General features: G+C 36.2%; 6 protein-coding genes across 15 annotated transcripts in view; 2 read left to right on the forward strand and 4 right to left on the reverse strand.

Annotated features, from left to right (window-relative positions):
* LOC109710098 (protein CROWDED NUCLEI 1-like) lies at positions 692-8981 on the forward strand. Of its 2 annotated transcripts, none has more exons than XM_020232532.1 (8): positions 692-1228; positions 2728-2937; positions 3410-3663; positions 4165-4435; positions 4573-4656; positions 4746-6847; positions 7601-7790; positions 8416-8981. In XM_020232532.1, the coding sequence occupies exons 1-8, from the start codon at positions 932-934 to the stop codon at positions 8641-8643; spliced, it is 3636 nt and encodes a 1211-aa protein (XP_020088121.1). In that variant the 5' UTR covers positions 692-931; the 3' UTR covers positions 8644-8981. The 2 variants fall into 2 exon arrangements, with proteins under 2 accessions (XP_020088121.1, XP_020088122.1); XM_020232533.1 differs by having other exon boundaries at positions 693-1228; positions 8419-8981.
* On the forward strand, positions 751-850 carry LOC109710099 (formin-like protein 18; the record flags this gene model as incomplete). The annotated part of the gene is given in 1 exon segment (XM_020232534.1): positions 751-850. A coding segment is annotated over 1 exon segment (46 nt), but the record flags the coding sequence as incomplete, so codon positions are not given.
* On the reverse strand, positions 20841-23072 carry LOC109710731 (protein MIZU-KUSSEI 1-like). The gene has a single exon (XM_020233470.1). It carries the CDS (start codon positions 21660-21662, stop codon positions 20841-20843), a length of 822 nt encoding a protein of 273 aa, XP_020089059.1. The 5' UTR covers positions 21663-23072.
* Positions 23235-30822, reverse strand: LOC109710502 (zinc finger CCHC domain-containing protein 8-like). 8 transcript variants are annotated; one of them, XM_020233124.1, is made up of 10 exons: positions 30715-30822; positions 28081-28607; positions 27870-27942; positions 27691-27766; positions 27022-27120; positions 26257-26378; positions 25447-25687; positions 25071-25134; positions 23909-24230; positions 23235-23804 (listed from the first exon to the last, which is right to left on the reverse strand). In XM_020233124.1, the coding sequence occupies exons 2-10, from the start codon at positions 28490-28492 to the stop codon at positions 23417-23419; spliced, it is 1797 nt and encodes a 598-aa protein (XP_020088713.1). In that variant the 5' UTR covers positions 28493-28607; positions 30715-30822; the 3' UTR covers positions 23235-23416. The 8 variants fall into 8 exon arrangements, with proteins under 8 accessions (XP_020088713.1, XP_020088718.1, XP_020088717.1 ...); XM_020233129.1 differs by lacking the exon at positions 30715-30822 and adding an exon at positions 29382-29506 and having other exon boundaries at positions 28174-28607; XM_020233128.1 differs by lacking the exon at positions 30715-30822 and adding an exon at positions 29382-29506 and having other exon boundaries at positions 27870-27951; positions 28174-28607.
* LOC109710866 (calpain-type cysteine protease ADL1) lies at positions 33311-53539 on the reverse strand. Its single transcript, XM_020233656.1, has 32 exons — positions 53399-53539; positions 52660-52842; positions 51650-51900; positions 49423-49605; positions 49171-49306; positions 48434-48564; positions 48229-48343; positions 46827-47808; positions 46334-46444; positions 45734-45792; positions 44965-45127; positions 44315-44588; positions 43937-44087; positions 43727-43838; positions 43162-43327; positions 42986-43056; positions 42752-42843; positions 42444-42606; positions 42227-42298; positions 41224-41601; positions 40999-41114; positions 40247-40544; positions 39502-39821; positions 38677-39025; positions 37799-38119; positions 37203-37307; positions 36616-36744; positions 35784-36164; positions 35346-35483; positions 35024-35260; positions 33985-34430; positions 33311-33850 (listed from the first exon to the last, which is right to left on the reverse strand). Exons 2-31 carry the CDS (start codon positions 52785-52787, stop codon positions 34125-34127), a joined length of 6438 nt encoding a protein of 2145 aa, XP_020089245.1. The 5' UTR covers positions 52788-52842; positions 53399-53539; the 3' UTR covers positions 33311-33850; positions 33985-34124.
* The window catches only part of LOC109710105 (paired amphipathic helix protein Sin3-like 4), an 11674-nt gene continuing 3820 nt past the window's right edge, over positions 63372-71225 (reverse strand). Inside the window, exons 8-23 of one of the 2 annotated variants that reach the window (XM_020232546.1) lie at positions 71146-71221; positions 70997-71026; positions 70550-70818; positions 70025-70179; positions 69610-69737; positions 68963-69217; positions 68258-68818; positions 67884-67975; positions 66339-66941; positions 65926-66026; positions 65700-65838; positions 65452-65604; positions 64644-64807; positions 64457-64568; positions 63946-64127; positions 63372-63739 (exon numbers count right to left, since the gene is read on the reverse strand). In XM_020232546.1, the coding sequence (XP_020088135.1) occupies positions 63969-64127; positions 64457-64568; positions 64644-64807; positions 65452-65604; positions 65700-65838; positions 65926-66026; positions 66339-66941; positions 67884-67975; positions 68258-68818; positions 68963-69217; positions 69610-69737; positions 70025-70179; positions 70550-70818; positions 70997-71026; positions 71146-71221 (2997 nt within the window). In that variant the 3' untranslated portion in view covers positions 63372-63739; positions 63946-63968. The remainder of the gene's footprint in view (positions 63740-63945; positions 64128-64456; positions 64569-64643; positions 64808-65451; positions 65605-65699; positions 65839-65925; positions 66027-66338; positions 66942-67883; positions 67976-68257; positions 68819-68962; positions 69218-69609; positions 69738-70024; positions 70180-70549; positions 70819-70996; positions 71027-71145; positions 71222-71225) is intronic. The other variant, XM_020232547.1, reaches the window with a different exon arrangement.

Below are 71225 nucleotides of genomic sequence, written 5' to 3' on the forward strand. Positions count from 1 at the left end.
GAGGAAAAAGAAGAAAGGTAAAATTATTAATTTACCTTATTAATTAATCATGATTAAGTGTTTTAACTATGATTAATTAAATTTTTTTAACGGATCCTAACGGCATGAATATATCTGAATATATTAGGACTTTTGTAGAGATAACTTATAAAAGTTGATCTTTGTAGGGATATATACGTAATTCACCATATTTGCGGGGACCTGTATGCAATTAACCCTATTTTTTAAGTTATAATTTTTGAAATTAAAATCTACTACAATCATGAGGAATGCAGTGAGTGGTGTGGTCCACGCACCACACGGTGCACCGAGTCCCCGCAGGTTCTCCCTTAAACAAAATGACATAAATACCCCTCGCTGGAGCACAATAACTTACAATGCTCTTGCGGTACAACATAAGCCTAATTCAAACCAAGCCTCGGGGGTAGTTCCGTCCACGGGAAAATAAAACACAAAGTGAGAGGGGGCGCAATCGCGATGAGAAATGCACGACCGCGACCCCAAAGTTTACCTCTCCCCCGAATCCTCCTCTCCTATTGGTCCACGTCAGATGCGCTCGTTGGGCCCCACTCTTTTCGTCGGCGTTATTCGACATTGTCGTCGACGTATTCGTCCGTGAAGAGAAAAAGGCTGCGGCGTCTCACAAAAGCCACGCGAATTAAACAAATCGAGCCCTTTTTTTATTTTTAATTTTCCTCTCTTTCCCCTTTTCCTAGGGTTTCCTCTTCCGATCCCTTGCCCCTTCCCTCCTCCTCCTCCTCCTCCTCTTCCTCCCCGCGATCTCGTCGCGAATTAGGGTTTGGATCCCTCCGGAAGGTCCAATTCTAGGGCTCCGAAGCGCGATTCTTCGGGCAATTCCGGATCTTGGCGCTGCGGTCGCGGCGTTCTTGGATGTGGTGGTTGGGGTTTTCTAGGGTTTGAGGCCTCCTCCATGTTCACGCCGCAGCAGAAGAAGGGGTGGTCGTCGGGGTGGTCCCTGTCGCCGGCGAACCCGCGGGGCTCCGCCGCCGCCGCCCTCGGGAAGGGGAAGGGCGTGGCCGAGGCGGCGCCGCCGCCGCCGCCTCCGCCGCTGCCGGCGCCTCCTCATGCGTCGCTGGGGGAGAACGGGGTCGATGGGGAGGCCGAGGTGTGGAGGAGGTTTAGGGATGCGGGGTTGTTGGACGAGTCGTCGCTCCAGAGGAAGGATAGGGAGGCTCTCGCCCACAGGATATCGGAGCTCGATAAGGAGGTTTGTTAGGGCATGGCCTTTCTCTTCTCCTTTCTCTGAAAGAGTATGTGTAATACTGAATTTTTAGGGTTTTTTTCGTCTGATTCTGCTGTAATTGGGAGGAATAGTTCACTAACTGTTTCATGATCTATGTTTGTTTTGTTCGAGTTGGAAATTATTAGGAAAGAAAATTTGAATATGTTCCATGATCTGTGAGAAAAATTGTCATTTGGGAGCTTCTTCTTGATCACTGAAGGGGATTTGGTACTAATCGTTAGAATATAGCTGAGCCTAACTGATTATGCTCCGTATGGTTTGTTTTAGATTCTCAATTTTTATCTAACTAAGGAGGGTTTTTTTATTACAATTTCAATCAGGCGTAGTTTTTGGCTTACGGAGATCATCATTGAGCTTAATTGAGTCATACTTTGACAATAAAAAAACAAATGAATGTGAAAGCAACATTAGTTTCTTTGGGCTGGAAAATCTAGTTTACTGTGTCGGGCATTTGCATGCCATTGTTATCACTGTTTGATATCCCAAGAATTTGTGACTTGTGCAGGAAATTTAGGAACATGATGTGCAGCTTTGAAACGGCTTTTGATATAATTAACCTCTTATTAGGCCTTAAAAGACTATCCGCCCTTAACTCGAGGGGTGGTTGGTTACTGAATTAAGTGAATTAAGGCATTTCGCTTAAATTTAGATAGCAAACACTACTCTTTTCCATTCATTCAATCTTATTGTTTGCAAAGTAGTACTCAATCTTGCTGGTTGACATTCTGGGAGTAAAGCTAATAAGAAGTCTTATTTGACTTCTAAATGAACTTCAAATTAATTAAGGACGTGGTTTCTCTCTGGGCTTGTCTGAAATATAGAAATTCTATTGTCTTGAATTTTGTTGCAGAGGAACAACGAGTTTGTAGATTTAAGTTCACTATAAATCATATTTATGAGTCATTTTTTGAATAGTGTATAGTTGGCTCACCCTAAATACTTTCTGCTGGTATTGGTGTGCCGGTCGTATTATCGGTCAGATTTACTAATATCATTGCCAATGTAGTTCTCATAGAAGTTGTATGTCGGGTTATAGACATACTACAAAAATAATTTGTTCTAGAAGGCATGTTTGTGACCTTGATGCCGGTAGCTGTCAAATTGCATCCTGATGGAGAGGCATTCACGAAGATGATGCAATTGACATGCTTATCTAAACTCTAGGGATACATGCAGTACAAATTGTTGAGATTATGCTTACTCCCATTATTTAGTTATATGCTGATTTTTGCCATGTGAAAGAATTGGAGTGTTGACTTTCTATACTCGTATGTTAACCATCCTAGTTATAGATATGCTTAGTCAGGATTATTCTTTTTGGAGGGGCTTTAGCGATTTTTGTTGAAGGTTTTTTTTTTTTTTTTATTGGTCCACCAAAATTTAAGCTACATTCAGTTCCACATTTACAAATATGCTTATTATATTTTGAAGTTTTCTCATACATTCTTTATTTGTTTTTGCAGCTACATGAGTATCAATATAACATGGGACTTCTGTTGATTGAGAAGAAAGAGTGGACTGCCAAATATGAAGAAATGAGGCAAGGACTTGTGGAGGCAGAGGAGATACTGAAGCGTGAGCAAACAGCGCATGCGATAGCCATAACAGAATTGGAAAAGCGTGAGGAAAATATTCGAAAAGCCTTGGGCATCGAGAAGCAGTGTGTTGTTGATGTATGAGTGCCATCATTCCTTTCCTTATATATTAGTTGCTGACCAATATTTTTCCTATGGGGTGGCTAATAAGTGGTTGATTTGATCTTCATGAAATTTTCATGTCTACATAGTATAAAATTATCTGTTTACTGTATGTATTCTGCAAAATCGAATTTTCGAACTGAATTTTTTATGTATGTCCTTCAAAAACTTTTCCTTATCTATATACTGTCGGATTTATAGAAATATCTCTCTTCAAAAAAACACTCTCTCAAATACAAAACCAACTTCCAGCTTAAAATAAATGCATTCTTGTAATTTTCTAAGAAGTATACTGAAAAATTTGAAGAATATATGTTAATAGATGGTATAGCTGAGATATTTATTTTTATTTATTGGGATTGTCCCTTATTGTGTAGTAAGTTATACATTTGTATGACAGTTTTCCTTTCCTTTTCTTTTTTTTTTTTTGAAATATTTGAACTTACAGCTTGAAAAGGCTTTACGTGAAATGAGATCTGAGATGGCTGAGGTCAAATTTACATCTGAGAAGAAGTTAGCAGAAGCTCATGCTCTAGAGGCCAGCTTGGAGGAGAAGCGCTTGGAGATTGAAGCAAAGCTGCATTCAGCCGATGCCAGGCTAGCAGAAGCAAGCCGCAAAAGCTCGCAAGCAGCTAGAAAGTTGGAGGATTTGGAAGCTCGTGAGCGTAAACTTGAGAAGGAGAAGCTGTCTTTTGATACTGAGTAAGCGTCTTGCCGGTTCTTCTTGTTTTTTTCTTTAGGCTGCTGTTCTTATACGACTAAAATGTAAGAGAACCTTTCTAACTATAAATTATTTGGCAACAATTTTATGGACTTGTATTTCTATTGGGATTTTAATGCCCTACTGATTGATTTTAGAAAAGTCCTTTAAAACTTGTGCGGTCTTGGTAACTTTTATGGACTTTTTGTCACTTGATGGAATATATAATACTTGGCGGTTTGTAAAATATCTGTTATTCTTTTGATAGAAACATTTAAGTCTGGCAGGACCTCAGTGAAATTGAACAAATATTAATTCTTACTTTCGAAGACAATTAACACTTAGGAATCTGAATCGAAATCTTGTATGGTTGCCGAGGTGTTCATCCATTTTTTGCCTTTTTATTAGCAGTATGCTGGGAAATTTCATTTTCCGGTAAAATCAGCTTTCTAATTCTTCTTATATTTGTTTATGCGAGTTTGATTATTTCTTACTATGTTTAGACGCAAGACACGCGAGAAGCATCTTACGGAACAAGCAGAACATTTGCGGGATTGGGAACTAAAGCTTCAAGAAAGCCAAAATAGGCTTGTTGAGGGGCAGAGATCCCTTAATGATCGTGATGAAAGGGCTAATGAGAAAGATAGGGCCCTTAAGAAGAAGCAGGATGAGCTTGAAGAGACCAGGAAAACAATCGAGGCTATGAAAAGCTCACTGAAACGAATGGAGGATGACATTAGCACAAGACTTCACGCCTTAACTGCTAAAGAGAAGGTGTGTTTTCGTTACATCAAACTTTTCCTTCAGTCATGTTATAAGCCAAGTTATAACAAGATCTCTCTCTCTCTCTCTCTCTCTCTCTCTCTTTCTCTCTCTCTCTTGTTATCTTATTTCGTATGTCGTGAATGCAGGATATGGAAACTAGGTTTGCAAACTTAGAGGTAAAGGAGAAGGAATTAGCTGCCAAAGAAGAAATGCTAAACGAAAGAGAAAGGGTACATATTAAAGAACTTTGAAGTACTTAAATATAGAATTTCTGCGCTTTCGAAGGAGGCTAATTTTTTCTTTCCTCTTTGTTTCCTAGGTGGGACTTCAGAAGCTTCTAGATGATCATAATGCGATATTAGAATCGAAGAGGAAAGAGTTTGATTTAGAACTACAAAAAGAGAAAATTTCCTTTGACGAAGAGATGAAAGAGAAAATAAATGCTGTGGAAAAGAAAAATAATGAAATCAGCCGGAAAGAAGATCAGATTGCTAAAAGAGAGCATACTTTAGATAGCAAAATGCAGAAGCTGAAGGATAAGGAGAAGGATCTTGAAGCAAAATCGAAAGCTATGAAGAAGTGGGAGGAGTCCGTGAAAGGTGAGGATAGAAAGGTGGTAGAAGAAAAAGAACGGCTAGAGAGAGAGAAACAACAGTTGGAAAATTCAAAGTCTGAGCTTGAGAGGTTAAAGGCTTTAGTAGAAGCTGAGAAACAGCAGATTATCAAGGAGCGAGAAAACCTTAAACTCACTGAGGAAGAGAGAGAGCAACATTTCTTGTTAACATCGCGACTAAAGCAAGAGATTGAGGAATACAAAATGCATAACGACTCAATTTCTAGGGAAAGCGAAGATTTGAGAGAGCAAAGGGAGAAATTCGAGAAAGAATGGGAAGTGTTAGATGAGAAAAGAGTTGCCCTGGAAGCAGAGATTAAGAAAATTGATGAAGAAAGGGAGAAATTTGATAAATGGCGCCACAATGAAGAGGAAAGGCTGAACAATATGGAGCTGGAAATCGAAGCTAAGTGCTGGAGGGAGTTGGAGGAGCTTAGGCTGCGGAAAGAAGCTTTCGAGAGAGAAATGCAACATGAAAAATCTGAAATTGAGGAGTTACTTAAGAGGGAGCGTGCTAATAATGATCGTAACCTTCAGTTGCATAAACATGAGCTCGACATGGAAATGGAAAGAAAGCTAATTGAGAAGGAAAAGGAGATGCAAGAATTAGAGAGTGAGCTAAAAAAGAAAATCGATTTCGAAGAAAACAAAATCAGATATGCTATTGATTTGAACGAGTCAAAAATACAGAAGATAAAGATGGAGAAGGAGCAATTAAGGAGGGAAGCAGAAGCACTTTTAGAGGACAAGCAGAAACTTGAAGTAGACAGAACTGAAATTAAGAAGGATATAGATAGTCTTAGTGTTCTTAGCAGGAATTTGAAGGATCGAAGAGAAGAGTATGTCAAGGAGAGAACGCGTTTCCTTGCTTTAGCTGAGCAGTGCAGGGTTTGCAAGAACTGCGGGGTTAAAGTAATCGACGACTTAGATATTCTTGGTCTACAAGATACAGGAAATGTGCAAATGCCAAACTTGGCTTTTGAGGAGCAGTTAAAATCTCCAATTGCTGAAGCATCTCCTGCGGGTACAAGCTTGAATACGAACTCAGGTGGCCGCATGTCGTGGTTACAGAAGTGCTCGCGGTTGTTTAATTTCTCCCCCACAGGTAAAGGGGCTGAAAAGTCAACTGAGATTGAGGCAGAGCCCACTTCCTTTGTAGAAAGGCTCGACGGAGAAGTTTCAGAAGGTGAGGCTGATTATGAGCCCACTCCCTCCTATGGAATTGCAATTGATTCTTTGGATAAAGATGGGAATGAGCCAGAACCAGAGCCATCCTATGGAGTAGCGGATAATTCCACCGATATTTTGAGAATTCAGTCAGAAAATGGTGGTAACGTTCCCTCTCTTGATCAAGATAATGAGAGGGAGGAATCTTCTTTACCTGTTGATAATAACCAACCCGAGTCATCAAAACGAAAGGGGGGGCGCCCACCCAAAAGGCGGACCACCTCAAAAGGCGTTAGGAGGACCCGCTCCGTTAAGGCAGTTGTTGAGGATGCTAAAGCTATACTTGGGGAGACCTCAGAAGGGAACAATGATTATGGGGATTCAAAAGGCTTCTCGAATATTCAAGAGGAAAGTCAGGAAGAGTCCGTTCACACTGAACTGGGAGCGACTAGTACGGGGAAGAAAAGGCGGTTTGACAATTTGTCAGGAATGAAAGCAGCTGAGGGGGATGCAGAGGACAGTGAAGTCCATTCTGAGAGTGTTTCTGTTGGTGGTGGGCGACGGAAAAGGCGGCAGACATCCAGGCCAGCAGTTGCGCAGGTTCCAGGAGAAAAGCGCTACAATTTCAGGCGCTCAACAATGTAAGAATTTCTTCTTTTTTTTCTGCAAGGTGCAAATAGTAGCTGTATTGTCACTTGTGAAGTTTATCTGATAGTAAGAATGAAACCTTTTAAAATTGTTTTAAGCAACTATTCTGCCAAACTTATAGAGCAGCTTTACCCGGGAAACAGCATCCAAGCATTTCATCCAATCATTTGGCAGATAAAATTCTTTAGATTTTACTGTGTCCAGAAGCCGGAAAGAGCTTTGAAACCCAGAAACAGAGGCTGCAAATTGAAATTCGTGTTCTTGCGGCAGCGGTGGCTGTTTGGCAGACTTTCAGTATGGAGGCTGTTAGAATAGCTCTTCTAAAAAAAAAATCACTTCCTAAGGCTCATGCTAGTCATTCACTTTGCTTTGGTTGGTTGTTCAATCTAATTTGGAGCATCAGTGGGTTGACTAGAAGGGTGAAACCAGAAACTTGCGTGGTTTTCAAGCCACTGATTTTTGGCTCTGGTCACTTAAGGACTGACTACTGTTATTGGCTTTTCTGAGCTTTCATTTTGCTTATATGAATGTATTATTTGCTTGTAACTAGGTCCTGCTATAGTTATCGAAGTAATTTACGAAAGGTTTGAATCCTTAATTGCTTCAAGTGAGGTTTGAGTTTATTACCATCTTTATTGTATGTACTTGTAGTTATTCTTCGTACCTGATAAGCTATTCAATTGTATGTATTTCATAATTAACATCTGCGAGGCCTCAGTATATGACTATTTCTGCTGTTGTAACAGTGCCGGTGCTGCCACAGCCGCCCATGCAGTGCCCAATCAGACCAAAGGACAAAACAAAGGTGGCCACAAGCAATTACAGGAAAATGAGGTAGATAATAGTCGTGGTGAAGGAGAAGCAACTTCAGAGCGGAATGTAAATATGGCGCAAAGTGTAGTGGAAGTCCACGAGTTTGCCCAGAATGTCGTGCAGGTAATTATCAGCTTGCAGGAGCTATTGACTACTTGCTATTATGACTTTGGTAAATTTATTTTTTCCCTTTTGTTGGTTGGTTGGTTGGTTGGTTGGTTGGGTTGGGGGGGGTGGGGGTGGTTGGTTACAGCTGCATCCCGCAGAAGTAGAGCTAGCCATTTGGCAATGTTTGGTTGGGTAGTGAAGTGGGGATAGCAGTAGCTATCACCATCATACCCACCAAACATAATGGAGACATAAGCATATTGTCACTTGTGATTTTAGGTATGAAAGATATCCCATGGACCAGGGGATAGCATTTCCTTGGGGTGCGGAAAAAATTGCAAATATACCCAAGGATAGAATCCTATACCAATTAATCTCCAATATTCGTCGCCAACACAGTGGGGTAGCACCTAGAACTAAAGTTAGTACTTCAGGATACATCTCACTTACCTCTGGAACAGAAATCCTCTAAACTTGCTTGGAATAAAAGTAACCGAAAAATTTGGCGGCCAAATCATACTTTTGAATAATTCAATTGCCCGTGTTCCGAATACGCTTTAGTTCATTCATTTATATTTATGTATTTATTTATTTATTTCCCGTAGACTTGTCCCTTTCTGACTGGATTGTTTCTTTGTAGCAGCTGGAAATAGCCGAAACCCATACAGTCGAGAGATTGGCTGTAGACGGAACGGCCGCCACAGCAATAGAAGCAGAAATTGAACCTTCAACTCCAGTAGGCAGCGAATTGGGGATCGAGCAGGATGAGGACGATGATGATGATGATGATGAGGACGAGGATGAAGCCGCTGAGGAGAAGCACAATGCTTCGATAGGGAAGAAGCTTTGGACCTTCTTCACAACATGATTCTATAATTTCTCATAAACCATTTCCTCCTTTCCCCTTTCATAGCCAGAAACTTATACCCCCCCTCATGTTGCTGATAGGGTTTCTGTTTTGTATTTCATCATATGCTAGAACCTGTTTTTCTCATGTTGGAAGCTAAGGTTGTGTGTGTACCAGAGGTTAGATTGTTGATGCATGTATTATTGGTGTTCCCCCATTTTCTTTTCTTTCTTTTTTTTTCTCTCTTTTTTTTTTTAATTTTTCGGCTAGTATAGCAGTATGCTCCAAATTTAAACTGGATGCTTTTGTACAATGACAACTCATCTAATTGACTTCTCTAGGGTCTTGTTCTTCGATCGTGTCGCGAATTCTCTTTGCGTTCCCGTTTGATGCTGTTTTTATCGTCTCAGGGTGCCCCTTTTTTTTTCGGTTGGTTGCGGAAACGCGGGAATTGTCTCGGACTATTCGGATTGTGTGATGGCTGCATTAAGAAGGAATTTTCATGCTCTGAATAATCTTTTCGTGTTTCCTCTCTTTTCTCCTGCAGATGGTCTTGTTTTCTTGAAGCAATCTGTTGATGATAGAGAAAATTTTGGATGTTTTTAGTTGTTCTCGTACAGCTTGATTTTACAATTTTGGCATTGTTAGTTTTAGAGTTGTGTGGAGAGAAGCTTGTTCTTGCTTTGTTTTTATTTTTTAAAAAAGAATCACATTTAATAACAGCCATAAATGAGACTCTGATTGGTTGTGATGCAGTGAAATAAGTTTAGGGTAAACTAGAACTTGTTCTTATTTTCACTTTTATCATTTTGTGGTTTTAAGAATGCCACTTTTGTCGAATCGTTGGCGCTAACCATTAATCCCAAAAGTTCGAGCTGTTGGAAATACGCAATCAATTCACTTAAAGCGTACAGAAACAGCACCCACAGGTCTCGATTGTGATTTGGCTCATCTGGTCTCACGCAACTTCGAACATGACTAGGCCCAATCCAGCCTCACGCCATTTCGAATATGACTCGGCCCACATAGCCTCCCGCCACAGGACAGGATTCTGGCCCTGTTAAGCCAACAACTTCGTCCTCGTGTGACATTTGAATGAAACCATAGTTTTGTAATTTCTTAATTTATGTATTCATTTAATATCGAATAGCAGTGTTAAAGTTTTTAATATGTTGTGAGCAGATTCTTAAAATTCTCTGTTGAATCACATACTATATTTAACTATCACTTGTTCATTTCATGTACTCTTTAATACCTTTTTTATTCTAATAGTTTCTTCTTTTGCACTTGTTTTTGGATTGGAAAAAAATCAGTCAAATAATTTCTTAAAACTCAACAATTACACATTTTGTTGATCACTGTCTTATACCTTTCACCTTGCCTTCAAATGATGATGATGATGATGATGATGATGATTTTGTATTTGACAAATTTTAGGCCAAAAGAGTTCAGCTTGTATTTAAAATTATATATTTAAATTTATTTGCATCTCTTTTTTCATATATTGAATTTTTTTTATTAACAATAGCAATAGCAAAATTGACATTTTACTTAATTTTTATCATTACAATTCCTTATTCTAATATAAATATCCAAACACTATTAAAATATTGAATTATTTTTTTATTAATGATACAAAGAACAAAGTTGATATTTTACTTAATTTTTACCACTCTAATACCTTATTCTCATATAAATATTCAAAATATTCAGTAGGAACGAATAAACAATATCCAAACATAACTTAGAACGCTTTGATCTTTGTTTTGTTAATAACAAAAACCTATACATCAAAAATTGTTCAAACATTCAAAAGTTATCCCTCAAAAATTATTCTGGAACCAATCGCGGCCTTTTAAAGAATAAATGGCAAAAATTAAGATATAAATATATTTACATTTATGCCCGGCAAAAATGTTTATATTCCTAACTATATGTTTGTATTCTTTTTCCTCTCTTTTAATAGATAGAAAAATCATAATGAGTTTTTATGTTGTATGATTTACGAAAAAGAAGAGGTTCATGGCACTAGAAACAATAAATTCGCTTGTTTTTATACATTTTACTGAATAATAATGTTGATGGGGTGTATTTCAAAATCTATGGGTGAACAAGTTGCTGCACATTTTAATCTTAGAAATTGAAATCGAAACTTACCCATTTCTATTTTTCAAATGTTACTTTCAGAAGAAAATCTTAAACCAATGTAGTTGGTTTAAACCTTAAATTTGGCATTGTGTTTTGGTTTTCTCTAATATCTCAAATCTCCATGCTATGCATAGATTAGTGTCCCCCCGTGGTTTCGCACTTTCTTACTTTAGTATCCTGTCATTTAGAGTGTATCGAGTTAGTACCCTGTGATTTCGCACTTTCTCACTTTAGTATTCTGTGGTTTAAAGTGTATTAAGTTAGTACTCTGTGGTTTTATTTTTGCATCAAGTTAGTACCATGTGATTTTATTTTTCTCTTAAATTAGTACCCTAAACCACAGAATATTAAAGTGAGAAAGTGCGAAACCACAGGGTACTACCTTGATACACTTTAAACTACATGGTACTAAAGTGAGAAAGTGCGAAACCACAGGGTACTAACTTGATACATTTTAAACCACATGGTACTAAAGTGACAAAGAGTGAAACCACAAGGGGTTTTCTTTGAAGTTTTCACTAAAAATAAATATGAACATTTGTTTTCCCACCTATTAACTTTTATGTAGTAATGAGAAAATAAAATGTAGAGGACATGATAAGTCATTCATTTGGCATTATGTTTTTAGTTTGAAAAAGCATATCCCTAATTTCTAGACCCAAAAAAAAAGAAAAAAAAAGAAAAGTTTTCTCATTATGGAATACTATTTACTATTTATATTGTAGTAGAACTTGTAATTTAGTGCTACCCATTTGTATTACAAAATAACAATAAGTAAAATGGGGAAATGGAAAAGTTAGGGAAAATAAGAATTGGAAATAAAATAATAATAAAAACATGAAGATTCAAGTATTTTTTTTTTTTCTTAATTTTTTATTATTGAGTTTGAGGGGTTTAAAGTGAAAACCATTTCTTCCATAATTCTTTTGAATTGAGTGATTCTAGTCAATTGAGTTTGAGATTTTATTTAATTCATCTCTCTTTCTATCGAACGCAATAATTTTAATAATTTTTTAGCAACTAGAATTATTAAAATTAAAATGAAAAAATAAAATATAAAGATAAGTGTCAATCAAAAAAAAAATTTGAGATGGAGATCTCAGTAAATTTACTTTTACAATTATGTAGTAATTTACTTTTTCTTTTTTTTTTTTGTTACGAATTTGTAAGGATAATGGGGCATCATTTATCTAGGCCGTTTAAATTTTCTAGAAACCGAATTTCATAATTTTGCCAACTTATTTATCAAAAAAGTATGAATATTATATTAGCCATTAAAATTATTAATTTGGAGATCATTTGAATATCAAGCAAATGGTACTTCAAAACCACAAAATTCGAAGTCTAAAAATTTTAAATAGCATAAATTGGCGAGGAAATTGACGAGGAAGTAGATGAGCAATCAATCTCTGAGTTCATTTAGAGTCGAACACGAGCTGACTCGCGAACAGTGAGCTAGCTGGATTATCAACCCTACTCATGCAGGCAAATGATATTTCAAAATCGCAAATTCTAAAGCCTAAAAATTTTAAATAGCATAAAATTGACGAGGAAATAAATGAGCAATCAATTTCGAGTTCATTTCAAGTCGAATACAAGCTGACTTGCGAACAGCGAGCTGGATTGCCAGCCGGCAAAAAAAATGGTCTAACTTTTTTTTGTTTTTTGAAATAATCATTTTACTCAAAATACTTATTTCTTTTCACATATGTCCAATATATATATATATATATATATATANTCACATACTATATTTAACTATCACTTGTTCATTTCATGTACTCTTTAATACCTTTTTTATTCTAATAGTTTCTTCTTTTGCACTTGTTTTTGGATTGGAAAAAAATCAGTCAAATAATTTCTTATAACTCAACAATTACACATTTTGTTGATCACTGTCTTATACCTTTCACCTTGCCTTCAAATGATGATGATGATGATGATGATGAAGACCCAACACATTTAGCACGGCAAGATAAAGCATGACGAGGCAAAACACTCTAAACAAATCTAAACAAATCTACAAATGGATATGATTCGAGTGATAGGTAGCACGCTACCCGTTTCATTTAGAAATAAACTTAGCTGGAAGTGTAAATAAACTAGGATTCGAACTCGGGACCTCGAGTACCAACCACCAAGTCTTTTGCCACTTACGCTAGTGTTGTTAGATACTTTTTGACATGGAAAAACTAACTTATGGTTTTAACTTTGCTTAAACTAAAATAATCATATATATCTATAGAGCTAGACTGGTATACTATCGGTAGCACGGAGGCTTCCGTGCTACCAAGTTATTTTCAATGATACGGCTTCCAAATTGACGATCGGCTCCGTTAGACTTGACCTACATTATTGAAAGCATTTGAAAACTAAATTTCATAGTATTTCGGCATCATTTACCTATCAAACAAGTAGTGTAAAAATGAAAGGCTGAAAATAAAAATTTTATAAAAAATGATGATAAAAGACTTGAATTTAATATCAGAAGTACCGATCTTACTCTAAATAGTAAAAAAAATTTTCTATAAAAGTTTCATCAGATTTGGATTATTTTACACCGTTAAATTCACAAATGCATCAAATCTACCATTAAAATTGTCAATTTTGAGACTTTTTGATCACTAGCCAAATGATGCCGAAAAATTATGAAATTTAGTTTCCAAATACTTTTAATAGTGTAGATCAAGTCTAACGGAGCCGATCGTCGATTTGGAAGCCGCATCATTGAAAATAACTTGATAGCACGAAGGCCTCCGTGTTACCGATAGTATACCAACCTAGCTCTATATATATATATATATATATATATATATAGAGAGAGAGAGAGAGAGAGAGAGAGAGAGAGAGTTGAGCTAGAATACTATTGATAGTATTTGTTCCTTTTTGTTATCAAGTTTTTAGTTTTTGCATTAATTCCTTTGATCATTTCTAATTATTAAATTAAATATTATAATCCAGTAGGGATCCCTCAACCTTATTATTAGAGACTAATATCATCCTAATTCTACAATTTCTCATCTAAGGGTTAAAAATTTGATAGTAAAAGAGGCCAAATACTATCAATAATATTCTAGCCCAACTCCATATCAATAGTATCACTATTAAATTTTGCACCTTATGTTTGTTTATACTTTGTTATAACTATGTTGTATTTTATATTCTAAATTTTTTTTTTTTCAACTTTTCATTATTAAATTTAATGATTGATGAAATTTATTGCATAGCTACGCTTTATAATAATTTTGTATTTGACAAATTTTAGGCCAAAAGAGTTCAGCTTGTATTTAAAATTATATATTTAAATTTACTTGCATCTCCTTTTTCATATATTGAATTTTTTTTATTAACAATAGCAATAGCAAAATTGACATTTTACTTAATTTTTATCATTACAATTCCTTATTCTAATATAAATATCCAAACACTATTAAAATATTGAATTATTTTTTATTAATGATACAAAGAACAAAGTTGATATTTTACTTAATTTTTACCACTCTAATACCTTATTCTCATATAAATATTCAAAATATTCAGTAGGAACGAATAAACAATATCCAAACATAACTTAGAATGCTTTGATCTTTGTTTTTGTTAATAACAAAAACCTATACATCAAAAATTGTTCAAACATTCAGAAGTTATCCCTCAAAAATTATTCTGGTACCAATCGCGGCCTTTTAAAGAATAAATGGCAAAAAATAAGGTATAAATATATTTACATGTATGCCCGGCAAAAATGTTTATATTCCTAGCTATATGTTTATATTCTTTTTCTTCTCTTTTAATAGATAAAAAAATCATAATGAGTTTTTATGTTGTATGATTTATGAAAAAGAAGAGGTTCATGGCAGTAGAAACAATAAATTAATTCGCTTGTTTTTATACATTTTACTGAATAATAATGTTGATGGGGTGTATTTCAAAATCTATGGGTGAACAAGTTGCTGCACATTTTAATCTTAGAAATTGAAATCAAAACTAACCCATTCTATTTTTCAAATGTTACTTTCAGAAGAAAATCTTAAACCAATGTGGTTGGTTTAAACCTTAAATTTGGCATTGTGTTTTGGTTTTCTCTAATATCTCAAATCTCCATGCTATGCATAGATTAGTGTCCCCCCGTGGTTTCGCACTTTCTCACTTTAATATCCTGTCGTTTAAAGTGTATCAAGTTAGTACCCTGTGATTTCGCACTTTCTCACTTTAGTATCCTGTGGTTTAAAGTCTATTAAGTTAGTACTCCGTGGTTTTATTTTTGCATCAAGTTAGTACCCTGTGGTTTTATTTTTGTATTAAATTAGTACCCTAAACCACAGAATACTAAAGTGAGAAAGTGCGAAACCACAGGGTACTAACTTGATACACTTTAAACCACAGGGTATTAAAGTGAGAAAGTGCGAAACCACAGGGTACTAACTTGATACATTTTAAACCACAGGGTACTAAAGTGAGAACGAGTGAAACCACAAAGGGAGTTTTTTGAAGTTTTCCCTAAAAATAAATATGACATTTGTTTTCCCACCTATTAACTTTTATGTAGTAATGAGAAAATAAAATGTAGAGGACATGATAAGTCATTCATTTGGCATTATGTTTTTAGTTTGAAAAAGCATATCCATAATTTCTAGACCCAAAAAAAAAAGAAAGAAAAAAAAAGAAAAGTTTTCTCATTATGGAATACTATTTACTATTTATATTATAGTAGAACTTGTATTTTAGTGCTACCCATTTGTATTACAAAATAACATTAAGTAAAATGGGGAAATGGAAAAGTTAGGGAAAATGAGAATTTGAAATAAAATAATAAAAAAAGCATGAAGATTCAAGCAAATTTTTTTTTTTTTTTTGTTAATTTTTTGTTATTGAGTTTGAGGGGTTTAAAGTGCAAACCATTTCTTCCATAATTCTTTTAATTGAGTGATTATGGTCAATTGAGCTTGAGATTTTATTTAATTCATCTCTCTTTCCATCGAACGCAATAATTTTAATAATTTTTTGGCAACTAGAATTATTAAAATTAAAATGAAAAAATAAAATATAAAGATAAGTGTCAATCAAAAAAATAAATTTGAGATGGAGATCTCAATAAATTTACTTTTACAATTATGTAGTAATTTACTTTTTCTTTTTTTTTTTTGTTACGAATTTGTAAGGATAATGGGGCATCATTTATCTAGACCGTTTAAATTTTCTAGAAACCGAATTTCATAATTTTGCCAACTTATTTATCAAATAAGTATGAATATTATATTAGCCATTAAAATTATTAATTTGGAGATCATTTGAATATCAGGCAAATGGTACTTCAAAACCACAAAATTCGAAGTCTAAAAATTTTAAATAGCATAAATTGGCGAGGAAATTGACGAGGAAGTAGATGAGCAATCAATCTCTGAGTTCATTTAGAGTCGAACACGAGCTGACTCGCGAACAGTGAGCTAGCTGGACTATCAACCCTACTCATGCAGGCAAATGATATTTCAAAATCGCAAATTCTAAAGTCTAAAAATTTTAAATAGCATAAAATTGACTAGGAAATAAATGAGCAATCAATTTCGAGTTCATTTCAAGTCGAATACAAGCTGACTTGTGAATAGCGAGCTGGATTACCAGCTGGCAAAAAAAATGGTCTAACTTTTTTATTTTTTTTGAAATAATCATTTTACTCAAAATACTTATTTCTTTTCACATATGTCCAAATATATATATATATATATATATATATATATATATATATATATATATATAAAGAAAGGTAGAATCTCTTGAGATATGCTTGTCTCTTAAATGCCCCACACAACCTCATCCTCTCAATCTGTTTCTGACTAATGATACATGAAGGACAAGGAATTTGAGGATGAGTGTAATTCACACTTAATTTTTTTATCTCTTGCATGTATAGTACAAGAAAATTATTTTAAATTTATTGATATTTTGGATAATATGGTACCAGAGCATGACGTAAACTAATATCATTTCACAAGGACTTGATAGGGATGAAAATGAAAATGGATCCCGATTATCAAGTTGATGGAGCTCTAAATTAAGTAATAATAATAATTCATATAAAATCCGCTCCGATTCGCTAAAATAATAGGAGAGGACGCGACCTTTTCCTTCTCTTAATTCGTCTTGATCAACCAAAAATCAATCAAAAACTTTCTGTTGTCCCCATCCACCCTGAATGGAGTGGTAAATAGAGATTAAAAAAAAAGAATAAAAGTCAGCTTGTCCCGAATCTGCCCTATAGTCCTGCCTTCAGATCTGGCCTGTTTGCATCGCTAGGTTTTGGATTCGATCCCTATCTTTAACATTGATATTCTATAAAAAAAAAAAAAAAACTTATAATTACTTTTCCAAATACCAAATAGATGAAAATAAAGCAAATATGTAGAATTTAGTATGTAGCTCCCTTGCTTGTGGACACATTTTTAAGCTACAATTTGATGTATGTGTTGAGAATTCGCAACCCGTGCTGTATCGATTGTTGTAAATTCGGTACTCACTTAGAATTTAACTACAATTCCAACCAAAAAATCCTAAGGGTATAATATATTAATAATATGTTTTTTTTTATTTTAATTGGATAAGGGAGAGATAAAGGATTGTAATCATAAGGGATAAAGAATATTATGGGCACATTAATTTAAACATTTCTAAAAAATAATTGAACAAAAAGTGAGTAAACTCTTATGTATTTTATCTTTAAAAGATGCTATTGTATGGAATATCAATCTCTAGTAATCCCCAAGGAACATTAAATTAATTTAATAAATAATCCAACTTTTTCTTCTTTTTTTAAAAAAAAAACTTTCTCATGATTAATGAAGCGTGCCATGTTTGAGCTTCTTTAATGCAACTTTAAAATACTTTATTTAGCTATTCTATGAAAGGAAATTAAAGCCCTAAAAAAGGTGGCAATATATTGTATTTAAAATTTGGGCATGTACTAAAGAAGCTATTATCATTATTATTAATTTATTAATGCATGGGCACATTCAAGTTTATACATCTTGATGATGAGAAGCTATAGATGAGAATAAACTTAATTATTCTCTGCATAAAATAATAATAATAATAATAAATGATTATAGAGAATATAACTTTTTCCCTAATAAAGTATTTATTAATTAAGTTTCTAAAAAAGTAGTAATCACCACTCAAATAAAATTTTGAAGTACAAGCAATAATCAAAGCATTGTGTGAAGCAACTGTATATTTGGCATTTTGGTGCACCTATTAGACTATAGAATCGGAATGTAATTCATTGATTTCGATAGTTGCCATTTGTTTTATAGGAATCGGATTCCGATTCACATTTCACTCCGGAATGGGAATGGCCAAATCCATTTACGATCCAATCCGGTTTTGAATTTCAGATTGGCTCATTCCAAAGTAAATTATTCAAAATCCTCTTTCATCAACACCTACCTCCTCTCCCTTCATCACTTTCCTCTCTCTTAATCAAAACCCTCTCTCAAAAATTTTAAATTTTTATTTCGACTTCCATTCCAACAATGAACCAAACATTTTGGATGATTCATCATTCTATTTTCCATTCCAAAGCAATCCAATTTCATTTTCTATTCATATTCCAATCATAAACCAAACAGGTCCATTATTTAGTCGTGTTATGATATTGTATGAAATAATCATATGTAATTCTTTAAAACTTAAGCTGCTGAAGTCGAAGATGTTCATTTATTTACATTTTTTTTTTTTTTTTTTTACATGCAACATATTGCATATATATATAAAAATGTAAATTTCTTTTGCAATTTTTCTTAAGAATCTTATATTTATGGAAAAATGATTGAGATGGAGAGAGTATGGATGTCAATGGTTGGTTTCAGAGTGGATTTTGCAAACTAAAAGTGGAGGGGGGCCCACCATGGATGTAAGGTGGGCCCTCTTATTGTTCGNGCAACATATTGCATATATATATATATAAATGTAAATTTCTTTTGCAATTTTTCTTAAGAATCTTATATTTATGGAAAAATGATTGAGATGGAGAGAGTATGGATGTCAATGGTTGGTTTCAGAGTGGATTTTGCAAAATAAAAGTGGAGGGGGGCCCCCAATGGATGTAAGGTGGGGCCCTCTTATTGTTGGATCTACGTTATTTTAACGAGCCAATTCGGCGTGCCTATTCTATAAGGCTAGCATTACTCTTTTAGAAAATACGAAACCAAATCCAAATAAAAAACCAAAACCCTAAATCGAACTCGACTATTTAAAATTATAAAAAATTATATTAAATCACTAATATATGTAAATTATTAAATAAATATCTAAAGTAACATCGTTTGTATGTATAAAATAAGTTTTATATGGTTGCCGTTTTTTGTTTGGGTTCGGATACGAGTTCGGAGAAAATCATAACTAAAGCTGAATCTGTCGAATTTTTATTTTTTTATATCCATAATCAAAGTCATACTTATTTAATATCAGTTAAACCTGCTTTATTCAGGCTCGAATACTGGTAAAATTTCGAATGTCCATACCCATTGACATCCGAGAGAGAGAGAGTAAAAATAAAAGTATAAAAGAGTGGAGAAAAAGGGGATTTCTTAGATGGTAACATAGGAACAAAGAACATAAAACACCCACCATTAAATTAAACCAATTTGCAACATTTTTTTACAATAAATTTTAGGATCCCCTTGGTCTCCATATGGCTCAACAAACTTGGAACTGTTATGCTCTTGTGGGCCATATTTTTTTGATTTAGTCTATAACATTAACATTAATGTGTCCACTTATGCTCCAATTCGTCTTTTGTTTTGGCCCAACCACCATTGAAAAGGAAAAAGAATTAATAAAAAAAAGGGGGGCAAGTGCACCAAATTATTACAACATTAAAGTTTTCAAAAAATCACTTGTAAGTTATGCCCTAACTTTTGGAAAAAGAAATTATATGTTGAGCCCCACTTGTAGTATATATAATCATTTTTTGCTTTGACAATTTGAATTAAGATGTAACTCTTTCCCACTCATTTCATGGTTTTTTATGTTAAGTGAATTGGACTAATATTATACTGTGACTTTTTTTTTTTTTTGGAGCAATTGGATTATTTTTATCTACCATTTATATTTCTTCCTGATTGGAGTGTTGCATGTGATGGCTTATTAGGGATCGTTTGATTGGATATAATCAGAAATACGATGTACTTGGAGATGTATGCAGTTGAAAAATACAGTAGTTGTAATTATAATTTATTGCATGTAGTTGAAAAGTGCATTTTAAAAATTTTATCACTATATATTTGCGGTGTGAAGATTACTTTCAATATAGGGGAAAAAATTATATTTAAAAGTGATTAAGGAGTTAAGCTTATCTTTTCTGTAAAGTTACTCTCTCAAACTGCTGTAGTTGGACTTTCTCATACAATTTCAATCATAACTTGTTGGATTCAAATACATCAAAACGAACACCTAATTTGAATTTGCATATAATTACAACTGCAAATCGTCTTACCGAGGAAAAGATTTTCATATAATTCTTTTCATGTTCTCTAAAAATATATATTTTATGCGCGAATAAGCTTTAATTAGTTTCTCTCTATGGTTTTACCACATTTTTTACTTTGTAATCCTGTGGTTTTACATTGCTATTCTATAACTTATCCTTGTTTTATAGTAGGTATCTGCTATTAATTAAATATAGCAAAATGGTACAAACTATAAACTAAAAAATGGTAAGCTAAGAGCATTCAAACAAAATGGCATGTCAAAAAAGATTCTTAACCCTAGATCCTTTACAACAACAATCCCCAAAAAGAGATTTTCAAATTCATGCAAATTTTCATGCCCTTACAATTCCTATGAACAAGATAATTAAAACTATCATCACAATCACAAATGCACAATACAAACAACGCTTGTAACCACAACTATAATTTATTATTACAAAGCACAATTCATACTTGATTTATAGTTATCATCATTATTTACATCTGCGCTAAACTCTAAGTAGATATATACTGAGCTCGGGCCCACCACCCGTCCCGTCAGGGCTCATCATGTAGAACGCCTCCGAGTCTCTAGACCCTACTACTCTCTCAAATTTTGCCCTCATGTACATCACGTCCCCTCTCTCCCCCTCCCCCTCCGCTCCTCCGGCGCACCTCCTCAGCTCCTCCCCCTCCAGCAGGCCCTCGCCGTTGATCTCCCCCCTCACCCCCGGCCCCCACTGACACCGCCTCGACGGCCCTCAAAACGTCCTGGTCGGCGTCGCCGCACTCCCGCTGGACGGCCCTGCCACACTTTCTACCGTTGCAGTACGCCCGCCACACCGGCTCCTCTAGGAGCGGCGGCAACGGCGCCGTCGACGACGCGCGATCACACTCAAGGGCGATGCGCACGAGGCCTGAGGCCATCTCGCGGACGAGGGCGGCGGTGGGGGCAGCGAGCTCGAGGAGGAGGGCCGGCGGGGTGCGGGGGTCCGCCTGGAAGGCCAAGCGGACGCGGCCCCGCCGCTGGCCGAAGAGCGTGCCGGCCACCATCCGGGGGAGGCCGCCGATAGGGCCACGGCTGCTCCGTCGACTCCCAGCGGCAATTGCCGCCGCAAGAGCCGACCGGAGCCTGAGCATCCAAGCTCCGGACGCTAAAGGCGGAAAAGAAGTGCTTCTCTTGTTTGCAGCGGTGATGGCTATTGCAGACTTATGAAAGTGGTAGTAGGACGAAGAAGGGATGGCGGTTTTAGCGGCGGCAGCTGCGGCGAAAGAAAGAGCCTCTTCCTCCCGCAATTTCTCTTCCTTGTCTCTCTTCACTCTCTCTCCTCCTCGTCCTCCTCTCTCTTCTTCCTTGGGCATCTTCTCGAAGTTTCTCTTGGAGGAGGGGAATGAGGAAGGGTTGAAGCTTCTTCCCATTATGCTTCTCATTAAATTTGGAAGAGAGAGAGAGATAGATTGAGAGAGAGAGTTTTGGGGGGGTGGGGATTGGTTTTATTTGTTGTGAATGATGATGAGGGGGTTTATGTTTTTGTTTTTTTGGGGTGGTGGGGAGTGGGGGATGATCACATTCCTACATGCTTAGAAGGGCTTTTATGATCACCCACTGTAGCACTAGAGAGAGTGCTTTTGGAGTAAGCTGAAGCTTTATTTTGGTGGAGCCCCACCACAAAACAAGCATAGCAGTAAGGGGGGTGGTGACCATACACCACCAAACTATGAAATGCTGGGAAAAATGGTAAAAACACAATGACAAGGTGGGGACAGCCCCTGATAACTCTCTGCACGAATCTCAAAGCCGACCATGTTATCCAGGACATTATACTGTAGTTCCATATACAGTTCATTATTCCGCATACTCTTATCTTATGATTTCATTTTTCTCTCTCCGCAAGATTCTATCTGCTGCTAAAAAATAGTGCGACAAATACTACAAATTTAGAACTCTACGAAATGAAAACAAAACCACCAAACGAACAGCGAAGTGAAACAGTTTAAAACACGAGGTGACAAAGCGAAAAATACGCTAATAAATCGCAGGATTTTATATGCTCTGATGGAATGAGGGTGGGCCACAAACTGTTGAGACTGTGACTCAGTGCAGGACCAGTTAATTAATTGTACAGGACTGGAAAACACCTGACCCACATCCAGAGGTCCAACACAAACTGACATGCTCATGTGCATAGCCCCTTTGTGTTTATGTTTATGTTTAGGGTACCTCTTGATGTTAATGGGGGGGGAATTAAAGATGTTTCTGGTGGAATCTTCTGCAAAAACTCAGATCCCTTCTACAGTAGTTGCTTGTAACTGAAGATCACAGAGTCATATGAAATACAAGATGCCAGTTAATGAGATTGAGCTTCAGTTCATACCTCTTACCCGGCTACAGCTTCGACCGAAAGTGCTTTGGAAGTAGAGCTGTTTGAAGAAGATTTACGAACTTTTCATCGCCTTGTAACAGAAGCGAAAGACACGAAAAAGTTCTAGACTTTCTATTTGCTAAACACCTATAGGACTATCTCGAAGATTGCTCTTCAAATCTAAAGAGCAAAAACTAAATCTACGCTGCCGACTTACTCTAACAAATTCTCCGACATATTCCTCTACTGTTTAGTTCTGCCTAGTATTGCCGTACCCGCAACATTCTATGTGTTGCACGCCACCGTTTTCACCGGTTACGGTCTCAGCATGCTTTACATGCATGTAAAATATAGTAGACGCGTCATTTCCCAATTCCGCGGCAATCAAGACACTTCTAAGTGTGGCATGATAATGTTCTAAGAAGAACCTTCTCATCTTCAAATTGTGCAGCATACGAAAATATAACTACTGTGTGTTCTAAGTACAGATACTGAGGTTGTGTTGGTTTCTCTAACACCGAAGAATAAATTTGATTGTTATCACCAAAAAGTCAAAAACATCCCTAATATAAGAAGGATTTTATGTAACAAAATTACTACGAGTTCACCATCTCAAGCAATGAATTCTACAGTGACATAATTAACGAAATATGCAGCATGTTTACAGCAGTAAACTCAGTGTCTTTCAATTCATCGGCAATAAATGAGGTTTTCCAGTATACAGAGGAAATGACTTCATAGATACGGAAATAATTAGATAAAAGGTTATATCAGGCGGTGAATTTTATAGAAAAAAGCCGTATATTTGGTAGCAGAAGCACTTCACCTTCTACGATTCCGACGTTGATCTTGCCGGTCCCTTGGTTGGTGCGAGGACCCGTCCCTGCTCGTGCTGTACGAACTCTCATGCTTCCAATCATCAAGGATCAAACTATTGTGTTGTGGTGACTGCCTAGCCGACGGGTGTGGGTAGGGGCTGCGAGGACTCTGGACCGGAGGAGAAATATTATCACAAGCCCCCGGGCTTCTCCACCCTTTCTCGGAAAGTGACCTCCCAAGGCTCGAGGTCCTAGAGCTAGGGTTTTGCTCATAAGGACTATACCGAGGAGAGTAGGCTGAGCTACTGTGCCCTATCTCTGCACCCGGTAGGCCCTCTTCGCGGTGATGCTCCCCAGGGCGCCACCTGTCCCAACTAGATAAAGATAAACAGCTAAATTTGTAATGGTATAAGGCTGCTGAAGGGTGGAAGGGCATAATTGTAATTTTATATAATTTTAGACTTCCTTGATAGGGTGCTGCTCATAAGGTATATACCTCGAAGAGTAGGATGGCAATGAGGGTGCGTTTCTGCGCCCTGGCTCTGCACCAAGTAGGCCCTCATCGTGCTGGTTGCCGGACCGCCGTCTATGCGATTCTGATATGCGGTGGTGGGATTGCGATCGGGCCGCCCAGAGCCACTGATCAGCATTCTCTGGTATCGGGGCGTTGATTCCAGGGAACTCAACCGTCATTATGGTCTCGGGGGATATGGGCTCGCCTTTCTCAGGGAGCTCCCCCTCTTCATATTCTTCCTTCTCTTCCTCGCCGTCAGCATATATCTTGATCCCGGAAGGCTGGTCTTCGTTCTCAACAACAGCTGGAGAAAAGGAATAAGTTGATGAAGTCCAGAATCAGAATATTTTAGCAGTTGAATTGGACATAAAAAGCTAATGGAGGAATAGGCGTGCAGAAACCAAGAAAACTACCATGAGATTGGAAATGGCTATTGCTTTGTTCTCTTGAGCTTTAAAAACCAATTTTGTAACAACCTTGATTTGTTAAGCCAATATCACTTTGCGCACTACTTAGTAAGTTAGAAATATGATAAATAATTTAGAACAAATATGAAATTCTGAAAACTTCCATTCTTCTTTCCTAATCCCTTTCATTCCTAAGAAGGGTGTTTTGATAATTCACATTTTATCAAACATTTTCTTATCTTTTAAAGAGGACTGACAGAGGGTTGACGGAGAATTGAAGTGATGACAGCTTTTAAAATAAAGGGGGTAATATATAGGTTGTAAAAATTCACGCGGTCCCGTACAACATCCCAACTAACTTTTACTAACTTTTAACAAATTTTATAATTATGAATATTTTAAGAAAAAAATTATCAAACAGATAATAATTTTAGCACTAAATTAAATTTATTGAAATACAACATGTTTAGTAAAATATTGGTAGATAATGAATTGGTATAGTTTTTTCACAGTACGATGCGTACTCATGTGAGAGTATGATTAATGATGATTAGCCTTTCACTAGATCCACCTATTCAGATGTATACTAAAAATAGCAGAAAACCAGTCTGACGTTGAATTTGTTGATAAGCATAGAAAGCACAATGGTATATCAAATTTTCTGAGTAGGCATAACAACATTAAATTTGGGTAACAAATGAATCTAGGAAGAAATACATAGACCAAGTTTAACATACCTAAATATCCAGGAGGGTACCCTAGCTCACGCATTCGGCTCAACCAAGGGGGTGGATCATTTTCCTGCATGACATGGTAAATAAGTTGCAGCTAAAAAATATATATATATATATATACTGTGATTTGAACTATACTCATCTTACAGATTCAATAGCCTCAAATAAATGGCATTTTGTTCACGGATTGGTTTGTTTACAAAAACATGATTTAAAGAGCAAAAAATTGCCATTCGGTCATGTGCTACAAGCAAGCTAGCATCTTTTACATCACACTCTTTTTACAACAATTAACTGTGTAGCAGGCAATTCCAAGCAGCCAATTGCAGGCATTGCAAATGGAGGACAAAATATAATAGAAAAGTAAGATGTCGATTACCCTGATCCCCAAGCATTCTCTGGTCTCAGGGCCAAGAACTCCTGCTTTCAAATCATCAAACTTCCCGGTTGTTTTCTGATAATACCGGGTTTGGCCACGATTACTGGCAGATTGGTTTCGTTTTGCATTGTGCTGCCTCCGGGCTTTACTAATCGCAGCATTGTCGCGAGGCTTTGGGCACTCCTTCACAGAGTGACCATACGAACCGCAATTGAAACAACGTGAATCTTCTTTTTCAACCCTGCCAACAAAACAAAACATTCTATCTTGTAGCTAGTTCAAGGAATAGAGAAGACTTTTGAGAGAGGGGGGGAGAGAGAGAGGAGCATGACAGCGTAGACCAACGAGAGTTGATGTTCAATCTAAGAATATATATTCAGACACTCTAGGTAATTATTGATTCGAATTGTTGGTATAATTAGGATATAAAAGCCACATAGCCAATCTTTTGAATCTTAAGTATCTGACTTATGCTCGAACCATTTTGAACTAGTGCCACCACAAAAAGGGAAGGAAAAAAGCCAAAAAAATAGAATAAATTGGTCGTCAATAGTGTATACTTTAGTTTACTGTATCTTCCCTATCTAGATACTGTAACAAAGAAAGCATGTAAAATCTACACTGCCAACGGGAAGAAAATGAAGCACCATGTGTAGATTGATTGAAGTTATAGAAATTGCTCTAGTTTCAACAGCAATATATCATTGTGAAATGCATATGTGACATTGAAAGAAAAATTTTAGAACATTATATGCATATCAGCACAGTGCCTATGCAAGAACTCTCTTGTGAGTAAAGAAAAGGTTTTACCTTTCAAAGCTAGCTGAACCATCAAGTGAAGTTGAAGCCAATGCATATTCACGATCATAAAGAGGAACCGAGTCATTGCCCTTAACAACACCTTCTCTTGCTTGGTTGTCTAACCAAAATGACTTCATGCCATCAAAGAAAAAGAAGAAAAGTGAAAAGAAGAGATTGTAAATGTTAGAGGCCCACGAGCAACAGCTAAGAGAACTTTAAAACAGAATTCAAACTAACACACAAAAGGCTTCATCTTGAAGACACCATTATGCATTCTGCATAATAGTGTGCATGCAAAGCGAATTAGAATCTAAAAGAGAAATACTTGCATCCACTAAATGTCCATTCTGATTTTTCATTCTCTATATTTTCCACTAAATATACTAGTCCTCGTTTAAACCCTCTCTCATATTTGCACCTTAAGTCACAAGAAAATAGGTTAATGTAGACAAAGCAGAAATAGCATGTTTTATTATCTTTCACCAGCAACATAAAAGAATAACGGAACTCCAAAAGAAACATATAATACAAAACAAGAGGCAAAAATGAAGGGGGGTCATTTCTGTAGTAAAAGGAGATATAGATGAAGAATTTATTGCCCAAAAAGATCTGGAGCAGCCTACAATTCACTGAAACAGAAGAAACTATAAATGACAGATACAATGCTGCTTGTTATTCACTAAAAAGGAAGATAGAAGAGATGACATACTTAAGATTGACAAAATCTTTCAAGCTTAAATTCATTTGTTCAGTGAATAGATCCATGCAAATTACCCGATACAAACATACCACAGTAGAAGATTTCTCAGAGACCAGATGTAGTGCTGGAAAGTACGTCTCTTCACCGCTCTCCAAGGGCTCCATTGTGGAATCCTATCAACCATCCGCAACGACATATTCATTCGAACATCAGTACAGTAATGAAACTGAAGTTCACTATCACCCATCATATAGTAACACATGAAAATGATTCCTTTATCTTCCCTTCTTGTTCCTCTTAATCCGTATTAAAATTTAACCATTCCGAAGATCAAATAGGATAAGCAGCGATAAATAACTGTTAAAGTCTTTAGTAACGAAAATCTTTAAATGCTAAATTCTTTATATATGGTTTCTGCAACAGGAATTGTAATGATTACATTCGCTGGCCAGCTGCAGGTGATCTTATAGGGTATTATAGGTGCATTATACACTACTTAATGTTTAAAATGTTCCGCCAGCAGCGAAAGGAGGTAGTAATATTCTATGATTTGGTAGAATAGCAAAACAGCTTGAGACTCATTTTATACTTCCTGGTTTCCACTATTTAAGGCAATAAGCTGTGAACATTCGATAATTATCTCCCTTTCCCTCTAAAGAGAAGTCTTTAACAGAACCAAAAAAATTCAAAGAAAATCTAGAATATCATAACTCAAGGGATTCAAAATGCAACAAAAATATTACTTTTGTAGAAGACTGGTACTGTGCTTGCCACTCCGACCATACTTGCATGAGTTCAGTAAGCTTTCTTTTGCTTTCTCTGGATCATAATAGACTAACTCATTAGACAAATGGCAAGCTCTTGTAACAATATAAAGTTCGAGATATATTTATATGTGATAAGATACTTATTCTGAACCAACCTTGCCAATGAGCTGTAAATTACACGTACTGAGGGTTGTTTATCAATAGATGTTACTCGAGCTCTTTTTATTCCTGCTATAGCTAGCGCTCTATATTAGGGAAGGACAAGGATACAAGTATAAAACTTATCCAAGTCAAGAAAAGACACACAAAGAATTCATTTCATTCATTTGCCAAATAATGTTGATTTAGATAATTAAAACCAATTACCTGTAGAAGTTGTGCCAGATAATTCTCCCTCCAGTGATGTACTTATTTGGGAGGCAATACATGATACAAAAAGAGGAATATAGAAAAGGATACGTCTATCATCAATCAAAAGACTGTTAGAAGTGCTGGTCACAGTAGCAACAAACTGAACACTTTCTTGAATGATGGGTTGTTTCTCAATGATATCATCTTCGAGATCCATATCCTGCTCATGTTGGTTTTCTTCAGCTTCAAAGCTCCCTTCAGAATTCTTTACACTCTCCCTATTAGGTAAGTCCTCTTTCAATTGAGGTGTACTGGTTGGCGAATTATTTTCACGAAGACCCAACCCCAATCCTTGTCCACCATTTTCTTTGTCAGTCTCGCTGTTGTCGCAAGACGAATCGAGATTGATGAAATCATCTTCTTTCATATTTTCTTAGATGTTTTGAACTTTTGATCTACGAGCTCCTTCGATCAATAAACATCGACACGAGGGAACGAAAGCAAATGGCACGGGAGGCTTAACATTTCATCAAACACCTTACCTACATGGATGAAATAATCAATTTCCCATGTTACAGAGAACTCAAGACCATAAATCTCTCAACATTTATCATTCTTCTATACTAATCCTAAGAAAAGCATTAAAAAATATATATATGTTTTCCCTAACTTTTTCTTGCTCACAAATTAGTAAGCTCTCCACATTTTAGACCACATTTCAGATTAACAAACAGCAAAATGACATTTCGTCAAACACCTTACCTACATGAATGGAATCATCAATTACAAGTTACGGCAATCTCAACTTTTACAATTTTTTAATACTAATTCAAAGAAAACTTTAAAAAAAGAAGTTTTTTTTTTTTTTTTTTTTTTTTTTTTTTTAGCTAATTGACTAACTCTTGCTCCAAAATTCCCAATTTTCCACATTATAGACCACGTTTCAGATTAAAATAAAAACAGTAAAACAATACACAAGAACACAAATCGAATGCAGTGGTACACCAATACGCTCCAAATTTCTCATCCTCCACAACTCTTCCTACACTATTCCCAATAAAAGTATTTTTTTAAAGAAAAAAGAGAGCCTTTTTTTTTATCTCATAGATCACCAACTCTTGCTCTAAAACTCACAATTGAAGACCATGTTTGAGACGAAGAAACACTAAAATTGTATGCACGAACACAAATTGACTGCAATGGTAGCAGTAAGCGATCTCTCCCGCCGCTCCACCATCCCATCCGAAACGAGAGGAGAGTGGGAGAGATTTAGGGTTTTCGACAGAGCAAAAACTTGTAAGAGGCGATCTCCTTACCGAGAAGGGCGATGGCGAGGACGAAGAGTGGTGGGATGAGGGAGGGGATTTAGAGAGAGAGAGAGAGAGAGAGAGGGATTTGGATTTGGATTTGGATTTGGATGCGAAACCTTGTCCGAGGAGGGGTGGGGGGAAGGAGAGTACGGATTCTCTCTAATGTACACAATTTGTAGACCATGTGTACCACGTCAGCATTTGCAGTGGCCAATGGAAGAACAGGATCCGAGTGAGTGTTGGTGCACCGAGTCTAGGAACGTTTGTCAAAATCCAAGGTGTACCACGTGTACGGATCCCACACAATTTGTAGACCAGGTGTACCACGTCAGCATTTGCAGTGGCCAATGGAAGAACAGGATCGGAGTGATTGTTGGTGCACCGAGTCTAGGAGCGTTTGTTCAATCCAAGGGGGAGAGAGATGAAGCGATTTTTAACAATAAAAGCCCACTTTTATTATTCACTAGTGAAATACCCGCGCGATACTGTAGGTATAAAAATATTTTTATAATAATTTTTAGTTTTTTATTTTTTATATAATTTTATAAGTCTAATTATTAATTAAATAAAGTTATATGAAAATCATTTAATAGCGATGATGCGGATATAAAAATATTTTTATAATAACCTTTAGTTTTTTATTTTTTATATAATTTTATAAGTCTAATTATTAATTAAATAAAGTTATATGAAAATCATTTAATAGCGATGATGCGGATATAAAAATATTTTTATAATAACCTTTAGTTTTTTATTTTTTATATAATTTTATAAGTCTAATTATTNTTCGTCAAACACCTTACCTACATGAATGGAATCATCAATTACAAGTTACGGCAGTCTCAACTTTTACAATTTTTTAATACTAATTCAAAGAAAACTTTAAAAAAAAAATTTTTTTTTTTTTTTTTGCTAATTGACTAACTCTTGCTCCAAAATTCCGAATTTTCCACATTATAGACCACGTTTCAGATTAAAATAAAAACAGTAAAACAATACACAAGAACACAAATCGAATGCAGTGGTACACCAATACGCTCCAAATTTCTCATCCTCCACAATTCTTCCTACACTAATCCCAATAAAAGTATTTTTTTAAAGAAAAAAGAGAGCCTTTTTTTATCTCATAGATCACCAACTCTTGCTCTAAAACTCACAATTGAAGACCATGTTTGAGACGAAGAAACACTAAAATTGTATGTACGAACACAAATTGACTGCAATGGTAGCAGTAAGCGATCTCTCCCGCCGCTCCGCCATCCCATCCGAAACAAGAGGAGAGTGGGAGAGATTTAGGGTTTTCGACAGAGCAAAGACTTGTAAGAGGCGATCTCCTTACCGAGAAGGGCGATGGCGAGGACGAAGAGTGGTGGGATGAGGGAGGGGATTTAGAGAGAGAGAGAGAGAGAGGGATTTGGATTTGGATTTGGATTTGGATGCGAAACCTTGTCCGAGGAGGGGTGGGGGGAAGGAGAGTACGGATTCTCTCTAATGTACACAATTTGTAGACCAGGTGTACCACGTCAGCATATGCAGTGGCCAATGGAAGAACAGGATCGGGGTGAGTGTTGGTGCACCGAGTCTAGGAACGTTTGTCAAAATCCAGGGTGTACCACGTGTACGATCCTCTCAATGCACACAATTTGTAGACCAGGTGTACCACGTCAGCATTTGCAGTGGCCAATGGAAGAACAGGATCGGAGTGATTGTTGGTGCACCGAGTCTAGGAGCGTTTGTTCAATCCAAGGTGGAGAGAGATGAAGCAATTCTTAACTATAAAAGCCCACTTTTATTATTCATTTCCCGTGTCGATCGAAACTCAAACTCAATGAAAATATCGTAATAAATAACAAATTATGAATGCTAAACCTCTCCGACGAGCTAAAACTGAACATCTACAACAATATTTTGATCTTCAAACTATAATGCAGGTGACAATTTTGTTGCTTATATTTCAGGCTAAATTACAGAAAATCTTCCTGTAATAACCTGCTTTTTTACTTTCTCCTTCTGACATTTAAAAACCTACACTTTGTTCCCTTGTAAAATAAAAAATGTGCACTTCACTCCCTACCGATAGGGTTTCGTTAGGATTCCGTTATAAAATATTTTTTATGCCGAAAATATCCCTCCGCCCTCTTTCTTGTTGCTTCGCCTCCCTCCGACTCACCGCCTCGCCGTCCTCCACTGCCTCGCCCTCGCCCACATCCCCTTCGCCCTCCTCCGCCGCCTCGCCTTTGCCCTCGTTGCCCTTGCCTACCTCTCCATCAACACCCACCTCAATTTCCTCCCTACTACCGTCGAAATCGAGGGACGACGAGGGTGCAGGAGGAGAAGGGTAGCAGGTGGAGAAGGAAATGGAGAAAAATCGCGACCGATTGAGGTGGAAATCGCTGCCGATCGAAGGGGCTGCTGAAGAAGATGAGGAAGAAGACGAAAATGGCGAGGAACAAAATAATCATTTTACACACCGTAATTCCCATGTGAACATTTTTCATTTTACAAAGAAGCAAAATGTAAATTTTTAAATATCAGGAGTGGAAAGTGAAAAAAGAGATTATTACATGAGAATTTTTTGTAATTTAGCCTATATATTTTAATTTATCATAATTTCTGACTTAAAATTTAGATTGTTGCAACTAAATTTTATAGCCCAAATAGTGACATATTGCGATTACTAATATTAGTTATTATCAGTTCATCAACCACAGCACTGCTACGTTACTTTTATATCAACAATACATGACCTTTCATTCAAAACTTACAACAAATTAAAATTTTGAAGATCAAAATTATAATTCGAGGGCTTTTCCAAAAAGTGTAGTTTAACCTAAAACAAAGAGATAAATAAAGTGTAAAGAGAATCTAAGGCCACCATTCAATGATATNGGACACGTGTCACCCCATGGTCCCCCCCATGGTCCTCCCAAACCCTTCTTTAATGTAGTAGTATAGATTTTCCGTGTCGATCGAAACTCAAACTCAATGAAAATATCGTAATAAACAACAAATTATGAATGCTAAACCTCTTCGACGAGCTAAAACTGAACATCTACAACAATATTTTGATCTTCAAACTATAATGCAGTGACAATTTTGTTGCTTATATTTTAGGCTAAATTACAGAAAACCCCTCTGTAATAACCTGCTTTTTCACTTTCCCCCCCTGATATTTAAAAACCTATACTTTTTCCCCTTGTAAAACGAAAAATATGCACTTCACTCTCTACCGTTAGAGTTTCGTTAAGGTTCCGTTATAAAATATTTTTTTATGCCGAAAATATCCCTCTGCCCTCTTTCTTGTTCCCTCGCCTCCCTCCGACTCGCCGCCTCGCCGCCTCGCCATTCTCCACTGCCTCGCAATCGCCCACATCCCCTTCGCCCTCCTCTGCCGCCTCGCCTTCGCCTTCGTTGCCCTTGCCTACCTCTCCATCAACATCCACCTCGATTTTCTCCCTACTATCGTTGAAATCGAGAGGCGGCGAGGGTGCAAGAGGAGAAGGAGAGCAGGTGGAGAAGAAAATGGAGAAAAATCGCGGCCGATTGAAGTGGGAATCGCTGCCGATCGAATGAGCGGCTGAGGAAGATAAGGAAGAAGACGAAAATGGCGAGGGGCAAAATAATCATTTTACACACCGTAACCCCTATGTGAACATTTTTCATTTACAAAGAAGCAAAATATAGATTTTTAAATGTCAGGAGAGGAAAGTGAAAAAAGAGATTATTACATAAAAGTTTTTTGTAATTTAGCTTATATATTTTAATTTATCATAATTTCAGACTTAAAATTTAGATTGTTGCAACTAAATTTTATAGCCCAAATAGTGACATATTGCGATTACTAATATTAGTTATTATCAGTTCATCAACCACGGCACTGCTACGTTACTTTTATATCAACAATACATGACCTTTCATTCAAAACTAACAACAAATTAAAATTTTGAAGATTAAAATTATAATTCGAGGACTTTCCAAAAAGTGTAGTTTAACCTAAAACAAAGAGATAAATAAAGTGTAAAGAGAAAATCTAAGGCCACCATTCAATGATAATACAGAGAAAAGATTACATTACACACAAAATTTACTAATCGAGGGGATCATAACTACACACTGATATGCAAAATTGCAGCAGGAATTTTCGAACATAAAACATTCCTGCCGCAGAACCCTATTTACTGTGCTCACATAAACATGAACACAACACTATCTATTGCTCTTCTCCAATTTTTTTGCTGTATTATTTACACGGATGGGCGTCTTCGCGCTTCGAATTTCACTTAGCCGCCGCTCTTATTTACATTCTCTTACTAAACCCAGCGGCACGAAGCCGCATTGAGAACATCGCGAGAGATATTCGGGCAAGTACGTGTCTTTAATGGGTGTCTCGGTGCTTCTGTGGAAGAACAGCGGAATCGCTGCATCGCATCTTCCAGAAGGTTCCGTGCCGCTGATGTCAAATCCAGGAGATACCACTGTACAATGGCGACACGAGAACCATGAAATTAATTCGGATAGTTTTAAAGAAGTTTAAGATTTTATCACTTAACAGTAGCTGATTACTGAAACAGGTTTACGCAAAGAGGCTATTTATGTAAAGAATTCATACCGTAATTCTGAACATTCCACCATTTTTTTTGCGGCATTCTCAACGCGAAACCCTCTCAGAAACCGAGCGATCCGAGCCCTGAAGCAGCATCGAAGCAGAGCTGCAAACAAAATAGCTTCTTCAAGTAGCTCAATCCTGGACTAAATGGCTTCTAGCCTTACTGCTGCTTTTGTGAAAACAGATAAAAGAAATGGCGCTTCTTCCCCGGGTTGGATAGTCGTCGGCACTATAGTATATCCCTTCGGATAGGGCTCCAAAACTAGTTCACACGATATTTCTCTCGAGTTCACATAATCCGTTCCACCGACCGATTCATGCAAATAGATATTATATGCAGCTCGATGGCCCCTCGTTTTAAGTATCCTCATTCCGATGTAAAACATGGACGAATCATGACTCGATTGATAGTTCCTGAAACCGCTTGCCTTTCTGGAGAAACTTACACCCTGTATACAGTTTTAGTAAGAGCCCGATCAGATTCTCGAATAATTGGAGATGAATTATAGGGAAATTTATATGCCAAACCCCTAACTCTTCATACAAATCTCAAACTTCTAAGCTTTTCTTAGAAGCCTTTAATGAGAATCATTTGACGGAAACTAAGAATATTGTGTTAGCGATTTCTGTCGCTTTATAACACTCTGCAATTGACAACATATAAATTGTGGGATTTAGATGTGCATATTATATTCAAGGTGTTAACCCATAATAAAGAGAGAAGTTACAACTGCTATGTTTGGTTTCGGAATAAGCCAGAGAACAAAAAGTTTATCCTCTCTATTCCACCAAACATTGTAAAAAAATGGTCGGAATAGTTATCCCGGGAATAACTGTTCAACCTTTCTAGAGGAATAGGACTATTTTCTCATATTTATACTCAGCTTATTAAAGATAATTAAAGTAATATAAAATAATGGTTATATACTGAAAAAATTATGGTTAGATTCTGCTGGAAGATGGACTTTTTCGAAAGAACAAATTAGGATCCTCATGTAGAGTTTCGAATTTAATTGAATGAGAAATTGGTCTGAAAGAATACCTGGGTTAGGGTTATAAACACGTGAACGGGAAGTGATGCATCGGGGCCCATTACACGAAGCCGGAATTGCGGGTTTTGATGCCATGAATCGTAATCCTGGCAGCCGCCGGCAGTAGAGCCCCGCCACTGGCCGTGGATTGTATAGCGCATCTCAGGCGGGTAGACACGGCATATGTATATAGAGCGGAAGTGGATCTGAAAGTCTTGCCATGACATCCAGAATATCCCGTCCTTCGACTGCCGAATAAAAGAATCAAGTTACAATGATGCCAAGTGCAATATATTTCACAATATCTGAAACAGAAATAGCAGGACTCATTACCTGAGGAACATGCTTCAGCTTATGCTTCATTCGGTCGGTCCACTCGGCCGACGAGTCTGACCAAGGCCCATTCCACTCGACCTCGTTCGCCCATGGATTTCGGATCTGAACAAGCTTGTGGCCATCAACTTCTCTAACCTGAATCACCAATTTATTTAAACGAAGAAGATAAGGCAACATTACCACCTTCCATCAGAACCTTTTGTAACTTTTTTCACAGAATATTCTTTTACATGATTGTACTTAAGATTTTTTTTTTTTTTTCTTTGATGGAAACCATTAAATTCCAATAGAACTTGACGAAGACTAGATACAGAAATGTATAGTTTTAACATTCAAGTACCTATTTCAAGCCGTGCAATAGTTTAGGTAGTGATTTTACATTTTTCACCTTCATAGAATTTAGTCAAGAAAGACCAACAAAAACACAGCTTCTACCTGCAATATCGAGTAAGCATGGCCTTGCACGATGCCGCTTGATGAGATGTGCACATCAGAGCCAGATGGGCTCCCCGCACCGAGCAAAAATCCTTCTTGCTTAAAATGCAACATCTGGGACCATAATCGTCCGCTAGCCAAATCAATTTGAGCTTGAGCGCTCCTCATATCAATCTCTTCTCCGGCCCCACCGGTTAAATCGACGAGGGCGTCTTGTACAAGCCCGCCTTCTAACGCTTCATAAGAGCCATGAAGTTTGGCGTAAGCCTTTTCGAGGATAGATACCCAAAGTTCGTTGCGCTTCTTACTAGTGGCGAATGCAGGTTTCCCGGGGGACTCGCAAGGAATCCAATCGTCAACTACCACAGGGACCCACTCACCCTGCATAAAAAAATATGTAGACTTTGTAAGGAAGCAGTACTTGGATGTGTAATTGAAAAGGAAACTAACCTTAGGGCTAGTATTTTGTACTCTTATTCTTCGAAACAATAACAAACTTCCACGTGAAAATTTAAGAAGTAAACCCATTCAATTGGGAATGTTTCCAGCATTAGTCGCAGTTAATGATAAGGAGAAGCAAAAATATAGCTTAAAACACTGGTCACATTACCAGCTAAAGGCGCAGCATACCCTAAGACATTACAATTTTATCTCTTAACCACTCGACAATCTTTATTGTCTTCTTTTACATTATAAATAAGTGCAAAAAATAAAGAAAATCAGCTAGTAACGACATTATATGAGAAAACAAAAGAATGTGTTTCACATTGTTGCTTCTTTTTATGTCACTCATAAACACTTTCAACTACAATTCAAAACGCAACTTTTATACCTGAATACAGAAGCGTACAGTGTAAATTCCCTCTTCATTAAACTCTGGAGTGATTATAACTTCTGATATACGGGACTCCTCAGTTAGCACGGCAACAGCACTTAAAAACCAGCAGTCACCTAACCTACCCTGCAAACATGGAAAAATATGCAGGTGAGTATAGAGTCGAGAATGACGCCCGCTATCCACCTATTAGGTCCATCGCAAAATGTTTAGGGAAGGGCATTTAATGGAAAAGTGGCTTTTAAATGTATATGTCCGTGCAAAAAACATTCGTTTATCTACATACCTCTATAAAAAAAATTGACTTGTTCATCATCTATACTAACCAATTGGGCAAAAAATGCTATTCTTTAGGAGTCGTTCAATTCGTTTAAAGAGTGGAATTTCACAAGCACAATGATATGGCAAGAAGTTAAATTTTTAACAGAATATATGAAATTCAGATTTGCAGGGATAAACATCTGTAATAATATTGGAGGGAAATATATGCTTTGTATCCTATTAAAACAGAAGGGAAGATGCATAATTGTCTTCACATACAACAACTAGAAAGTGTTGAAGGCAGGAAAAGGGGATATCGATACCTGACAAACATCCGAGGAATTCACAGTACCAGAATATAAGCAGGGTTGAAAGCCAACACCACACTCTTTCACAATATCAATCGGCCTGGTCCACTCGGAAACAACCTAAGGTAGTAAATGATAGATAACTACAAGTCAAACAACAAACTTCATATTTAATGTTATCTATTAATCAAAAATAGGTAGCAAAAGGAAAAGGCTATATCACAAAAAACACCAATTCCTTAACAACTAGCTCATCCGACATTGCTATTTGCTCGTCTCGAATACGTCCTAAAATTTAGGATAATGTTCGATTCAAATGCAAAACTTCACGACAACAAGGTGGCATATAATGTAGGTTCTATATGTAAACACGTATGTTATTTGCAGTAAATAATAATAATAATAATAATAATAATAAAATCTAAAAGAAAAAGAGAGAGAGAGAGAGAGAGATGGTCTTCTTCACTGGAGAATAGAGCTACAAAACGGGCAGTTTAGAGGGCTCTATGTTCAGGTAATGTGATTCTTTTCTATTGAGTATAACAAAATATTATTACAGGTGAAAGTGCAGGGGTGGTTTATTGTAGACAGCTCATGAGAATGTTACATGCCTGCAGTTTTAGAGGCGGGTTCCCTGGATCAACATATAAAGATCGATCATTTGGAGGGAACTCCTGATCGGTGAACTGAGTCTCCCCTTTTGTTAAAAGGGCTTCTCTAACAGCCCTTTCGACAGATAACATCCGTTGATTAACTTCCTCTTGTGATTCAAACCACTGTTTCCTCAATTTTCTAGAAAAGGAATCTATATCGATAGCTATTCCTTCGCGCCCCGACCTCCTTTTTCGCCCACTTGAGTATTGCCCGTCCCAGTCTACATCCTCCCTATCATACAATTCAACTTCTGCTTCTTCACTTCCCCAGTCCTCCACCTGAAAGGCAAAAACAGTGCAGACAAAGAAAATAAAAATAATAAAAAAAAAGAACCACTAGACTTGTCGGAAATAGCCTGAATGTCTCCAAAATCCAGCATATTTGCATATTCATTTCTGCAATTTTAACTTTTATCATACTCTACACAAAATTTTACCATTAAAATTTGATCTTTTCATCTAGATGATTGTTTTACCCTTTCAAACATATCACTCCATGATTTTTGAACTGTCACTCTACTTCCCAACTTTTTTAGTCTTCTCTGCCATGTCACCCAATGTGATTCATAAATCAAAAATATTTTTTTCCTGCTCAAATTTGACTGGAAAAATTTTATAAGAGCAAATTTAAATGGCCATTTAAAAAATGATTTAGATAAAACACAGTCAAAAGTTAAAGGGCCATTTACATTTGCCAATTCAGAGGAACAATGTATGATAAACTTAGAAACACATTTTTAAACCTACAGGTATAAATTTATTATTTAATGTCTACAACTGCACCTAAAACTGAAAATCATCAAATAATAATTTCTCAGAAGCGTTAACGTTCATACCCTCAAAGGTGAATCGATTCCATTCCATCCATCTTCCCCAAGATCAATCAAGCCATAATCTCCCGCACTAGTAGAAGCATGAAATGCAGCAATCTCATCCTCACTCAGGCATCTCCCCCATAAGAAAGCATCCATTATTTGCATTTTGGAATCCGCACCTTCACTATCCGACCGTCCGAAAGCATCTAAATCAGTTGGTGGTCGAGCGCCAACCCAGATATCGGTTCCAGGTTCCCATATGCCACTTCTTTGAAGTGGTAGTGCACCCTGATACCCATCAAACCCTCCATCTACGAAGGAAGTTGCCTCACCTAGATCAGCATCTAAAGTTATAGTAACAGTATGCCACCTGCAAGTATGAACATGTACATTAACTAGAGGACATAGATAGTGAAAACCACAAAAGCATTTCCGACAAATCAACATTTTTCAGTAAACAGTTTGCCACAGAGATAATTATGTATATATCACTGCAAAATCTTATATTGTTGGTACAGCAGCGAGAATATTTTAAATCACACATAGCGCCGTTGAGAGGTGCAGTTTCTTGAAAAAGTAAATACCCTTGTCTTTAAGGGGAGAAAATAAGTTGTATAAACAGGGTTTTATAAAGAGGTGCACTTCTGCATGTCAACAAGAGTATATCAACAAGAGTATATAGTAAGAGATTAGCTTTTTGAAGGGCAAATACGAAATTTAAATTTTGCAGGAATATACATTTACAAGAGGCAATTTTGCATGAATATATATGAGAGTATTATTTTATAATATAAAATATACAATAAAGCAAGAAGTGGGGCCAAATGTCGCAATAACAGTAGTTACCTTCCATCTGCGATGCTCGAAGCGCCTATATTCCACTCCTTAGCAACAGTAGTCAGTCTATCACCTTTTGTAACCAAGCGGAGGCCAACCTGCCCGGCCTCAATACCTTGTTCGGAACCAGCCACAAGGATTTCCCAACAAACCTTCTTTTGAAACTCAGTTCCTAGAAGACAAACAGGACCTGATTCTGGTTGCACCATGACTGCGATCGAAAAGCTGATTTTTTGGGTTCGACAGATAGTAGGATCGATTTCTCCACAATGCCTTCCAGTACTTCTAGGTTCATCATCAAGGACACATACTGCGCCTGGGATGCCGGTCTGTTGAATATTATATGCTAACAAATTAGAAAAATCATCATGTAAAAGAGTACCTAACAACTGAAATTAGAGGGTCAATTACAAATTTAGTAACTACGGTTGGATATCGATTTCAATTTCATCCTCAAAATTTCAATTTGATAACAATTTAATCACCGAAATTTGCTCCGCATAACAATTAAATCTTTTCGTTAATCTACCATCTTAGAAAGGCGTCATGCACTTAAAGAGGTGAAATCAAAACCAAAATCAAATTTCAGGGATTGCACTGTCAAAAGCAAAACTCCAAGACAAAATTGTTGCTAAGCCAAACTTCGGAGTCCAAAATAAGTGAAATCGAAACACTAAGACAAAATTGGATCTCGTTTCAGGAACTTGGTTGGTAATTAACCCTAAACAAGAAAATATTTTGACGAAATATAAACCTGTTCAGCTCGACGAGCCAACTGCGCTGCTCGTATTCGACGAGCAATATTGGAAACCCGTTCCCTCGCGAAAGAATCATCCAATGCAGAATCGCCACCCACAGCACGAACGGCAGCCGCCATTGCTGCAGCATCCCGGTTTCCAACATTCGGCATAGAGGACAATAAAGAAGTCTCTATCTCTTTCCATTTGCGTTCCTCTTTTTCCAAAAGAACTTTCCTTCTTTCTTTTCCTTTCCCTTCCTCTTCCCGCCTTTGCATCAAAATCTCCTCTTCCATCTCTTTTTCCCTTATGTAGCTGCAGAGATTTCACAACAACTGTATAAATAACTAGTGGAATTTCATAAAAACCATCAAGTAAAATAGAGATATTTTTGCTTTTAAATCTGCAGAGAAACTTTTGTATACAAAGATATCTTTTCTCGACAACTGAGGTTTCCTATATTCATTTCAGAAACATACTTCATTACATCTTAGATCCTTGTACTTTCAAAATAATCAATCCCTCCCCTCCCCTCCACCCCCCTTTTCAGAAAAGAAAAGAAAATCTTTCCAACAGAAGGCCAATTTCCCCACATGAATTGAATGACATTCCGGCTTATGGGAATTGTTATAAGAAACTGCTTTTTTAANTATATATATGTATATATATATATATATATATATATATATATATATATATATATATAGAATCCTTGCCCTTAATTCAACATTTAAAGTCATCCAAACATGCTTACAGAACCAATACTGACCTTTCCTGGATCAACTCAAATTGCCTCCGATCTTCTGGCATCCATTTCTTGATTTCCTTTGCACTTAAATCTGACAGGCCTATACTATCAAGGAAAAGCCTAAGGCGGACCTCATCCTGTCAAAAGTAAAAAAAATGATCCAAAATAACAGTTAAAGTTTGAATTTCTTTGGAAGACGAGGCAGAAACAGAAAAAAAAAAGAGAGAGAAATAAACAAGCTCTTACTTGTATCTGTTCAGCCTTGGCAGTCAAACCAAGTAAAAGAAGCAAATAACCACCGAATTTATCCCACATATACACCCACTCAGTGTCGATCGCCTCCTCTAAAGCTAAAATACGTGCATGCGCACACATTTTCCTTCTGTAATCTACATCCGCAGGGGAATCATGCCGAAATGCAAAACAGGTTTTAAGTCTATAAAGAAAAGAACCAGCTGCAATTTCTTCATTTCTCAGACGATCTCTCAATTTTAACACATCGGCTCTCGGAAGCACAAAATTTCCGGCCCTATCCCGTGTAATGGCGGGATCTCCAATCAGAAGAGCAGCTGAGCTAGCAGAACGCTGGGGAGCGGAGTATGTGCCGCTTAAGGCATTCCTGGTCTGAATTTCCCAAACAAAATATCATAAGCATTTTTCATCATAAGTAGAACTACATCTTACATAATTTAACAATTATAGAGAGCGCAGAGGTGTATTAAAGGGGAGGGTAACTGCCAATCTCCTGCCCAAATGGCTAATCTTACATTTCATTCACGCACTTTGTTGTATAGCAAGCATAATACAACAAGAGAAGCCAAGTGAAAATGAAGTTTTAAGAAAATAGAAATAACAATAAAAAGAAAAAGAAACCATTAATAATTTGTAAGGATTTAAGTGCCGTGGCACGGGGTCGTGCCGGAAACTTGCCGGCACAGTACGGCACAGTGCGTGCCGAGCCGTACCGATGCGTGCCGGCCAAAAAAATTATTGTGTGCCGACACATAATAGCATGAAATATTTATTTTCTTTAGCAACAAAATATTCTAACTATTTATTATATCTTTTTATCGCATCTTTTGAACTTTATTAGGAAATTACTTACTAATTTATAGAATAGAGGGTTTTGAGCTGTGTCATCGGCACGGGGTCTGTATCGTGCCGGTATCTTGTTGGCACGGTACGGCACGGTGGATACGACCCGTGCCGACGGGCACTTAAAACCTTGTTTGTAACACAATAACCATACCTTGGTAACCGAGCGAGATATAGCTTGAACAACAGTATCCTTGCTCAGAAAATGTAGAGCATCTTCCATCATCTGACAGTGGCATATTCACAAAATTTCAAGGAATAAGAGGACGTTATTGCAAACCAAATAACAGATTGTAAAAGAAAAGAGTAAAACAATAAGTTCTGATCATATATAACAATATAAGTGTCAGCAGCCAGAAAGATGAACCAACCATAAGCGTGAGACATGGGCGAGAAACAGCGAAACTAAAGGCAACAACAAGAGTAATTGCAGATACAGCAGCTCCAGCAAAAGGAGGATAGATTTTCAGACTAGCAACGACACCCCAACCCTCGGTTGCCAAAGCAATTCCGTAAAGCAAAAGAAATGAGTGACTGTTGAAATAATAATAGTATTATTAGAGCGGCACTCGTACTATTAAACCAAATTGAACATTAAATGATAAGAAAGAGAATAGAGCACAAGTAAAAGAGATTCAGACCAGGCCAAGAAAATATTACTATTTAGTCTAGGACTAACCTAACATTTTTTGCACAGTCAGCATGAGCATCATAAACATATACGGGTAATACCCTTGGAGAATATACAACAATAGGTGGCGAAAGAAGCACCTGAAAAAGAAAAAAGAAAAAAAAAAAAAAAGAGGAAAAAAAAGTCAACTTTATTTCTTGCGGCAAAGAACTGTCAAGAACCATGGATCCAAAACTAAATAAAAATAAAACACATTTAAGAGAAACAAATATAAAACCATACAGTCAATGATCTTCCTGCGAGAAGAAACAGAAAAGAGAAGTATCCCACAGATGCACCGACAAATGGTTTTCCTGCAGACAATTATTAACTTAGGCATTACTATGAGAATTCAGGAAATTATATCCTGTTAAATGAATCAGTTGATAGCAAAAATTGTCTAGAAAAGATCTAACCACCTTCAAACAAACCCAACAGAAATGCCGCCAAGGCAAGAAGAAAAGCAAGAAAGCAAACAAGCAACATTTGTGTTCTTGTCAAATAGAAACTGTTAGAAGCCCAATACTGAATAACACCGACAACAAATACAAGAAGAAGAACAATCAAGAGGAGTGCAACACCAACCTGCGAAATAGGAAAACGCACTAATGTAAGAAACTAAAAGGAAACTTCAATACATAGAGGGTCATTGGCTACAAGAGTCCTCAAACTTTCAGCAGTTTACTTTAGTCCTCAAACCTTTCAAATGGTGCAATCGAGTCCTTCACAATCTTACACTTTTCATAGAGTTCCTCAAACAGGATAAAAAAAAATGTACACCTAATCGCTGTATGAAAAATTATACGGATGGAGGAATTTAACCGAGGTGGTATTATTGCAACACAACTTAAAGGCTAGCAGTCAAATTGTAAAAATTCAAAAGATTAGGGACCTCACTGAAACTACAAATGAAAAGATGAGGACCCAGTGCAATCTCCTTAGAACACAACTAATTCAAGTACATGAGTTTTAAGGGTTACTTACGGTCCAAGGCCGAATAGTAACTATAATCGCTGATATTCCACCAAGCAACAACAGAATTCCAATGCCAACAAAGACATATACTCCACAAGAAAGTTTCCAATCATCATCTTTCCTGCAAAAATTTCCATGATCATAATTGAAGAGAGTCAAATCATGCAGTGGCCAGTGAAAGAAAATGTAGATTTACAAAAGAGAAGTTCATAAGCCAACCATTTGTATAATCCAGTAAACAGCGACAAAACTGCAGGAATACAAATAAGAGGAAGCAGTGCTGCAAGGAAATCAGCCTTCAATGGAACTTTGTCCGCTCGAGAATTTACCACACCCCAGTATGATGCTCCACAGGAAGAAACAAGAACGACTACATTGGAAAGACGATATATCACATGTCAGTAATTATGATATAGTGGTCTTAAGGGCGCATATGAAAATTCAGATAAATATGCATATAAGTGTATATATGTAAAATAGATCATTTTAAAGGGTAAACATGGAAATATCTCATGATATAGGGTCTAAATTGTTTCAGTTGATTTACTTGTGAACTAGTAGCATATTCCTGAAAGGCTTACAGGAAGCAGAACTTACGAGCAAAGACGCCAACACATATAGCTGATGAAAGCGAAAATCGGTATGTGGCAAACCAAGCCATAATGGGAAGGCCAGCAGTGAATAGCAAAGCAATTGCTGACGTCAGTGCCCACCCGAGATACATAGATGTTGCATAAGGAGAGTAGAAGCTCTTTTTGTCACCATCCCATCCTCGGTATCCTAAGTCATCTAAAGGCTTGGCTGATACTATTGCACCGAGAGCTATGACCGATCCAGCGAATAGTGAAATACTGAGTGCAAGGAGAATACGCTGAGAAGACAAAAAAAATTGAAAAATATTAAAGAAAAATGTGTCAGTATCTCAACATAAAACTTTCAATGATCTTATAGATAGTCAAGTAATGCAATCTTCAGAAACATAATGATGAAAAGATCACAATCAGTTAAATCCTTGCAGGGGAATGCTTGCAATGTCAAGCAAAAAGAGATTCCTTCCATTAAATGAGTCCGCATGATGAAGTAATGAATTCACAAAAGCACCAAGCAAGTTACTTTGTTAAATTGATCAAGAACTGAGCATGCTTTCCCTTTTTACATGATCAAGCAAGTCAGTGGATACAACAACAGTTACAATATCAAATAGTGTTTAAAGATTGGCATGTATGGAAAAGAAGAGAGAGTCCAACCTCCTTCCTGGTAGGAACGTCCCGAACACTTTCACGACTTTCAAGCTCTCCTGCTGAAATCCAGAAACGGTAGCCATTACGTATCCATATTGGTATACCAAATGCAAGGCAAGCCACCATAACTGGGACAGTCAATGCCAAGCCCAGAATAACCGAGGATTTGCTGCACCATCACATGGAAATATGACAGATGAATCAAAAGTACAAAAGAAATACTGTAAAGTAATATGCACAATGCTTTGTTGCATAGAGAATCTCATCAAGTGTTGCTGATGTGTCAGCACTGTACACGTGACAGCAGGTGACAATTTTAGCTTTCTAGAATTGACGACTGTCAGAGGGCATGTCCGAAATTCAAGAAGCCAGACCATTCACTATTTGCCACATATACAATGTGAACTCAACAACACTTTATAGAACTGGTTTTATTTATAAAGGAAGATTCTGGTTTTAAAACAACAGCAGATGACAGTATAAATTTAAAGAGTAACTAAATCATGTAGTCTGTTATTTTTCAGAAACATGAATATTGCATTTATCATCTTACTACTTAACAATACATCCACTCCAAGTTTTCACCTTAAAACAGGTGGAATCACAACTAGATTAACCACGAACGAATTAATCATGAAATGAGATTATGCTCCACAAAAAAATTGAAGTGTCTTTTTGATTTGACAACCTACATGTTCATGAGTTCGTATTCACTTCAGATGAGAAAAAATTATGGCAGTTACTGTTCATGATATTAAAGAAGCAGCATTCATACCTCAAGAAAGACAGAAGCAAACCAACACATGTAGTCAAAATCCACGCGATGAAACCATACTGGAAATATAAAAGCCAAAACAGAAATGGTAATGAGATATGGTATTGTAACTGAAATTTTAACATGAATTGGAACTACAATCAAAGAAAATAACAAATCAAACATAAGAACACATTATTGAGCAGGAAAATGAAATCACTCCTTTCGAATACAAAATTGCCTTATATATAGGTGTTTGCACAGCATTTACTGATAGCTCAAACTAAAGAACAAAAAGCAACGCATTTAACTACTCAGGTGTCACAGTCTACCAAGACTTCTGTTTGTTTACCAAATAAAAAAGTATTTTCCGTCCAATGGTCATTAGGTTCATCAATGTGCATCAACAGATTAATTGTACAATAGGCAGCTTTTCCATTAGTAGCGACTAACAAAGACCAAAAACTTGCCTACAGAGATGAGAACAGTAAACTCTGTACCCAAAAATTGTTCTAGCCTCTTCTCTTCAAAAATGAAATATTAAACAATAAAACTCAACAGGAAAAAAAAAAATGACATCAATGTTCCATTTTAAAAGGAAATTACTTTCCAATAGATTACCTTCCGGGGTCTGGATGTCATGGCCATTTCTTCTGCTCGGAGGGATTGAAGGAACGCCATAACAGAACAAACAACAGGAGAAAGAAGAAGTACCGAAAAACCAAATTCAAACTGCAAGGTGAAGTAAACGATTAATGCATAAGAACAAACGTGATCTTGAAATCACAACTCCAAAATATTTTTGTAATTAACTGCCTGTTTGGCCCCACAAAAAAGGGACCACCTCTGCTCCTGCCTTTTGCTGAAGGCACTTCTAAAAGAGCATTGGCAAACAGAGAAGTCTGGAGCTTCTGGTGTGGCAAGAAGCTAAAATGAGAATGATCACTAAAAAAAGAAGCTCCAGTTTGAAGCAGACGATTCAGCTGTAGAAAGTTTTTAAGGACTTTGTGCTTTAATGCTTCTTTGAATATCAGTACTAAAACAGCATATTTCGAAGCCTATTATCGAACAGCAGTATTTTGAAAAGGTAAGACAGTTGCAACATAGTTTTTACCTGCTCATGTGTTGCATTTATCAACTTAACTGGCTTGGGACGAAAGATGGCCATTATTACTGTCTCTACGATAAAAACTAAGCTGAAAAGAATCCATGCACGTTCCGGCGTACCAGCTATAAGGTGCAATATACGCCTAGAAAGATTAAGCCATCTATCCAACCCGCGCCGCCTCAATTCTTCCGATAGGGATAAAATGTTCGGGATAGTGGTATCGACCCTACCAGAATCAGTGGCAGCAACATCCGCAGCCTCTGCATGATCTCTATCTGCATCTAAACTGCTTCTCTGCAACAAAGCTAGAATCCTCGGATCCAACCCCTTCTCCTTCAACATGAAAGCAAAATTTGGGTCTAGTCCTTTATCTTCGAGTAGATTGATTAATTCACGATCTCCATGAAGTTTCCTTTTCAGCATAGATGTGATTCTTGGATCATTCAGCCTATCCTCGAAAATGGCGGCTAGATTCAAGTCCAAAAGCTGCTGATTTGAATTTGCGATTGACCCACTGGACTCGCAACCTTGGCTCTCTAATCCACTACTAGAGCAAACAACTAGCGAACTGTTCACCATTTCAGACTCTTGAATAATCGATCGGCACGAATTACTACGATGGGCCAAACTTGCTCGCCCACTATCTACATTACCCTCTTGGCAACTATTGGATCGAGCAAAAAGCATCCAGTTATTTCCATCACTGATAGATTGGGAGTTGTTTCTACACATAGACTCATTGGGGTTACCATTTTGAACTGCTTCGACGCTGCCACTACTTCGTTTAACACTAGATCCACAGCCATCAGATGAGCTTGAAGAGCTATTTTGCCCTTTCCGCCTGAATCCTTCACGAAGTCTTATAACGGTGCTTCTTAAAGCATCTCTCCTTGCAACAGAGGGGTTCAAAATAGAAAGCCGACGGGAAACAGCAGCAGCTAATAGCACAGATGATACGAATGCATAGCTAATGCAATGTCCAAGGTACCTGAAACATTGATAATTTCATAGTAAATGTTAGAAAATGAAAAGATATTCACATATTTGCCCGGAAGAATTTTCTACTTACACTTATATCCCTCGAAAATCTGAAAGTTAACAAATATACTTCGAAAGCCTGATTTCTTAAATATATACTCTACCTAAAAAAATGGCCCTCTTTCAAAACATTTTCTACTACAAAACCACATTGTTCACATGAATTGGACCACTCCCAAAATAAACACAACCAGAAAATGCATTATTGAAAGGTGTATAATAATCCAGATTTTCTAGGGGTATATGTATGCAAATACATGATTTTGAAGTGGTCTATATATAAAGCTCCAAGATAAACACAACCAGAAAAAAAAAGAAAAAAAAAATCTTGAATATGCTTAATGAAATAAATAAGAGAATGAATAAAGACCAATAGTGCACTCCAAAGCAGATAAGGAAGAGCCTGGATGTTCCAGCCACAAACAGTGCCAACACGCGACTTTTAAGTAACTCAAATCCAAACATGCACGAGCCAATATTCCAGTCTGTGAGAAGTAAAAGAAGACATATTGGAAAAGGAAAGAAGAATAGATAGTGAAATTAAATAAGTTATGGAAAGAATTCTCGAACATTACCAAGAATGACAACTGCAATTGAAGTAATCGCCCCCAACCAATGTGCTTCTTTTGCCGTCAACCCATACAAGATGGAGTACATAACAAGAAAAAGCAGTGATCCAAGGTAGAGAAGTCCTAGATGTAAAGCCCTGCGTTGGACATACACAGTCAAAGGTCAAAAAAGAGAAAGCAATAATGATAAAAAGAAATTTGCTGCTTCGGAGAGATTACAGCAAAAAACTTTAATAATTAACTAACTCAAAGATTGAAGGTAAAATATAGAGAGGTAAAATATAGAGAGCTTATCTAAACTACAACATATTTTGAATAGATGTCTAAACTTTAAGAGCTTTGGCTTTACGACTTAATCTTCTGGTGTTTTTAAAACTCAGTATTTGAACTTAACATGTCTTGATTTTACTCCACACTTTTACACAGTATATTTAACACTTTTAACAAAGTAACATCTCACAGGGTATGCTGTTACATTGATGGACTATTCTATGGAAAATGCTGCAAATACTGAAAGGTTTGATAATACAATCAAAATTTTAAAGGTAAGATACCAATTTCAAAAGGAGGCACTATAGTTCAGGTCAGATCTTTTACAAAGATTAAAGCAGTTGAGAGGATTGGCAAGAAGAGATTTAAGAATAAATTTAAAGACCAACAGCAGATGACTAACTTGAAATGTTTCATAAATCAAAAGTAAAATAAACTATTAAAACAGAACAAGAAGAATGTGTAGCACTTGCCTCTTGGATTTTCTAATATATAAATCATTTGGATCCGGTGGATCGGGTAAACACGAGACAGGACCCACTTCAACACAATCAGAGTATGCAAATTTGTATGACCTCCGCACATATTCATCAACATCAAACCCGTTTCCTGTTTATAATAAACCCAGCAATATAACAAAAACTAGTTCCAATACACCAAAACAATAGTGTCAACTGTATAATAAGGTTATATTCACTACCAAACGGAAAAAGAATCGAAGTTACCATTGAAGACAATTTTGCATATGAATAGCATGTTAATGGCCAATGCTATGGCAGATACGCCAAAGAAAAATCCTGATGCTGAATAACGCTCGGCGGCACTTGCGCCAGCTGTCACATAAACAGCACAGAGTTCATATGCACAAAGTAGAGCTACTGCAAAGAGAAGAAGGTAAGCAACAGCCCCTGCAGTAAAGAACCAATGGGTTAATGAAGCAGAAAAACAACAGAAATTGAATAAACAAGCTCAATGTAACAGCATAAATTACATGTTATTATAAAAGCACTTAGGAAAATTGACAATAACAATACTCCTCTTTCCTTCTTAAAAGCAGTATGCTCAAAATGCCCATAATAGTGAATAAATATCCCCAAGCTGCAACATAGAATAATTAAACAATTTCTATATACTAATTCTTCCTATTATTTATAGGAATACTCATGGTTTTTTTATCCACATTCATACACCAATGAAGAGCAACAAATGCAGAAACAAAGGAATGAAACATGTGAGGAAATTGTTGTCTTAGGCTCTAGGTGCATATTGCAAAGAACAAAATAAAAGCATATAAATTAGGTTAAAAAACAGAAGATGGGTAACAAAGGATGGAAAACACAGGAATAAGTTCCAGAATGCATAGCAATTGTCAAAGTTGATTAAAGATCCTCAGAGTGTATAAGTACCAACAAGTATTGCCAAAGTCACTGCCTCCGACTTTTAATACTTAATAGTTGGACCACCAAGACGATGCTGCCTCATCCACTATTACAGTAAGATTAATTTTAACCACGTTTACTATGACATTTCTCAATTATTTAAATTGAATTAAGAATGTACTCTTACTTAGGTCAAGCATCATCGACAATCCACTTAGAATTCAATGATACTTTGGCATGTCTCCAATAGCTCTTCGTTTTATTTTCTCTTTTCAATTTTCTTTCTATTTTAACCCCTCGTATTTTACCTTCTTACACAATTATTATGACCAATGGAAACACATGCCCCATGATTTCTTAGTTCAATGCTCTTGATTGAGCATCCTAGCAGGATGTGTTAAACAAGTTTAATTTGGTGGCACTTCCGTATCTTTTTAACACTCCGAAAATTTTTCTACATAATTTAAAACATAACCAGCTTCACTTGTTAAGTGCCCGCTTAAATGCCTAGCCAGCACATTTTTTAAAGTCTCTACTCCTCACCATGTACACCTCGTCTATCTTAATATCAATGCAACTAAAATTAAATTAAAAGGGGGAGAAAAGCTCACGTCCAACAATTTGGTGCCACCATATATATCCTTTCCTCCACTTAGGCAAGGTACCTTGTTAACTAGCCACAATTATTTCTACTGGCGACTATTTTCTGTCATATTTGATCTTCCCTTCCCACTATCATCAACTCAAAGACAATGAACTTCTCAATAGTAGCACCATTATCCATCTCAACAGCCCAAAATCTAAGATGCTTAATCTCCTCATCTATTTGCTTCTTGTTAGTCCTATATTTCAATCATTATATCCTGTACTACTTCTGTACTAGTTATCAACCTACCATACAACCACTTTTAAATTTTTAATATATAAGAAGCATAGGCATATAATAGCTTTAACTCTCAGAAGATCTTATTTATCATCCAGAGAAGAAATCATCCAGCAGCTCTCACATTAAACTAAACTTTAGATGCTTTAGTAGCTTCACCAAGATTCTCTTACAGAAAGAAGGTTTTTATATTTAATAACATAAAGAAAAGGCAAACAATTAGCATAAAGATTGAAAACAGGTTCATCCCCAAAACAAAAAGGAAAAAAGAAAAAAAAAATTAGCTAAGTATCACAAAGACCAAAATGTTATAGCATTCACGTTGGAGTACAGGATGGAACTAGAAATTAATGTTGTTTTACTCCATAGAAGGTTAAAGCCATTGTAGCAGACAAACTACTTAACATTTGAACATTGAAAAGATGAAACATAGGATAAAAGGAAAAAAAGAACTTCTGTGATCACAGATTGAAACTGCTAATAGCAAAAATAAAATTTCTATTAATCTGGAGGAGGCAAACAGGAGAGAGAGAGAGAGAGAGAGTTGTACGGCAACATATGCGACTTAGAAAGTTCAAACCATTTGAAAGAAAAAAAATCAAACTCCACACATAACTTTTATTCTTAATATTGAAGGAAAAAAAAAACATGACTCCACTAATAGTAATCACAATAAAAGATTGAACATACTTGAGCTTTGCCATTGTGTCCTCCACCAAAGCATTATCGAATAGAAAGCTAGCAACAGAGCAGTGCCAGCCATTATCACAGCCAAACCAATAATATTTCGGTCCAAAAGTGCAATGAGAAAACTTCCCCATGCTATTAGAACAACAATTGGAGAAAGGACGACAACCCATGCAAACAGACACAGCAAACTGCATATTGCACTTAAGTGAAACCCTTGTATAATCTCTGGCCATTTCCTTGCATATATCCAACTGAATCATGAAAAGGGTAAAGTTAGCGCATAAAGAAATACAATTATACTACTACAAACACAAAAAGTTGACAAACAATAAATCAAACCAGGAAGCAAATGAAGTTCCTACAGAAGATTTCTCAATACAAAAGCATAATTCTTGCCTGCTAGGAGTTTGAAGAAAAGCAAGTTTAATTAACTAAGAAAATAGTTGCACATTTTTATCCGAGTATTAAGGAAGATGAAAGTATGCAATTGCCACAGCATGAAGACTGCAATTAATACAAATACTCCACAGTTATTAGAAGGAGAAAGAAGGCAGAAAGCAGTAAGCTGAGAAGGCCAGTGCCTAAGCATTTAGGAGACAATTATCAAACTATCAATAAAAACACTAGATTGTTCTCCAATTAGAAGTTAGATATCCTGAGAATACTAAAAACTTCATATTTAGCATTACAAACTTCATAATTAGCATTACATCCTCCTAAAGTGGTCTAGTCAGCATTAGAGCTCCCCTATAGTGTAGTCAAAAGTAAAGAATAAAACCAAAATGGAGAAGTTGAATCAATATATCAAAATAAGGTTATGAGCTATTTTAGATATCTATAAACTGCACGATTATAGAATCTCAGCAGCACCAAGCAGGCTCTAGGATGATCAGTTAAGCAACACAATAACAAGACAGTTAATTTTATTGACAGAGTATGACCAATAGAAAGCATATTATTACTCTAACAAATGACAAAAAATTAAAGTTGATAGCCAATATTCAAGTTACCTATATATCCTCCACGGCCGCCAATTCACAGCCCATAGAACCCAGAAACTGAGAGGACCGAGGACAGAGAACAGAGCACCGCACACACTGCACGCGAGAACGACCTCATGGTGCTCGTCCACTTCCATTGCCCCCCGTCTCCGCCAAATCCAACCCTCAATCCATCAGGGAAACTCACCAAACCTACAACAAAACACAAATCTCCCCCAAGTATAGTAAAAAAAAAAAAATCCAATTTTTACCCTAAAAACAGTAGCCAAATTAATCCTTTCGAGCTCAAATCAGACATTTCCAAAAGGTCCACACAATCTGAGGCTCATTCTAAAAGAATTAACCGAGAAACAGCAAAAATCCCATTTTTTACCCTAGAAACAGTGCCAAAACTATCCCTTTCAAGCACAAATCACTAACTCCCGAACAATCCTCAGACACGGCTCGTTATCAAAGAACTACCAAAAGTTAACAAAACAAAATCCAATTTTTACTCTAAAAACAGAAGCAAACTTAATCCTTCCAAGCTCAAATCACAAATTCCCAAACAATCCACACAATCAACGGTTCATTCCCAAACATTTACACTAACAAGCCCTAAAGCACTACAAAAGGCGCGACTTGAGGCCCACCCCCCCCCCATGGGGTAAGATCTACGAGACGGAGCTCAGACACCTCGATCTGAGCGGCGAAACCCTAGGACGGGCTTAGAGAGAGGTAGGGTAGGTGGGAGGGGATTGAAACGTACCTCGAGCTCTTCAACATAGAAAGGGGAGGGAGGTGGTCTCTTCTCCGAACTTTTGCAAACCCTAGATATGGGGGAGAGAGAGAGAGAGAGAGAGAGAGAGAGAGAGGGAGGGAGAGGAGTCGAGTGTGGAGTAGAGAGAGAGAGAGAGAGAGAGAGAGAGGGTGAGTGACATTTGTCAAAGTATATGTGCGGAGTAATAAAATAAAATATAAAATATAAAATAAATAAATAATAATAACAATAATAATTAAAAACGTGGAGAGAGAGAGGATGAGTGGGGAAGAGTGTGGAGAGGAAGATATTAGACNGAAATTAGAGGGGCTAGTTGGAAAAGTGCGTTTGAAAAAAGAGTTTTTTTTTTTTTGGCTAAAAAAGAAATTTTAAATCATTTTATGTTTACAAAAATGCTTTTATGAAAAAAAAAATCAAATTTTCATAAAAAGGTTTTTTTGGCCAATTTGCATAAAAATTCCACAAATTTTGAGCTTTTGCAAAACTGAGCCACATTTTTCAATTTTGTAGATTTGGGTCGAATTTTTCGTCATCGGACAAAAATGCCTTTATTCCCTTTCTTTCTCTCTCTTCTTTTTTGTTCTCTTTCGCGTACGCCTCTCCGCCTCAACCCTTCCCCACCCGCTCCACCTCAACCCTCCGCGTACGCCTCTCCGCCTCCCCTGCCCCTTCCCACCCGCTTCGTCTGAACCTCTCCGCATATGCCTCGCCGCCTCGGCCTCGTAGACCTCTACCCACCTCCGCCCTTATCCCTCCCCACCCGCTCCGCCTCAACCCCTCTGCATACGCCTCTCTGCCTCGACCTCGTAGGCTTGGTGGGGTCCTAGACGATCTCGCCCTGGAGCCCGACGATGTCGCGGACCATCTTGGCGAGGTCGCGGATGGAGATCTCGGCGCCACTGCCGACGTTGACGTGGTCAAGGTTGGAGTAGCGGTCCATGAGGAAGATGAGGCGTCAGCGAGGTCGTCGACGTGGAGGAACTCGCGGAGCGGGGCGCCGGAGCCCCAGACGACGATTTTCTCCGCTATGGCACCGGAGCCCTAGCAGGGCACCTATCTTAATTAGTTAGCACCTATGTAATGGTGTAAAAAAGAAAAAGGAAGAGGAAGAGGAGGATATGGATAAATGATGCAATTTTGGGCGAAATGGTGTAAATTGGACAAAATTTGCACATTTCTCCTCCTCCTCCTCTTCTTTTTCTTCCCCTCCGCTCCGCGTGCAGGCGGCGCACCTGGGCCTGCTCGATTACGACCAGTCCGGCACGCTCGGCGTTTGGATGGCCCTCACGGTGGTCGCCGAGAACGACAACCGTGTGGCCGCTGTGGGCTTCTCAGATGTCGGCTTCATACTCAACTTCTACCGGATCGACATCTGTGCGCCGCTCCGTTAACAGTCTAGCGCAACTGCTCGTGGCCGCTGCAATTTGGCCGCTGCAGTATGACGTGCAGGCACCGCCAGTCTCGCTCGACGCCGACGCTATGCAAGCCATGGACGCCATGAAGAAGGAAGAGGAGGAAGAGAAAGAAAAACAGTGTAATTTTTTTTTAAACAGTGTAATATTTGTCAAAAGAGTGCAACTTTTGTTTCAAGGAGTGTAATTTTTATTTCAAAGAGTGTAACATTCACCTTAAACAGTGCAATTTTTTTTTAAAACGGTGCAATTTAATTTTAACAGTGCAACCTTTATCTTCCTCTTTCTTTTTCTTTGATTTGTCGCCTTTTTCGATAATAGTAACGATATATAATAGTCTTTCAAAGAGACAATTTTTTTTTTTTATTTTAATTTTTACTCTTATTTTTTTTATATCCTCTACATCTTTATTCGCTTTTTCCTCGGTGCCGGCGAAGACGGAGGCGGTGGGGGTGTTGTCATGGAAGAAGGAGAGGCGGTGGAAGGAGAAGGTGGGCGTTGCAGAGGAGGAGGTGGCGGAACTCTAGATGGGGTCGGATTTGGGGGTGTCGTCGTGGGAGAGAGAGAGGCGGCGGAAGGAGGAGGTGGGTTCGTCGGAGGAGGAGGAGACGATGGGGAGGGCGGGCGCTGCGGAGGAGGAGGTGGCGGAACTCGAGAAGAAAATAGCGAAGAAGAAAAAAGAAGAGAGAGAAAAAAAATGAATAAGGGTATTTTCGTCCGATGGCGAAAAATCTGGCCTGAATTTGTAAAAATAAAAAAGGTGGCCCGGTTTTGCAAAATCTTAAAATTTGTGGATTTTTTATGCAAATTGGCCTTTTTTTCAAATTTTTTATTTGAAAAATAAAAAAATTCTTAAAAAAGGGTGTCTATATATACCATGGAAAAACCTTTTTTTTTTAAGAATAATTTTTTCCTCTTTTGAAACTTATTTTCCAAAAATTGAGAAATATTTTCTAAAAAATATATATAAAACAAATCCCTTTTTAATTTTTCTGCCCAAAATAAACAAAGTTTCAAATTTTAAGAAAAACTAGTATTCTCATTTTTAAATTTTTTCATCCATAAAATAAAAATATTATTTTTATAAAATCTGAAAAAATAAAATATTAGTATTTTTCGAAACCAAACTAACAAAAATTTTGATTTTTTTTTTTCGAAAATACTGTTTTCCACGTCTTTTTGATAAACCGACCCCAATAAATGAAGTAAAACAATCCAAATTTTTCCCTCTTTGCATATAGCAATATAAATTTTCAAATTTTTATATTTTTATCCAAACTTTCAAAATTTTGTAATGAGCTGTATGAATTTGTATTCTGTCAATTTAAACTGATTAATACAAGCTAATTGACCAAGAAATAATAAAAAAAATCCATGCCAGCGATATAGATAGGTTATTTTAACAGCAAAATTATGTTTGTAGGTAAAATTAGGATTTTCGGGCGACTAAGCTTATAGGATTTTTTTTAATTCTAAGAATTGAAGTCTGGTATTTTTAGCCTAAGCGGTGAATGACTCATCAATTTTTAGTGCAGTGGAAAAAAATGTGAATCATTCACCGCTTTTTGAAAAGATAAAATCATTTACCATTTTTATCAAACTTACATATTTTTTATATCCGAACTTCAGGTTGCGTTTGGTAGCGAGAATATCTCGGAACAAGACGGTATATCTCCAAATTTGTTACCGAACGATGGAAGAACTGCGGAGAATGGGTTGTTCTGATCAAAGCAAGTTGTTCTGAGTTGTTCTAAAACAACCCGTTAAAAATTGTTCCTAAGAGAACAACTTTGTTCTTCTCTTTATTTTATTAGATAAATGGATATATAAATAAACATATTAATATAAATATTATTTTTATGATAATATATTTATACTTAAATTTTATTATATAATATAAATTAATTAAAATTTATATATTATTTATTTTATTAAGTTTTATCATTTATATTTTAATATTTAATTATTTTATTTTATATTAAGTATTATNATTAATAAAGATATCATTAAATATTATATCATAAAGTACATTATTAAATTAAATTTTATTATATAAATTAAATAATATATATTATTAAATAAAAAATATTATTAAATAAGTATTATATACATTCCTTATTTCATATTATGATTGTTATAGTATAAATAATTTTATATAAAATATACTAATATGAATAAATTAGTTTATTTTTAAAAATATATTTAGACATTGTTTCTAGACTTTTTATCCAAAAGCTACTATGGTTATACTTTAAAATATACCCAAATTATCCAAACACAAATTTACAATTATTTTATTTTGTACCGGAATATCTCATATTCTCGAGAACAACAAAAAATTGTTCTTCAAATTTTAGTTCTCCAACTAAACGCAGTCTCAAAGTAAGTACAGAATTAAATCCTAAAACTAATTTCAATATTTTGAAAAAAGCGGTGAATGATTTACTGCATAAGCATAATTTTATAAATATATTTTTAAAAAGCTATCCCTAAATTCATTCACCGCACAGAGCTAGTTTTATAAAAAAGCTATTTTTATAATTATAATATTTTTTAAGTCTATTAATTAAAAAAATCGGTAAAATTAACCATAATTATCTTATTTAATTTGCAAACATTAAAAACTAAAAATTAATTCTCAACTATTATCATAAGAATAAATTTTGACAACAAAAAAGATCCTTTACTTTGTTTTTTTTTTTTTTGATATTTGGTTAATATTACTCACATTGAGTTGTTAAAATATAATCTTAAAAGTGGATTGTAAATTATTTAAAATATTGATGGTAAATATAAAATTTGAGGCTTTGGATTGCTGCTATGCATTTAACCCTAGGAAAAAATTTTACAAAAAAGAACAGAATTGCATAAACACCCCTTGAACTTTAGTGCTTTGTCAAATGATCCCTTAAATTTTTAAATCTTGCAATATGCACCCTAAACTTTATTTAACTTGCTCAGTTCATTCTTGTGATGAAGAAAATATTGTATCAGGATTGGAGAATAGAATAAATCAATCTCAAAATTTTGTTATTCTACTGTATAAGAAGGGTCTATTAAACTATTTAATAGAGTAGGGCTACTATACTCTTATGAGTGTAGAACCCTTCGTACTTATAAGTTGTTTTCGATGATGAAGCATCCGAATCGACGATCCTCTCTGTTAAATATGATATAGAGTATTTGAAACTTCTAAAAAATAAATTTCGTAATTTTTCGAAATCATAAGAAAGTCTATCAAGCGGGCATGAAATGAACGGTCAAAATCAAACGACGTCCTAAAAATGGATGATCAGATCCTTCAATTTAAAATCGGAGTTATTGATCTTTATCTAGGTAGTGAATAGAATTTTCTATTAAAAATTCAAACTATTCTAATTCTTTTACACCGTTAAATTAGCAAGTATTTCACAACGGCCGTTAAAAATTGTCGATTTTGTGACCTTTTAATCGTAACGTAAATGATATCGAAAAATTATGAAATTTGATTTATAAAAGTTTTAAATGATCTAGATAATGTTTAACGGTATGGATCGTCGATTTGTAAGCTCTATCATCGAAAACGACTTATGAATACAAGAGCGATCGTATTGATAAGAGTATAGTAGCGGGACTCCTACTTAATAAAGTATAATGCCTTGTTATTAAAATTAGAAGCTTAGGGGACTATTTACTGACCGTCCCTAGAGCAAGTAGTAAAGGGCTTGGTGGTTGGTACCCGAGACCCAAGTTCGAATCCTAGTTGATTCATATTTCGAGCTAAGTTTATTTCTAAATGAAATAAACAAAGCGGGTAGCGTGCTACCTATCTCTCTAAAAAAAAAAAAAAAAAAAAAAGCTCAATATTTCTTAAAACAAGTTATATTACTTGGCTTTCCTATTCTTATATTCAAACTCTATGAGCTAATTTTCCAAAACTTGTTTTGTTTTTCCGTTTTGACATAGAGAGAGAGAGAGAGAGAAAGAGAGAGAGGTCGCAAGCTATTCGTTTCATTAAATGAATGCACAACTATAATTGTGAAGTAATTATGCTTCCATCTCGGGACCTCAGGTACCAACAATTACACCCTCAGTCAACTGTGCTAGGTACAGTTGGTATTCAACTGTACAAGTTTTTTACGCAGTTTGCTAAGATATAGATTTGGCTCAAAATATAAAACAACTACTCTTCGAGCTTGGAATCTCAAATACCAATCATCAATTTTTTTACCACTTGTGCCATGCACGGTGCGTCGATTATTCAACTCCACAAGTTTGAATTTTAATAGGAGGAATTTATTATTAGGGCCTAAGTCCAACATGTGAACAATGTTAATCCTAACTATGTTAGACCATTGCTTTCCATGTCCTCATTGGCCACCTCATTGTCACATTGTTTGACATTCTAATTCCTTTCTCTATCAAAGAGACTATTGGATTCTCTCTCTCTCTCTCTCTCTCTCTCTCTCTCTCAATTTTTTTTTTCTCTATTTTTATTTTATAGTATATTTGTACACATTATTTATTGTTGCGTGGGACCTCGAGAATAAGATGCTATGAAGATTCTACATAGAATTTATACCTAATAACTTATCTTATTAAGTCACATCCAATGGTGAGGGTGTAAAAGTGTATACAACTTATCTAAATTATCTAAATTATAAGTCATTTTAAATTGAATAACTGATATTTTAAAATTTTGATTTTACTATCCAATTTTTCAATTTGTTTGATTTAAGTTAGTCAATAAAATTTTGACTTCAAAAATTTAAGCTGATTGCTTACTTTAATGAGTTTATAGTTGCGAGAATTGCATAAATTTCAAAGTTAAAAAGCCACTGACCAACTCAAATCAAACAAATTGAATGATTAAATAGTAAAATCAAAATTTTGAAAAGTCAAAAAATTAAATCAAAGTGGTACATAATTCAGATAAGTTTTATAACTTTTCATCAAGAAAAATAGTAATTTTAAGTTGAATGATTAGGGGGGAAAAAAAAATTTATTTGTGTACTCTTGTGCAACATGTTAATGTTTGATTATAAGATAATTTCTCCTCCCTTGGTATATATAAAGTGGAGGATTTTGATTAGTTTACGAAAGTAATACAAGATGTTATGTAAATTTATCAACATATTAATAATTCATAAAAAAAATTTTCCTGGTTAGTGTTAGGGTTTGGATATAAGTAGGGAGAAAGGAGCCTATTTCTCGTCTTACACCCAAATTCTAAGTGGAACGCTTGTTTCAGTCTTAATGGGTTATCCGGAAATAACCTGTTTAAAAAGAGGAATAGTAGTTCCACCCTAGTTAAGTAATAAATAAATATAAAATATTACTAATTAATGTATAATGTGTTAATTTATTTACTACTTAACTAGCTAACTAATAAGTTATTTATTTATTAAACTAATAAATATATGATTAACTACTCGAGCAATCAATTTATTAGTTATAATTAAATAATTAAAATTTCTAATTTATGTTCATATTAATCAACTATTAATTAATTTACTAACTAGTTATCTAACTTATTAAATAATTAACAGGGTAACTTATTTTTGTAGTTAATTGATGTGTTATTGTGTTTTTCTCATTATCTTATGGAGTGTTCATAGTTAGCTTATTATTACTTACTTATTAAAATTTTATTTAATTAATACTTTGAGATTTGTTAATTAGGTAAAATAATTTTACTTTAAAATCACAATTAATTACTCCCATTCCTAATTCCACTTTAACCATCCAAATATATATATTTTTAATTCCTCTGAATAACTCAATTCTTATTCAGGTATAAAATTAGCCCCATTGATACGACATTGTCGTATTCCATCAAAAATAAATAAAAATAATTTATTCTCGAACCAAACGATATATGCGGAACACATGGCATTTGTCTTATACTGGTTTAATTGTTGGGACCATCATGAAAATTCCATTTACAAACAAAGTGGGTGGGTCATCTTTGTACATTTGATTTTACCATTAATTTGGCTGTTTTTGTACACTTATAAGATATTCATTCCCCTTTCATTGATTTTGTAGCTAATTAGAATCCAATCTCTTTGTATTTTGACCTATTTCAATGGAAACATGGCTTTTTGGATGGGTTTTTTTGGGCTCTCTTTTGACTCTCTCCTTTTTAGCTTAGTCCATATTACATATCCTCCAACATTTCACCTAACTTTGCATGTTACAAAGTATTATTATTACTATTATTATTATTATTATTATTATTTTCTCAAAGTTTAGTCAAGCACAACGGAAAATGTATTCGCCTTTGGCTGTATTTATTTCACCGAAAGTGGAGAAAGATGAAATAATTTTCGGTCGTAAATGTTTGCTTTTATCGTTTAGTTCAATGCAACTTTACATTTGCTCGGAACTGAACTCTACAAATAATGAAATTAACTTCCGCCCTACAGAAAAACAAAAAAATAATAATAAAATATTAATTCATCTCTTGCACTTTCAGGGCCCGTTTGTTTTGGTGTAAGTGGAGTGATGGAACTCAAGTTCCATCACTTCCGTTATTTGTTTTGATGTAAGTAAAAAATATAATGTAACTCAAGTTACGTTAGAGCTCCACTTCACCTACTCTCGACTTCCTCCTCTAAAGTGTCGAACTCGACTTTTACTACACTCAACCTCCTCTAAAAAATTTATTAAACAGTAAAACATAAATTCTACTTCCTTTATAATGGGTTAGAATTACCTTATTTATAATAAATTAGAATTATCTTTAAATAATAATAAAAAAATTAATTATATAATAGATTAAATTTTATAGTGGTAAATTTACTACTATATTTAGGAGATAATAAGATCCACTTACTTATATCAAAACAAACAACGGAACTCAAAAAACTAATTTTACCAGCACCAAGTTACATCAAAACAAATAACAGAAGTGATTGAATTTAACTTTCAGGCGGTACAAGTTACGTCAAAACAAACAACAAAAAAATAATCACACTTCAGGAAAACTCAAACACCACTACACTTGACTTACGTTGAATCTACAAATACGTCAATCCAAACGCCCCCTAGCTTTTATGCCATTCACTTTCTCCAAAATAAAATGCAAAACTGTGGGAACTAGAGTTCCACAGCCAAACAAAAAGACAACGAAAAAAAATAATTTTTACGTGAACTTAAGTTTAGGCTTTGTTTAGAATTGTGGGGAGATTGCGTTACATCCGGTGAGAAAGTATCATGGAAAAACACTCTGTTTGTTTCCGTACGTAATATTGCGTTCCGCATATCGCGATGAGCCGGTTATAATATATTTTCTACGATCCCACCGGAGAATGCAGAATCATATCCCTATATGCTTTTATTTTAACTCCATTTTATCTAATAGCATCAGATAGGCCTCAATACCAAACTAAGCCTTAGTTGAAAGTCTATTTTACTCTGAACTTTACTTTTTGTGAAACAAACAGAATAATTTTTTCGTCGTATTTTCGGAGCACAAGTAGCAATAGATTACCCTGCACAGTCCCTGTACTGTTGCAATAATGCTAAGTGGGTGATCTTGTCCTTTCTATTTCATTTCCAAAACTTTTGTCACATGTATTGCATTTTAATTTGGTGGGATGTAGCAAAAAGCGCTATGATTATAAATTATATATTTGGTGGCGTGTAGTTGCAAACTGTATTTATAAAAGTTTATCATTTATATGGGATGATTACCCCCATTGTAAATAAATCCAACATGATTACATGGCCAACACATAATTGGCATATGAGATGGCTCCTAAGTGAAAGTGTGACTTTCCCTCTTGGAGGTGTTTAGTTTGTTGAAGTAGTATGAAAAATTATTTTTCAGAAATAATTTCATGAAAAACACTCTTTTACATGGTTTTTGTTTTCTGAATAAAAGTTTTGAAAAATAAAAATACTACTTTTTTTTATAAAATTTGAATTTTTTTTTTTAGAAAAGCTGCTTTTTCTAGAAACCAAAGATAGAAAATATTTTTCCGGCTAGAAAACTGTTCTCACACATCAAAACATAGTAAAGCAATGATCATAGCAAAATTAGGTTAACAGTGGTACAAGCAAGGATTTAAGTGCTGTGGCACGGAGTCGTACCGAAAACTTATCGGCACAGTGCGTATCAAGCCGTGCCGTGCCGGTCAAAAAAATTCTTATATACCAACACATAATAGCATGAAACATTTATTTTTTTTAGCAACAAAATATTCTAACTATTTATTATGTCTTTTTAATACATCTTTTGAACTTTATTGAGAAAATTACTTACTAATTTAAAAAATAGAAGGTTTTGAGTTGTGCCATCGGCACGGAGTCTGTATCGTGCCGGTATCTTATTGGCACGGTACAGCACGTTGAATACGGTTCATACCGACGAGCACTTAAAACCTTGGGCACAAGACTGCATTTTGGGTGTCACAATTACTTGCCAGGGTTTCAGCCTGAAATAAAAAACATACTCTCTTCACTGATCTAAGAAGAAATATAATTATATTTACAAATATCTTTTTGAAATTGACTACAGCATGACTTCTACAACATTCAACAACCCAGAAAAAAAAAAGAAAAAAAAAAAGAAAAAAAAAGGGGTTACTTAGAGCAGGGGGCAAACTGCAGAGTATATAAAGGGAAAAAAAAAAAAAAATGAAGTCAAGGCCTCCAAAATACTTTGCGGAAATCGATAATTGTATTCGAATCAGGAAACCAGATTCATCATGAGTCTTACATTTATGTACAATTGTTGCGAAAATAACCACAGTAAGCCAGTTGTAATCTCCGATATCTATACCATACACCTTCTCACCTGTGGTTTTGAGAAGCGCGCGGTAGGAAGAAGCGTAAAGCTCGCTCGGGGACGATAAGCTTCTCTCGGTCGAAGTTATTGTTAAGTCGCTTAATGCAGCGGCGGCACTAGCTCCTGTCTCACAGCAAGCACAAACTGTATGGAAAAAAAAAATGTTGAGTATCACAAAGAAAAAAAAAAAGAGCAGTAACAAGCCTCTCAATTACGAAATCGGTTCGAATGTCGATATCCAATTAGTGCGGATCAAATTTTAATTGTAGCTTTGCGTAAGAATTAGAATTGATCTTAATCCCTATGTGGGATTTTATATTAGAATTGAATCATGTTATTATTGAAATTACCAGTATTTCTGGGGCACATGATGCTAAGATCTTGATAGAAACCGATGAAATCTCTGTACTTTGACAGTGTATACATCCAAAATGTGTGCCTGATCGCGAGTAGGTGGAGTACCAGCAAGCGATAATCTCCTCTTCTTTCTCACGCGGAACAAGAAGTCTTCGGTATCAAGCACATAAGACACCTGTAATAAGCATCCCAAGCAAATTTATCACTCGGGCATGTTTACGGGTTATCGCATACATATCGCTTGAAATTCATGTAATTACATACAAACTCCTATAAAATCTGTATCCTCGATCTGGGGAGTTATATGATTCATTAGGGAAAGTTGGTTTCGAATTTATATTTTCTTTCGAAGAAAGGGGACTTTGGTGTATAAGTGCAAAGGCGAATATTTGCGAAATTTAATTTTTGAAGAGCATAGATGGAAATTCAGATTTTCCAGGTGTAAATATGAGAAAATCTAAACATATAAACTAGGGAAAAGATATAAATATTGTCACCAGATACCTTAGATGAATTGCATGATATTTTGCATTCTAACCCATTAATAATCTGAATCCCATCCATAGCCTTGAAGGTAGTTGAATAGTCATTTATGCTCCCGTATCTCCGCTTATTCCTGAAGAGCAAATTAAGTCAATAATAACCTGATAAAATCACAAAATAATAAATTATCAGTAGAAATATTACATACCTCACAAGAAAAACAGTACTTTTTTCCTTCCTATCTGATACACTCGACAAGAAATCATTATATAGATAAGACGAAAAATTAGGGTCGATTGAAACCGCAGTCACTTCGGGCTTTTCCAGTCCATATTCCATGAGCTGGATGGATAACCGAGTCGGATTTGAAGACTGCAACCAAAGAAAAGAAAATAAAAAAGTATATAACAAACTATAACAATGAAGTTACTTAGCAGTTTAGACAAATAGATCATAATTTCTAATGCAATAACTAAAACTCGGAAGTCCAACATTTTCATTAAACTACTCCTGGTATTCAGTTCAGTTTACAACAAGATACTTGGGTCCGTATTAACCAGATCGTACGGCCAATTAGACCAACTAGAGCTTTTGTAAAATTGTTGTTTGAGTGAACTGTTTAAAGAAGCATTAACAACTTTTCCACTCAAGCTACTAGAACTAAAAAAGTAGAAGCTTCAAATTGAAGATTCACTGGGGACAAAGGCTCATTTTATCGGCTTCACCTACAACATTTTCAAGCCATGGCTAACAAATAATTAAGGCCTCTTAGGCTCTACAATAAAGCATAGCGCAGTTCGATGAAATGTAAAGCGCAATATTAAAACCCCCACAACAGCTTCTCGTTTTGGGCTCAAACCGCAGTGTAAGCTCCACACCTTTCAGTCTGCGAACGTTCTGGCAAAGGTGTGACAGGAGCTGAAAGTGGAAGCAGATGCAGAACAAAAAAATAAAGACACTATGCCCAAATACTGAGTATGATGGGTTAAATTTGGAAAAGAGACAAATAAACCTACACATTCAAATCTATACACGTTCTCGTCGTGGAGAAGAACACGAGCATTTTCATGATAAACAACATCGAAAAACCTCCCAGGGCGCCTTGACTTCTCGTATGAGTATAGCTGGAGAAGCTTATTATCCATTTCATCAGATGCTACCGTTTGTAGCTGGCAACGAAAAATTAATATGAGAATCGATAACATATTCGAAATTTAAGTTCTGAAAAAGCAGTCAAAATATATATAATCTGCGACAAGCTAACCTGTTTAACAATTTTATATATTAATTTGTCTAATGTGAAAAGAACATAAGACTGTGTTCCAATAATAGCACGGCAATCATCTTCAAACTTGGTGCTGTCAGCGGAACCATCAATTAGGCTGTACAATGCACCCATAAATCTGCATCCATTTAAAAGAAAATTTGCTCATATTCATAGCCGAAAATTGGACTAATATACATAATTTCAAATTTTTAGCTTATATTACTTGGCATATGGGTCAGGAGGGTCGGTGTCCTTTGAGGTTTTCCATTTCTTTTCAGCAGCTGATGAGTTTGTCTTTGCCGAGAGTATCCTCTCATATAAAATCTGCAAATGCAAACACAGTGGAAGTTGATGTGCCCATAAACTATGTTCAATTAACGTTTAAGCAAAGAAGAGATAGTTAAGTTCAGGAGTCCTCTCGGGGAAGTTGATGGTTCTGTATCAGAAAATGTTTTTCAAAGAGGAGCATTCTTGTTACTATAAGGTTACAATGTTACATATATGTGACAAATCGAGTATTTGAATGAAATATGAAACTTCGGATTTTGCAGGAAAACATATATGATCATACATAACTTTGCAGGGAGAAATGCACACATGTAAATATGTCTCAGAAAAGGAAAGAAAATGTCTGACCTGCTGAAGCCTGAATAAGACATAAAACGAATCGTTCCCGTAAAATATCCTTGAACCTTTATCGCCCTTATCGTGCAAAGCCAGAGGAACATGTTTTGCAAGAGGCTTCACAGTATATAGAAACCGCTCTGATAGTGGCAGAGAACTAATTTCTGCATCACCATCATGCGCGTTATTAGCTGTTCCTTCCGCCTCGCCCTCGCTCTCAGCTTTTGCATCTTCATCCTCCTCATCATTCTCTTCGCGAAAACACTCCTCAGCATCTCCCGACTCGCTCCCTGACACGTCCTCACCGGCCTGAGACTCATTTTCGCTGTCTTCTGTGGACTTTTGTGCGAATTCTTCGCCTTCATCATCCACATCAGCATCATTCTCACCAGCAGGTTCATCCTTCGTCTTAGAAGCCACATCCATGGAATTGTCTTCGAAAGCCACAAAATTATCCTCTTCAAAATCGCCATTAGGTGATAATTCGCCTTCCTCCCTTTCAACTTTAGAATTATCATGCGTACTAGCAGAGACTTCATTTAATCGGCGAGCTTTATTAGTTTCATCAGTTGAGGGACCGTTTGTAGATATAATTGGCTTCCTACTGTCCCCTTCCTGTAACAAAATTTACCAGAGAATTGTAAATAATAGAAAACCTAAGAGTAACTTTTACCAGACATATGGCTGATATAGAAGTCTGCATGCATCAAATAAGCAAATGATTGTAATTAAAGAAACTCAATATATCATTCTAAGAGAAACTGAATTTCCAATTATAAACAACAGAAAATTTAAGTTCTAGCAACAGGATTTAACAAATACCAAGCTTCTGTTGGGAGTTTTTACTGCAATAGTTGATTCGAGCGCTCAAGAAGCCATCATAAAATTTTCTTTTCCATTAAAATCCCGCCAGTCCTATGCTAGGGACAGCCAAAAAAAAAAATCCAATGTGGAGCTACAGCTTTTGGGGTCTATGAGCTAGTTCCGGCTTCCTACTCCAGCTAACAGTTCTACATCTTGCGGTTGCCAAACTCCTAACTTCTGCTTATCAGAAATTAGGCCCTATTTGGTTCGCTTGAACTTGGAGCAGAACTTGCAAACTTGTGAATATTCGCACTTATAATAGTAGGTGTGGGTGCGAGAAGACTCCGAGTTCCAACTAATTTAAGTATAGCCCAGAGAGGAGCTCTTGGCTTCCGGTATAACAGGTAACCGTCACTTCATTAAAAGCAGAACGAAGGGTTGGGAGTGAGGAGGTTGAAGTCACATTTGAATAGATGCAAGCATAGGGCTCTCACAATTCACAACTGCCGAACAGTCCGTTATTCTAGAAACTTAGCCACCATGCACTACATGAACATACTTTCATGTGTATGTTCTTTATAGGTTCTGTATTTTCTTCACTACCTCATCAGCAAAGGGAACAAGTCATACTAACGTTAAGTCGGAAAAACTGATCCCAAGGTATATGAATAAAAATTAGAACAATAAAATATACAGCATTACTAAAACCACTACTGTGAAAGAAAAGGCCGAGTCACCAACAGATGCTCTTACCTCTATAGGAGGTAACACTTCATTGCCGACTCGAGCAACAGTCGTAGTCTCAACTGCAGCATGAACACTTTTAGACAGGGAAATGCCAGCCCCTGACAGAAAAGAGTCAAAAGAAATCAAGAGAAAATAACATGAAAAATATAATAAGGGTTTTCTGCATATATAACCCCGGCAGACATTGGAAATCGTGCAAATACTGCTGTAAAGTTGGTATTTGGACATATCGCTAAAATCTTACTTATTTGTGCATATTTGCCCGATTTGCATATTTGCAGGTGCTTATATGGGGGGAAAAACAACATGAAATAATTGAAAATTTAACTTTCTCTTCAACAAAAACGAAAAAAGAATACAAAAATTAGACTCCTACAAACCTGATCCGATTTCCACATTGGTTCTATTAAGACTTTGTTCAACTCTACAAGCAAGAGAGACACTATCAATATGCCGTTCGGTAAGAGCAGCTTGAGCAGTTACTTGAAGTGCAGTATTGCTGGGATTATGGCTTTTGGAAGCAGCCCGATCGACATCGTGGAAGCCATTCTCCACAACCATTTTTTCGCCATTTAACACACTATCAGCACCCGAATTGCCCTTCTTTTCTGCTTCTCTAGGGTTTCCATTTTTGGTAGCACTCTTAGGTTTCACCATATCTTCTTTATCCTCTTTACCTTGAGTTCGTGGTGGAACACCCAATAATGGCTCCAAAAATGATGTCCATACCCTCATAGCTTTTTCTACTTGGTCGGAAGATGTGCACACTTCTTCACACGAGTATTTAACGATCTGATACAAATCTTCATGAATCTCCAAATCTGAGTATTCGAATTCCATATTGGGAACTATGGGGCGACGATTCCCGGCAGCAATAGCAAGAAGCACGTCATCCTCCTTCCGCTTCTTCTCATTAATTTCTTTGATTTCAGCCAATAAAGCTACATTAAGGTGAAGCAACATTTCTTTTAGATGAACAATATTAAGTGTGCTAAAAAGAGAAATTATCTCCTTCTTTCAAGATAAAGTAACATATTTACGTAGATAAATCTATTAAATAGGATAGCAGGCGGAAAACAATATACCTTTTGTGCAAAGGTTCTTTGTGTCCTGCTGCTTGAAATAGAAACTGCGGTGGTCAAGTGATTTATGGTAGTTTTTGGCATATATTTCAGCCCAAACTTTATTAAAATCAGCACGGCACTTTGACCATTCTTCTTGCTTCTGCTTTAGCCGAGTTAATATAACAGGTAATGCAGCATCAGCGTTTTTACGTAGAACATCCATGACATCCAAGCCGTGGTCACCATAGAGTCGTTCAATGCATCTCAAATTCAAAGCTATCCACGAAAGAAAAGGACAGGAAATACAAATTGAAAAGGATATAAACATACTGCTCGTGATAAGTATTGAGCATAAATGCTCAAAAAATACTTGAAAAAAGTACTTATGTATTCCCCTCGAAAGTATGAAAGATCACATATGCCCCGTATTTCACATATGCCCTGGTAAAGATACTTAAGTACTCGAAAATGCCCATTTTGCATGGCATTTATGAAAATCACAACTGCATTTTCTGGGACACTAGTGACAATTTTAGGGGCATTTTTGAGTATTTATGATACAATGGCATTTTAGTATTTCCACCTTTTAGAGGGCATATATGAAATTATATGCATATTGAGGGGTATGTAAGAAAATTTGCCAATTTAATTATTATGAATGCACTTACGAGTAAGGTGGTCTTCAATGTGTATAGGAATCTCCAATTTGGCCGAGTTGTCATGCATCTTCTCTATTAATTCCTCCACTCGCTTAATAGTTGCATTCACAGATTCCAGTAACATATCTAGCTCAAACCTGAAAGTAAATCATTATTACAACTCAAAAATTGTGAAATGTATAGACTACTAGCTTTAGGTATATTGTGACAACATGAACAAGCTCATCAATATCAATCTTAAATAAGAGCTTTTACGTGTACATGAAACTGAAAATAATCTACTTAAATAAATATGGCTGTAAAAAATATTTTAAAAGGCTACATCCAGAAGTGCAAGTGCGTATATTTAAGAAACTAATTTTATGAAGGGCATATGCAAAATTTTGGATAAGCATAAACAAATAAAAACATAACAAATCAGAACCTGTCATCTTCACATCTAAACAAGCTTTCTTCATATTGGTTTTTCCGCATGTGCTTGAAAGAATAATCCTCACTTCCTGATGTCACGGATACCCACAAATCGTTCAATACGGATGCTCCCAATTCAGTCCTATGGCTTGCAGGAGGCATGGGATACTGAAAAAGAAACAAATTGCAAATTAGAATGAAAATTAAAGCACTAAAAGCCCATATGGCCCAACTACAGCTTTTACAGAAGTATTGTTTGATAAAAATGTAGTGGTCAAGTAGACCTGTCCATAGAAGCACTAAGAGCTTTCTCATTAATGTCTCCTACAAAGATACATAATACGGTAAAAGCAGAAGCTTCAAATTGGACTTTTTGTTTTTGGCACCAAAAGCTCAGTTAAGTTCACGCCATAACATAGCTTCAGATTATATGTTAGACTGTCAGCCAAAAGCATGGTTTTTTGGAAGCTTCTATTTTCAAGAGTAGAGAAGTCGTTCAAGAAGTCAGGCCAAAAAGGCATAAAGTATAAGTACTTACATTTTTAGGCAAAAGGCGGTAACTAGGAGTACAACGCTGACAGTTTGAAAGGTCGAGCTCTGAAATCGGCTTCCACATATTATATTTATCTTTGCTGGACAGCACAGGCGCTTTCTGAGAGGCCAATTCTTTGGAATTAATAGGAGCACCTTTATCAAATCTCTCCCTTTCCTTTTCTCTCTCTCTTTCACGGTCTCTTTCCTTCTCGTCCCTGTCATGCTCCCTGTCTCTATCCCTATCCTCCTCCTTAACTGGCTTAGTCATTTGCCCTACATTTATTTTTTTTAAAAAAAATTGTTATATTATGAGACAAACCCATTATGTTTTTACTTGGTATATGAAACATAAGATTAAGCCCCTAACTTAAGTAAGTTCGAGGTAATAAGACAAGAACTATAAGTCATATACAAGCTCAAAAAAAATAGAGAATAAAAGAATGTAACATACTTTTATTGAACACTCCTGCAAGAAATTCATCTGCAGAAAACATCTCATTTAGAGATTCGCCAAATTATTTAAAAACTGTTATATGATATCTGAGAAAATGAAAAGCATGACTAGATGCTTCCAATACTGATACAGAAGTATTGACCTACCTATGTTCTCGCAATGGGCTAAAAATTCATTGAAACCTTCCATAAGATCTGGGTACTTCCCAAGAATATCGTTTACCTGA

Source organism: Ananas comosus, linkage group 5, assembly GCF_001540865.1.
Source record: "Ananas comosus cultivar F153 linkage group 5, ASM154086v1, whole genome shotgun sequence".
In the NCBI taxonomy this organism is placed as follows: domain Eukaryota; kingdom Viridiplantae; phylum Streptophyta; class Magnoliopsida; order Poales; family Bromeliaceae; genus Ananas; species Ananas comosus.

Coding starts and splice junctions, on each gene's coding strand:
- LOC109710098 (XM_020232532.1), top strand. CDS start 932: ATGTTCACGCCGCAGCAGAAGAAGGGGTGGTCGTCGGGGTGGTCCCTG. Junction 6,848..7,600: donor AATTTCAGGCGCTCAACAAT/GTAAGAATTTCT, acceptor CTGTTGTAACAG/TGCCGGTGCTGCCACAGCCG. Junction 7,791..8,415: donor TTGCCCAGAATGTCGTGCAG/GTAATTATCAGC, acceptor GTTTCTTTGTAG/CAGCTGGAAATAGCCGAAAC.
- LOC109710731 (XM_020233470.1), bottom strand. CDS start 21,662: ATGAGAAGCATAATGGGAAGAAGCTTCAACCCTTCCTCATTCCCCTCC.
- LOC109710502 (XM_020233124.1), bottom strand. CDS start 28,492: ATGAAAGAAGATGATTTCATCAATCTCGATTCGTCTTGCGACAACAGC. Junction 26,379..27,021: donor CTGTGGTATGTTTGTATCGG/GTAATTTGCATG, acceptor GATGGCATGAAG/TCATTTTGGTTAGACAACCA. Junction 25,135..25,446: donor GAGAATGCTTGGGGATCAGG/GTAATCGACATC, acceptor CATGTCATGCAG/GAAAATGATCCACCCCCTTG.
- LOC109710866 (XM_020233656.1), bottom strand. CDS start 52,787: ATGGAAGTGGACGAGCACCATGAGGTCGTTCTCGCGTGCAGTGTGTGC. Junction 44,589..44,964: donor ACGTTCCTACCAGGAAGGAG/GTTGGACTCTCT, acceptor TTGTCTTCTCAG/CGTATTCTCCTTGCACTCAG. Junction 43,057..43,161: donor TCTGTTGGGTTTGTTTGAAG/GTGGTTAGATCT, acceptor AATTGTCTGCAG/GAAAACCATTTGTCGGTGCA.